The sequence below is a fragment of the Anas platyrhynchos genome, chromosome 8, assembly GCF_047663525.1.
Source record: "Anas platyrhynchos isolate ZD024472 breed Pekin duck chromosome 8, IASCAAS_PekinDuck_T2T, whole genome shotgun sequence".
Taxonomy (NCBI): Eukaryota; Metazoa; Chordata; class Aves; order Anseriformes; family Anatidae; genus Anas; species Anas platyrhynchos.
Genome location: NC_092594.1, coordinates 6,260,573 through 6,332,661, shown reverse-complemented (window position 1 = coordinate 6,332,661; position 72,089 = coordinate 6,260,573).

Genomic DNA, 72,089 nt, shown 5'->3' with positions numbered 1-72,089 from the left:
CCCCCGTGTTCGCTGTTTCCAAGCAACCCTAAATATAACACTAGCCAGCATGGCAGAAAACTGAAAACTCGGGCCACAGAAAAAGCGTTTCAAGCCCCATTCGCCCATCCAGAAGTGCCCCCAAAGGAAGGCTTTGGGTCCAACTGAACTCCCCAGGGGAGCCTTTATGCAGCCCCACATGCAACTGGACCCTCCGTACTCGCTCTTTCACAGCAACCCTAAATATAGCCCTGGCCCGCCTGGCAGTCGACGGAAAACTTGGGCCCTAGAAAATGCGTTAAAAGCCTAATTCGCCCATCCAAAAGTGCCCCCAGAGGAAGGCTTTGGGTACAACTGAACTCCCCAGGGGATCCTTAAGGCAGCCCCACATGCAACTGGACCCTCCGGGTTCACTCTTTCACCGCAAGCCTAAATATAGCCCTCGGCGCAATGGGAGAAGACTGAAAAAGCGGGCCTCAGAAAACGCATTGCGATTCCCCTTGGACCATCCAAATGTGCTCCCAAAGGAAGTCTTTGGGTACAACTGGACTCCCAAGGGGAGCCTTAACGCAGCCCCACATGCAACTGGACCCTCCGTATTCGCTCTTTCACAGCAACCCTAAATATAACCCTGGCCCGCCTGGCAGTCGACTGAAAACTCGGGCCACAGAAAATGCATTAAATGCCTAATTCGCCCATCCAAATGTGCCCCCAGAGGAAGGCTTTGGGTACAACTGAACTCCCCAGGGGAGCCTTTACGCAGCCCCACATGCAACTGGACCCTCCTTGTTCACTGTTTACGAGCAACCCTAAATATACCTCTAGCCACCATGGCAGAAGACTGAAAACTCGGGCTCCAGAAAATGCGTTTCAAGCCGCATTCACCCACCCAGAAGTGCCCCCAAAGGAAGGCTTTGGGTACAACTGAACTCCCCAGGGGAGCCTTTATGCAGCCCCACATGCAACTGGACCCTCCGTGTTCGCTCTTTCACAGCAACCCTAAATATAACCCTAGCCAGCATGGCAGAAGACTGAAAACTCGGGCCACATAAAAAGCGTTTCAAGCCCCTTTTTCCCATCCAGAAGTGCCCCCAAAGGAAGGCTTTGGGGACAAGTGAACTCCCCAGGGGAGCCTTTATGCAGCCCCACATGCAACTGGACCCTCCGTATTCGCTCTTTCACAACAACCCTAAATATAAACCTGGCCCGCATGGCAGACGACTGAAAAATAGGGCCCCAGAAAACGTGCTACAAGCCCCATTCACCCATCCAAAAGTGCCCCAAAGGAAGGCTTTGGGTACAGCTGAACTCCCCAGGGGAGCCTTTATGCAGGCCCATATGCAACTAGACCCCCCGTGTTCGCTTTTTACAAGCAACCCTAAATATACCCCTAGCCACCATGGCAGAAGACTGAAAATTCGGGCTCCAGAAAATGCGTTTCAAGCCCTATTCACCAATCCAGAAGTGCCCCCAAAGGAAGGCTTTGGGTACAACTGAACTCCCCAGGGGAGCCTTTATGAAGCCCCACATGCAACTGGACCCTCCGGGTTCACTCTTTCACAGCAACCCTAAATATAACCCTGGCCCGCCTGGCAGTCGACTGAAAACTCGGGCACAAGAAATTGCGTTAAAAGCCCCTTTCGCCCATCCAGAAGTGCCCCCAGAGGAAGGCTTGGGTACAACTGAACTCCCCAGGGGAGCCTTAACGCAGCCCCACATGCAACTGGACCCTCCGTATTCGCTCTTTCACAGCAACCCTAAATATAGCCCTCGCCCGCATGGCAGTCGACTGAAAACTCGGGCCCCAGAAAATGCGTTAAAAGCCTAATTCGCCCATCCAAAAGTGCCCCCAGAGGAAGGCTTTGGGTACAACTGAACTCCCCAGGGGAGCCTTTACGCAGCCCCACATGCAACTGGACCCTCCTTGTTCACTGTTTACGAGCAACCCTAAATATACCCCTAGCCACCATGGCAGAAAACTGAAAACTCAGGCTCCAGAAAATGCGTTTCAAGTCCCATTCACCCATCCAGAAGTGCCCCCAAAGGAAGGCTTTGGGTACAAGTGAACTCCCCAGGGGAGCCTTTATGCAGCCCCACATGCAACTGGACCCTCCGGGTTCACTCTTTCACCGCAAGCCTAAATGGACCCCTAGAACGCCTGGCAGTCGACTGAAAGCTCGGGCCACAGAAAATGTGTTACGCGCCCCATTCGCCCATCCAAAAGTGCCCCCAAAGGAAGGCTTTGGGTACAGCTGAACTCCCCAGGGGAGCCTTAACTCAGCCCCAAATGCAACTGGACCCTCCTTGTTCACTGTTTACGAGCAACCCTAAATATACCCCTAGCCACCATACCAGAAGACTGAAAACTCGGGCCACAGAAAAAGCGTTTCAAGCCCCATTCACACATCCAGAAGTGCCCCCAAAGGAAGGCTTTGGGTACAACTGAACTCCCCAGGGGAGCCTTAACGCAGCCCCACATGCAACTGGACCCTCCGTATTCGCTCTTTCACTGCAACCCTAAATATAGCCCTGGCCCGCATGGCAGTCGAGTGAAAAGTTGGGCCCCAGAAAATGCATTAAAAGCCTAATTCGCCCATCCAAAAGTGCCCCCAAAGGAAGGCTATGGGTACATCTGAACTCCCCAGGGGAGCCTTTACGCAGCCCCACATGCAACTGGACCCTCCGTGTTCGCTCTTTCACAGCAACCCTAAATATAACCCTAGCCAGCATGGCAGAAGACTGAAAACTCGGGCCACATAAAAAGCGTTTCAAGCCCCTTTTTCCCATCCAGAAGTGCCCCCAAAGGAAGGCTTTGGGGACAAGTGAACTCCCCAGGGGAGCCTTTATGCAGCCCCACATGCAACTGGACCCTCCGTATTCGCTCTTTCACAACAACCCTAAATATAAACCTGGCCCGCATGGCAGACGACTGAAAAATAGGGCCCCAGAAAACGTGCTACAAGCCCCATTCGCCCATCCAAAAGTGCCCCAAAGGAAGGCTTTGGGTACAGCTGAACTCCCCAGGGGAGCCTTTATGCAGGCCCATATGCAACTAGACCCCCCGTGTTCGCTTTTTACAAGCAACCCTAAATATACCCCTAGCCACCATGGCAGAAGACTGAAAATTCGGGCTCCAGAAAATGCATTTCAAGCCCCATTCACCAATCCAGAAGTGCCCCCAAAGGAAGGCTTTGGGTACAACTGAACTCCCCAGGGGAGCCTTTATGAAGCCCCACATGCAACTGGACCCTCCGGGTTCACTCTTTCACAGCAACCCTAAATATAACCCTGGCCCGCCTGGCAGTCGACTGAAAACTCGGGCACAAGAAATTGCGTTAAAAGCCCCTTTCGCCCATCCAGAAGTGCCCCCAGAGGAAGGCTTGGGTACAACTGAACTCCCCAGGGGAGCCTTAACGCAGCCCCACATGCAACTGGACCCTCCGTATTCGCTCTTTCACAGCAACCCTAAATATAGCCCTCGCCCGCATGGCAGTCGACTGAAAACTCGGGCCCCAGAAAATGCGTTAAAAGCCTAATTCGCCCATCCAAAAGTGCCCCCAGAGGAAGGCTTTGGGTACAACTGAACTCCCCAGGGGAGCCTTTACGCAGCCCCACATGCAACTGGACCCTCCTTGTTCACTGTTTACGAGCAACCCTAAATATACCCCTAGCCACCATGGCAGAAAACTGAAAACTCAGGCTCCAGAAAATGCGTTTCAAGTCCCATTCACCCATCCAGAAGTGCCCCCAAAGGAAGGCTTTGGGTACAAGTGAACTCCCCAGGGGAGCCTTTATGCAGCCCCACATGCAACTGGACCCTCCGGGTTCACTCTTTCACCGCAAGCCTAAATGGAGCCCTAGAACGCCTGGCAGTCGACTGAAAGCTCGGGCCACAGAAAATGTGTTACGCGCCCCATTCGCCCATCCAAAAGTGCCCCCAAAGGAAGGCTTTGGGTACAGCTGAACTCCCCAGGGGAGCCTTAACTCAGCCCCAAATGCAACTGGACCCTCCTTGTTCACTGTTTACGAGCAACCCTAAATATACCCCTAGCCACCATACCAGAAGACTGAAAACTCGGGCCACAGAAAAAGCGTTTCAAGCCCCATTCACACATCCAGAAGTGCCCCCAAAGGAAGGCTTTGGGTACAACTGAACTCCCCAGGGGAGCCTTAACGCAGACCCACATGCAACTGGTCCCTCCGTATTCGCTCTTTCACAGCAACCCTAAATATAACCCTGGCCCGCCTTGCGGTCGACTGAAAACTCGGGCCCCAGAAAATGCGTTAAAATCCTAATTCGCCCATACAAAAGTGCCCCCAGAGGAAGGCTTTGGGTACAACTGAACTCCCCAGGGGAGCCTTTACGCAGCCCCACATGCAACTGGACCCTCCGTGTTCGCTCTTTACAGCAACCCTAAATATAACACTAGCCAGCATGGCAGAAGACTGAAAACTCGGTCCACAGAAAAAGCGTTTCAAGCCCCTTTCGCCCATCCAGAAGTGCCCCCAAAGGAAGGCTTTGGGTACAACTGAACTCCCCAGAGGAACTTTTATGCAGCCCCACATGCAACTGGACCCTACTTATTCGCTCTTTTACAGCAACACTAAATAATACACTGGCCCGCATGGCAGACGACTGAAAAATCGGGCCCCAGAAAACGTGCTACAAGCCCCATTCGACCATCCAAAGGTGCCCCTAAACGAAGGCTTTGGGTACAACTGAACTCCCCAGGGGAGCCTTTATGCAGGCCCATACGCAAGTGGACCCCACGTGTTCGCTGTTTCCAAGCAACCCTAAATATAACAATAGCCAGCATGGCAGAAAACTGAAAACTCGGGCCACAGAAAAAGCGTTTCAAGCCCCATTCACCCATCCAGAAGTGCCCCCAAAGGAAGGCTTTGGGTCCAACTGAACTCCCCAGGGGAGCCTTTATGCAGCCCCACATGCAACTGGACCCTCCGTATTCGCTCTTTCACAGCAACCCTAAATATAGCCCTGGCCCGCCTGGCAGTCGACGGAAAACTTGGGCCCCAGAAAATGCGTTAAAAGCCTAATTCGCCCATCCAAAAGTGCCCCCAGAGGAAGGCTTTGGGTACAACTGAACTCCCCAGGGGATCCTTAAGGCAGCCCCACATGCAACTGGACCCTCCGGGTTCACTCTTTCACCGCAAGCCTAAATATAGCCCTCGGCGCAATGGGAGAAGACTGAAAAAGCGGGCCTCAGAAAACGCATTGCGATTCCCCTTGGGCCATCCAAATGTGCTCCCAAAGGAAGTCTTTGGATACAACTGGACTCCCCAGGGGAGCCTTAACGCAGCCCCACATGCAACTGGACCCTCCGTATTCGCTCTTTCACAGCAACCCTAAATATAACCCTGGCCCGCCTGGCAGTCGACTGAAAACTCGGGCCACAGAAAATGCAATAAATGCCTAATTCGCCCATCCAAATGTGCCCCCAGAGGAAGGCTTTGGGTACAACTGAACTCCCCAGGGGAGCCTTTACGCAGCCCCACATGTAACTGGACCCTCCTTGTTCACTATTTACGAGCAACCCTAAATATACCCCTAGCCACCATGGCAGAAGACTGAAAACTCGGCCTCCAGAAAATGCGTTTCAAGCCCCATTCACCCATCCAGAAGTGCCCCCAAAGGAAGGCTTTGGGTACAACTGAACTCCACAGGGGAGCCTTTATGCAGCCCCACATGCAACTGGACCCTCAGGGTTCACTCTTTCACAGCAAGCCTAAATATAGCCCTCGGCGCAATGGGAGAAGACTGAAAAAGCGGGCCCCAGAAAACGCATTAAAAGCCTAATTCGCCCATCGAAAAGTGCCCCCAGAGGAAGGCTTTGGGTAGAAGTGAACTCCCCAGGGGAGCCTTTATGCAGCCCCACATGCAACTGGACCCTCCGGGTTCACTCTTTCACCGCAAGCCTAAATAAAGCCCTAGCACGCCTGGCAGTCGACTGAAAGCTCGGGCCACAGAAAATGTGTTACGAGCCCCATTCGACCATCCAAAAGTGCCCCCAAAGGAAGGCTATGGGTACATCTGAACTCCCCAGGGGAGCCTTTACGCAGCCCCACATGCAACTGGACCCTCCGTGTTCGCTCTTTCACAGCAACCCTAAATATAACCCTGGCCAGCACGGCAGAAGACTGAAAACTCGGGCCACATAAAAGCGTTTCAAGCCCCTTTCGCCCATCCAGAAGTGCCCCCAAAGGAAGGCTTTGGGTACAAGTGAACTCCCCAGGGGAGCCTTTATGCAGCCCCACATGCAACTGGACCCTCCGTATTCGCTCTTTCACAACAACCCTAAATATAACCCTGGCCCGCATGGCAGACGACTGAAAAATAGGGCCCCAGAAAACGTGCTTCAAGCCCCATTCGCCCATCCAAAAGTGCCCCAAAGGAAGGCTTTGGGTACAACTGAACTCCCCAGGGGAGCCTTTATGCAGGCTCATATGCAACTGGACCCCCCGTGTTCGCTTTTTACAAGCAACCCTAAATATACCCCTAGCCACCATGGCAGAAGACTGAAAATTCGGGCTCCAGAAAATGCGTTTCAAGCCCCATTCACCAATCCAGAAGTGCCCCCAAAGGAAGGCTTTGGGTACAAGTGAACTCCCCAGGGGAGCCTTTATGAAGCCCCACATGCAACTGGACCCTACGGGTTCACTCTTTCACAGCAACCCTAAATATAACCCTGGCCCGCCTGGCAGTCGACTGAAAACTCGGGCACAAGAAATTGCGTTAAAAGCCCCTTTCGCCCATCCAGAAGTGCCCCCAGAGGAAGGCTTGGGTACAACTGAACTCCCCAGGGGAGCCTTAACGCAGCCCCACATGCAACTGGACCCTCCGTATTCGCTCTTTCACAGCAACCCTAAATATAGCCCTCGCCCGCATGGCAGTCGACTGAAAACTCGGGCCCCAGAAAATGCGTTAAAAGCCTAATTCGCCCATCCAAAAGTGCCCCCAGAGGAAGGCTTTGGGTACAACTGAACTCCCCAGGGGAGCCTTTACGCAGCCCCACATGCAACTGGACCCTCCTTGTTCACTGTTTACGAGCAACCCTAAATATACCCCTAGCCACCATGGCAGAAGACTGAAAACTCGGGCTCCAGAAAATGCGTTTCAAGCCCCATTCACCCATCCAGAAGTGCCCCCAAAGGAAGGCTTTGGGTACAAGTGAACTCCCCAGGGGAGCCTTTATGCAGCCCCACATGCAACTGGACCCTCCGGGTTCACTCTTTCACCGCAAGCCTAAATGGAGCACCAGAACGCCTGGCAGTCGACTGAAAGCTCGGGCCACAGAAAATGTGTTACGCGCCCCATTCCCTATCCAAAAGTGCCAGCAAAGGAAGGCTTTGGGTACAGCTGAACTCCCCAGGGGAGCCTTAACTCAGCCCCAAATGCAACTGGACCCTCCTTGTTCACTGTTTACGAGCAACCCTAAATATACCCCTAGCCACCATAGCAGACGACTGAAAAATAGGGCCCCAGAAAACGTGCTACAAGCCCCATTCGCCCATCCAAAAGTGCCCCAAAGGAAGGCTTTGGGTACAGCTGAACTCCCCAGGGGAGCCTTTATGCAGGCCCATATGCAACTGGACCCCCCGTGTTCGCTTTTTACAAGCAACCCTAAATATACCCCTAGCCACCATGGCAGAAGACTGAAAATTCGGGCTCCAGAAAATGCGTTTCAAGCCCCATTCACCAATCCAGAAGTGCCCCAAAGGAAGGCTTTGGGTACAACTGAACTCCCCAGGGGAGCCTTTATGCAGCCCCACATGCAACTGGACCCTCCGTATTCGCTCTTTCACAGCAACCCTAAATATAACCCTGGCCCGCATGGCAGACGACTGAAAAATCGGGCCCCAGAAAACGTGCTACAAGCCCCATTCGACCATCCAAAAGTGCCCCCAAAGGAAGGCTTTGGGTACAGCTGAACTCCCCAGGGGAGCCTTTATGCAGGCCCACATGCAACTGGACCCCCCGTGTTCGCTGTTTAATATCAACCCTAAATATACCCCTAGCCACCATGGCAGAAGACTGAAAATTCGGGCTCCAGAAAATGCGTTTCAAGCCCCATTCACCCATCCAGAAGTGCCCCCAAAGGAAGGCTTTGGGTACAACTGAACTCCCCAGGGGAGCCTTTACGCAGCCCCACATGCAACTGGACCCTCCGTGTTCGCTCTTTACAGCAACCGTAAATATAACACTAGCCAGCATGGCAGAAGACCTAAAACTCGGGCCACAGAAAAAGCGTTTCAAGCCCCTTTCGCCCATCCAGAAGTGCCCCCAAAGGAAGGCTTTGGGTAAAACTGAACTCCCCACGGGAGCTTTTATGCAGCCCCACATGCAACTGGACCCTACTTATTCGCTCTTTTACAGCAACCCTAAATATAACACTGGCCCACATGGCAGACGACTGAAAAATCGGGCCCCAGAAAACGTGCTACAAGCCCCATTCGACCATCCGAAAGTGCCCCTAAACGAAGGCTTTGGGTACAACTGAACTCCCCAGGGGAGCCTTTATGCAGGCCCATACGCAACTGGACCCCCCGTGTTCGCTCTTTCACAGCAACCCTAAATATAGCCCTGGCCCGCCTGGCAGTCGACTGAAAACTCGGGCCACAGAAAAAGCGTATCAAGCCCCTTTCGCCCATCCAGAAGTGCCCCCAAAGGAAGGCTTTGGGTACAACTGAACTCCCCAGGGGAGCCTTAAGGCAGCCCCACATGCAACTGGACCATCCGTGTTCGCTCTTTCACAGCAACCCTAAATATAGCCCTGGCCCGCCTGGCAGTCGACTGAAAACTCGGGCCCCAGAAAATGCGTTAAAAGCCTAATTCGCCCATCCAAAAGTGCCCCCAGAGGAAGGCTTTGGGTACAACTGAACTCCCCAGGGGAGCCTTAACGCAGCCCCACATGCAACTGGACCCTCCTTGTTCACTGTTTACGAGCAACCCTAAATATACCCCTAGCCACCATGGCAGAATACTGAAAATTCGGGCTCCAGAAAATGCGTTTCAAGCCCCATTCACCCACCCAGAAGTGCCCCCAAAGGAAGGCTTTGGGTACAAGTGAACTCCCCAGGGGAGCCTTTATGCAGCCCCACATGCAACTGGACCCTCAGGGTTCACTCTTTCACAGCAAGCCTAAATATAGCCCTCGGCGCAATGGGAGAAGACTGAAAAAGCGGGCCCCAGAAAACTCATTGCAATTAACCTTGGACCATCCAAAAGTGCCCCCAAAGGAATGCTTTGGGTACAACTGAACTCCCCAGGGGAGCCTTAACGCAGCCCCACATGCAACTGGACCCTCCGTATTCGCTCTTTCACTGCAACCCTAAATATAGCCCTGGCCCGCATGGCAGTCGAGTGAAAAGTTGGGCGCCAGAAAATGCATTAAAAGCCTAATTCGCCCATTCAAAAGTGCCCCCAGAGGAAGGCTTTGGGTACAAGTGAACTCCCCAGGGGAGCCTTTATGCAGCCCCACATGCAACTGGACCCTCCGGGTTCACTCTTTCACCGCAAGCCTAAATATAGCACTAGCATGCCTGGCAGTCGACTGAAAGCTCGGGCCACAGAAAATGTGTTACGTGCCCCATTCGCCCATCCAAAAGTGCCCCAAAGGAAGGCTATGGGTACATCTGAACTCCCCAGGGGAGCCTTTATGCAGCCCCACATGCAACTGGACCCTCCGTGTTCGCTCTTTACAGCAACCCTAAATATAACCCTAGCCAGCATGGCAGAAGACTGAAAACTCGGGCCACAGAAAAAGCGTTTCAAGCCCCTTTCGCCCATCCAGAAGTGCCCCCAAAGGAAGGCTTTGGGTACAAGTGAACTCCCCAGGGGAGCCTTTATGCAGCCCCACATGCAACTGCACCCTCCGTATTCGCTCTTTCACAGCAAACCTAAATATAACCCTGGCCCGCATGGCAGACGACTGAAAAATAGGGCCCCAGAAAACGTGCTACAAGCCCCATTTGACCATCCAAAAGTGCCCCCAAATGAAGGCTTTGGATACAGCTGAACTCCCCAGGGGAGCCTTTATGCAGGCCCATATGCAACTGGACACCCCGTGTTCGCTTTTTACAAGCAACCCTAAATATACCCCTAGCCACCATGGCAGAAGACTGAAAATTCGGGCTCCAGAAAATGCGTTTCAAGCCCCATTTACCCATCCAGAAGTGCCCCCAAAGGAAGGCTTTGGGTACAAGTGAACTCCCCAGGGGAGCCTTTACGCAGCCCCACATGCAACTGGACCCTCCTTGTTCACTGTTTACGAGCAACCCTAAATATAACACTAGCCACGATGGCAGAAGACTGAAAACTCGGGCTCCAGAAAATGCATTTCAAGCCCCATTCACCCATCCAGAACTGCCCCCAAAGGAAGGCTATGGGTACATCTGAACTCCCCAGGGGAGCCTTTATGCAGCCCCACATGCAACTGGACCCTCCGTGTTCGCTCTTTACAGCAACCCTAAATATAACCCTAGCCAGCATGGCAGAAGACTGAAAACTCGGGCCACATAAAAAGCGTTTCAAGCCCCTTTCGCCCATCCAGAAGTGCCCCCAAAGGAAGGCTTTGGGTACAAGTGAACTCCCCAGGGGAGCCTTTATGCAGCCCCACATGCAACTGCACCCTCCGTATTCGCTCTTTCACAGCAAACCTAAATATAACCCTGGCCCGCATGGCAGACGACTGAAAAATAGGGCCCCAGAAAACGTGCTACAAGCCCCATTCGCCCATCCAAAAGTGCCCCCAAATGAAGGCTTTGGATACAGCTGAACTCCCCAGGGGAGCCTTTATGCAGGCCCATATGCAACTGGACACCCCGTGTTCGCTTTTTACAAGCAACCCTAAATATACCCCTAGCCACCATGGCAGAAGACTGAAAATTCGGGCTCCAGAAAATGCGTTTCAAGCCCCATTTACCCATCCAGAAGTGCCCCCAAAGGAAGGCTTTGGGTACAAGTGAACTCCCCAGGGGAGCCTTTACGCAGCCCCACATGCAACTGGACCCTCCTTGTTCACTGTTTACGAGCAACCCTAAATATAACACTAGCCACGATGGCAGAAGACTGAAAACTCGGGCTCCAGAAAATGCATTTCAAGCCCCATTCACCCATCCAGAACTGCCCCCAAAGGAAGGCTTTGGGTACAACTGAACTCCCCAGGGGAGCCTTTATGCAGCCCAACATGCAACTGGACCCTCCGGGTTCACTCTTTCACCGCAACCCTAAATATAGCCCTAGCACGCCTGGCAGTCGACTGAAAGCTCGGGACACAGAAAATGTGTTACGAGCCCCATTCGCCCATCCAAAAGTGCCCCCAGAGGAAGGCTTTGGGTACAACTGAACTACCCAGGGGAGCCTTAACGCAGCCCCACATGCAACTGGACCCTTCTTGTTCACTGTTTACGAGCAAACCTAAATATACCCCTAGCCACCATGGCAGTCGACTGAAAACTCGGGCCCCAGAAAATGCGTTAAAAGCCTAATTCGCCCATCCAAAAGTGCCCCCAGAGGAAGGCTTTGGGTACAAGTGAACTCCCCAGGGGAGCCTTTACGGAGCCCCACATGCAACTGGACACTACGGGTTCACTCTTTCACAGCAACCCTTAATACAGCCCTGGCCCTCCTGGCAATCGACTGAAAACTCGGGCCCCAGAAAATGCGTTAAAAGCCTAATTCGCCCAACCAAAATTGCCCCCAAACGAAGGCTTTGGGTAAAACTGAACTCCCCAGGGGAGCCTTTACGGAGCCCCACATGCAACTGGACCCTCCGTGTTCGCTCTTTACAGCAACCCTAAATATAACCCTAGCCAGCATTGCAGAAGACTGAAAACTCGGGCCACAGAAAAAGCGTTTCAAGCCCCTTTCGCCCATCCAGAAGTGCCCCCAAAGGAAGGCTTTGGGGACAAGTGAACTCCCCAGGGGAGCCTTTATGCAGCCCCACATGCAACTGGACCCTCCGTATTCGCTCTTTCACAGCAACCCTAAATATAACCCAGGCCCGCATGGCAGACGACTGAAAAATCGGGCCCCAAAAAACGTGCTACAAGCCCCATTCGACCATCCAAAAGTGCCCCCAAAGGTGGGCTTTGGGTACAACTGAACTCCCCAGGGGAGCCTTTATGCAGGCCCATACGCAACTGGACCCCCCGTGTTCGCTGTTTACAAGCAACCCTAAATATAACACTAGCCAGCATGGCAGAAAACTGAAAACTCGTGCCACAGAATAACTGTTAAAATCCTAATTCGCCCATCCAAAAGTGCCCCCAGAGGAAGGCTTTGGGTACAACTGGACTCCCCAGGGGAGCCTTTATGCAGCCCCACATGCAACTGGACCCTCCGGGTTCACTCTTTCACAGCAACCCTAAATATAGCCCTGGCCCGCCTGGCAATCGACTAAATACTTGGGCCCCAGAAAATGCATTAAAAGCCTAATTCGCCCATCCAAATGTGGCCCCAGAGGAAGGCTTTGGGTACAACTGAACTCCCCAGGGGAGCCTTTATGCAGCCCCACATGCAACTGGACCCTCCTTGTTCACTGTTTACGAGCAAACCTAAATATAGCCCTAGCATGCCTGGCAGTCGACTGAAAACTCGGGCCCCAGAAAAAGCGTTAAAAGCCTAATTCGCCCATCAAAAAGTGCCCCCAAAGGAAGGCTTTGGGTACAAGTGAACTCCCCAGGGGAGCCTTTACGCAGCCCCACATGCAACTGGACCCTCCTTGTTCACTGTTTACGAGCAACACTAAATATATCCCTAGCCAGCATGGCAGAAGACTGAAAACTCGGGCTCCAGAAAATGCGTTTCAAGCCCCATTCACCCATCCAAAAGTGCCCCCAAAGGAAGGCTTTGGGTTCAACTGAACTCCCCAGGGGAGCCTTTATGCAGCCCCACATGCAACTGGACCCTCCGGGTTCACTCTTTCACCGCAAGCCTAAATATAGCCCTCGGCGCAATGGGAGAAGACTGAAAACGCGGGCTTCAGAATACGCATTACGATTCCCCTTAGACCATCCAAAAGTGCCCCCAGAGGAAGGCTTTGGGTACATCTGAACTCCCCAGGGGAGCCTTTACGCAGCCCCAGCAGCAACTGGACCCTCCGTGTTCGCTCTCTACAGCAACCCTAAATATAACCCTAGCCAGCATGGCAGAAGACTGAAAACTCGGGCCACAGAAAAAGCGTTTCAAGCCCCTTTCGCCCATCCAGAAGTGCCCCCAAAGGAAGGCTTTGGGTACAAGTGAACTCCCCAGGGGAGCCTTTATGCAGCCCCACATGCAACTGGACCCTCCGGGTTCACTCTTTCACAACAACCCTAAATATAGCCCTGGCCAGCCTGGCAGTCGACTGAAAACTCGGGCCCCAGAAAATGCATTAAAAGCCTAATTCGCCCATCCAAAAGTGCCCCCAGAGGAAGGCTTTGGGTACAACTGAACTCCCCAGGGGAGCCTTAACGCAGCCCCACATGCAACTGGACCCTCCTTGTTCACTGTTTACGAGCAACCCTAAATATACCCCTAGCCAACATGGCAGAAGACTGAAAACTTGGGCTCCAGAAAATGCGTTTCAAGCCCCATTCACCCATCCAGAAGTGCTCCCAAAGGAAGGCTTTGGGTACAACTGAACTCCCCAGGGGAGCCTTTATGTAGCCCCACATGCAACTGGACCCTCCGGGTTCACTCTTTCACCGCAAGCCTAAATATAGCCCTAGCACGCCTGGCAGTCGACTGAAAGCTCGGGCCACAGAAAATGTGTTACGAGCCCCATTCGCCCATCCAAAAGTGCCCCCAAAGGAAGGCTTTGGGTACATCTGAACTCCCCAGGGGAGCCTTTACGCAGCCCCACATGCAACTGGACCCTCCGTGTTCGCTCTTTACAGCAACCCTAAATATAACCCTAGCCAGCATGGCAGAAGACTGAAAACTCGGGCCACAGAAAAAGCGTTTCAAGCCCCTTTCGCCCATCCAGAAGGGCCCCAAACGAAGGCTTTGGGTACAAGTGAACTCCCCAGGGGAGCCTTTATGCAGGCCCATACACAACTGGACCCCCCGTGTTCGCTGTTTACAAGCAACCCTAAATATAACACTAGCCAGCATGGCAGAAAACTGAAAACTCGGGCCACAGAATAACTGTTAAAAGCCTAATTCGCCCATCCAAAAGTGCCCCCAGAGGAAGGCTTTGGGTACAACTGGACTCCCCAGGGGAGCCTTAACGCAGCCCCACATGCAACAGGACCCTCCGGGTTCACTCTTTCACAGCAACCCTAAATATAGCCCTGGCCCGCCTGGCAATCGACTAAAAACTTGGGCCCCAGAAAATGCATTAAAAGCCTAATTCGCCCATCCAAATGTGGCCCCAGAGGAAGGCTTTGGGTACAACTGAACTCCCCAGGGGAGCCTTTATGTAGCCCCACATGCAACTGGACCCTCCTTGTTCACTGTTTACGAGCAACCCTAAATATAGCCCTGGCCCGCCTGGCAGTCGACTGAAAACTCGTGCCCCAGAAAAAGCGTTAAAAGCCTAATTCGCCCATCAAAAAGTGCCCCCAAAGGAAGGCTTTGGGTACAAGTGAACTCCCCAGGGGAGCCTTTACGCAGCCCCACATGCAACTGGACCCTCCTTGTTCACTGTTTACGAGCAACACTAAATATATCCCTAGCCAGCATGGCAGAAGACTGAAAACTCGGGCTCCAGAAAATGCGTTTCAAGCCCCATTCACCCATACAAAAGTGCCCCCAAAGGAAGGCTTTGGGTTCAACTGAACTCCCCAGGGGAGCCTTTATGCAGCCCCACATGCAACTGGACCCTCCGGGTTCACTCTTTCACCGCAAGCCTAAATATAGCCCTCGGCGCAATGGGAGAAGACTGAAAAAGCGGGCTTCAGAATACGCATTACGATTCCCCTTGTACCATCCAAAAGTGCCCCCAGAGGAAGGCTTTGGGTACATCTGAACTCCCCAGGGGAGCCTTTACGCAGCCCCAGCAGCAACTGGACCCTCCGTGTTCGCTCTTTACAGCAACCCTAAATATAACCCTAGCCAGCATGGCAGAAGACTGAAAACTCGGGCCACAGAAAAAGCGTTTCAAGCCCCTTTCGCCCATCCAGAAGTGCCCCCAAAGGAAGACTTTGGGTACAACTGAACTCCCCAGGGGAGCCTTTATGCAGCCCCACATGCAACTGGACCCTCCTTGTTCACTGTTTACGAGCAATCCTAAATATAACCCTAGCCAGCATGGCAGAAGACTGAAAACTCGGGCTCCAGAAAATGCGTTTCAAGCCCCATTCACCCATCCAGAAGTGCCCCCAAAGGAAGGCTTTGGGTACAACTGAACTCCCCAGGGGAGACTTTATGCAGCCCCACATGCAACTGGACCCTCCGGGTTCACTCTTTCACAGCAACCCTAAATATAGCCCTGGCCCACCTGGCAATCGACTGAAAACTCGGGTTCCAGAAAATGCGTTAAAAGCCTAATTCGCCCATCCAAAAGTACCCGCAGAGGAAGGCTTTGGGTAAAAGTGAACTCCCCAGGGGAGCCTTAACGCAGCCCCACTTGCAACTGGACCCTCCGTATTCGCTCTTTCACAGCAACCCTAAATATATCCCTGGCCAGCCTTGCAGTCGACTGAAAACTCGGGCCCAAGAAAATGCGTTAAAAGCCTAATTCGCCCATCCAAAAGTGCCCCCAGAGGAAGGCTTTGGGTACAACTGAACTGTCCAGGGGAGCCTTTACGCAGCCCCACATGCAACTGGACCCTTCTTGTTCACTGTTTACGAGCAACCCTAAATATACCCCTAGCCACCATGGCATAAGACTGAAAACTCGGGCTCCAGAAAATGCGTTTCAAGCCCCATTCACCCATCCAGAAGTACACCCAGAGGAAGGCTTTGGGTAAAAGTCAACTCCCCAGGGGAGCCTTAACGCAGCCCCACATGCAACTGGACCCTCCGTATTCGCTCTTTCACAGCAACCCTAAATATAGCCCTGGCCCGCATGGCAGTCGATTGAAAGCTCGGGCCCCAGAAAAACTGTTAAATGCCTAATTCGCCCATCCAAATGTGCCCCCAGAGGAAGGCTTTGGGTACAACTGAACTCAACAGGGGAGCCTTTATGCAGCCCCACATGCAACTGGACCCTCCTTGTTCACTGTTTACGAGCAACCCTAAATATACCCCTAGCCACCATGGCAGAAGACTGAAAACTCGGGCTCCAGAAAATGCGTTTCAAGCCCCATTCACCCATCCAGAAGTGCCCCCAAAGGAAGGCTTTGTGTACAAGTGAACTCCCCAGGGGAGCCTTTATGCAGCCCCACATGCAACTGGACCCTCCGGGTTCACTCTTTCACAACAACCCTAATTATAGCCCTGGCCAGCCTGGCAGTCGACTGAAAACTCGGGCCCGAGAAAATGCGTTAAAAGCCTAATTCGCCCATCCAAAAGTGCCCCCAGAGAAAGGCTTTGGGTACAACTGAACTCCCCAGGGGAGCCTTAACGCAGCCCCACATGCAACTGGACCCTCCTTGTTCACTGTTTACGAGCAACCCTAAATATACCCCTAGCCACCATGGCAGAAGACTGAAAACTTGGGCTCCAGAAAATGCGTTTCAAGCCCCATTCACCCATCCAGAAGTGCCCCCAAAGGAATGCTTTGGGTACAAGTGAACTCCCCAGGGGAGCCTTTATGCAGCCCCACATGCAACTGGACCCTCTGGGTTCACTCTTTCACCGCAAGCCTAAATATAGCCCTAGCACGCCTGGCATTCGACTGAAAGCTCGGGCCACAGAAAATGTGTTACGAGCCCCATTCGCCCATCCAAAAGTGCCCCCAAAGGAAGGCTTTGGGTACATCTGAACTCCCCAGGGGAGCCTTTACGCAGCCCCACATGCAACTGGACCCTCCGTGTTCGCTCTTTACAGCAACCCTAAATATAACCCTAGCCAGCATGGCAGAAGACTGAAAACTCGGGCCACAGAAAAAGCGTTTCAAGCCCCTTTCGCCCATCCAGAAGGGCCCCAAACGAAGGCTTTGGGTACAAGTGAACTCCCCAGGGGAGCCTTTATGCAGGCCCATACGCAACTGGACCCCCCGTGTTCGCTGTTTACAAGCAACCCTAAATATAACACTAGCCAGCATGGCAGAAGACTGAAAACTCGGGCTCCAGAAAATGCGTTTCAAGCCCCATTCACCCATCCAGAAGTGCCCCCAAAGGAAGGCTTTGGGTACAAGTGAACTCCCCAGGGGAGCCTTTATGCAGCCCCACATGCAACTGGACCCTCCGGGTTCACTCATTCACAGCAACCCTAAATATAGCCCTGGCCCGCCTGGCAGTCGACTGAAAACTCGGGCTCCAGAAAATGCGTTAAAAGCCTAATTCGCCCATCCAAAAGTACCCCCAGAGGAAGGCTTTGGGTAAAAGTGAACTCCCCAGGGGAGCCTTAACGCAGCCCCACATGCAACTGGACCCTCCGTATTCGCGCTTTCACAGCAACCCTAAATATAGCCCTGGCCTGCATGGCAGTCGATTGAAAGCTCGGGCCCCAGAAAAACTGTTAAATGCCTAATTCGCCCATCCAAAAGTGCCCCCAGAGGAAGGCTTTGGGTACAACTGAACTCTCCAGGGGAGCCTTTATGAAGCCCCACATGCAACTGGACCCTTCTTGTTCACTGTTTACGAGCAACCCTAAATATACCCCTAGCCACCATGGCAGAAGACTGAAAACTCGGGCCACATAAAAAACGTTTCAAGCCCCATTCACCCATCCAGAAGTGCCCACAAAGGAAGGCTTTGGGTACAAGTGAACTCCCCAGGGGAGCCTTTATGCAGCCCCAAATGCAACTGGAACCTCCGGGTTCACTCTTTCACAGCAACCCTAAATATAGCCCTGGACCGCCTGGCAGTCGACTGAAAACTCGGGCCCCAGAAAATGCGTTAAAAGCCTAATTCGCCCATCCAAATGTGCCCCCAAGGAAGGCTTTGGGTACAAGTGAACTCCCCAGGGGAGCCTTAACGCAGCCCCACATGCAACTGGACCCTCCTTGTTCACTGTTTACGAGGAAACCTAAATATACCCCTAGCCACCATGGCAGTCGACTGAAAACTCGGACCCCAGAAAATGCGTTAAAAGCCTAATTCGCCCATCCAAAAGTGCCCCCAAACGAAGGCTTTGGGTAAAACTGAACTCCCCAGGGGAGCCTTTACGGAGCCCCACATGCAACTGGATCCTCCGTGTTCGCTCTTTACAGCAACCCTAGATATACCCCTAGCCAGCATGGCAGAACACTGAAAACTCGGGCCACAGAAAAAGGGTTTCAAGCCCCTTTCGCCCATCCAGAAGTGCCCCCAAAGGAAGGCTTTGGGGACAAGTGAACTCCCCAGGGGAGCCTTTATGAAGCCCCACATGCAACTGGACCCTCCGTATTCGCTCTTTCACAGCAACCCTAAATATAACCCTGGCCCGCATGGCAGACGACTGAAAAATCGGGCCCCAGAAAACGTGCTACAAGCCCCATTCGACCATCCAAAAGTGCCCCCAAAGGTGGGCTTTGGGTACAACTGAACTCCGCAGGGGAGCCTTTATGCAGGCCCATACGCAACCGGACCCCCCGTGTTCGCTGTTTACAAGCAACCCTAAATATAACACTAGCCAGCATGGCAGAAAACTGAAAACTCGGGCCACAGAATAACTGTTAAAAGCCTAATTCGCCCATCCAAAAGTGCCCCCAGAGGAAGGCTTTGGGTACAACTGGACTCCCCAGGGGAGCCTTAACGCAGCCCCACATGCAACAGGACCCTCCGGGTTCACTCTTTCACAGCAACCCTAAATATAGCCCTGGCCCGCCTGGCAATCCACTAAAAACTTGGGCCCTAGAAAATGCATTAAAAGCCTAATTCGCCCATCCAAATGTGGCCCCAGAGGAAGGCTTTGGGTACAACTGAACTCTCCAGGGGAGCCTTTATGCAGCCCCACATGCAACTGGACCCTCCTTGTTCACTGTTTACGAGCAACCCTAAATATAGCCCTGGCCCGCCTGGTAGTCGACTGAAAACTCGGGCCCCAGAAAAAGCGTTTAAAGCCTAATTCGCCCATCAAAAAGTGCCCCCAAAGGAAGGCTTTGGGTACAAGTGAACTCCCCAGGGGAGCCTTTACGCAGCCCCACATGCAACTGGACCCTCCTTGTTCACTGTTTACGAGCAACACTAAATATATCCCTAGCCAGCATGGCAGAAGACTGAAAACTCGGGCTCCAGAAAATGCGTTTCAAGCCCCATTCACCCATCCAGAAGTACCCCCAGAGGAAGGCTTTGGGTAAAAGTGAACTCCCCAGGGGAGCCTTAACGCAGCCCCACATGCAACTGGACCCTCCGTATTCGCTCTTTCACAGCAACCCTAAATATAGCCCTGGCCCGCATGGCAGTCGATTGAAAGCTCGGGCCCCAGAAAAACTGTTAAATGCCTAATTCGCCCATCCAAAAGTGCCCCCAGAGGAAGGCTTTGGGTACAACTGAACTCCCCAGGGGAGCCTTTACGCAGCCCCACATACAACTGGACCCTCGCTGTTCACTGTTTACGAGCAACCCTAAATATACCCCTGGCCACCATGGCAAAAGTCTGAAAACTCGGGCTCCAGAAAATGCGTTTCAAGCCCCATTCACCCATCCAGAAGTGCCCCCAAAGGAAGGCTTTGGGTACAAGTGAACTCCCCAGGGGAGCCTTTATGCAGCCCCACATGCAACTGGACCCTCCGTATTCGCTCTTTCACAGCAACCCTAAATATAGACCTGGCCCGCCTGGCAGTGGACTGAAAACTCGGGCCACAGAAAAACTGTTAAAAGCCTAATTCGCCCATCCAAATGTGCCCCCAGAGGAAGGCTTTGGGTACAAGTGAACTCCCCAGGGGAGCCTTTATGCAGCCCCACATGCAACTGGACCCTCCGGGTTCACTCTTTCACAACAACCCTAAATATAGCCGGGGCCAGCCTGGCAGTCGACTGAAAACTCAGGCCCGAGAAAATGCGTTTCAAGCCTAATTCGACCATCCAAAAGTGCCCCCAGAGGAAGGCTTTGGGTAAAACTGAACTCCCCAGGGGAGCCTTAACGCAGCCCCACATGCAACTGGACCCTCCTTGTTCACTGTTTACGAGCAACCCTAAATATACCCCTAGCCACCATGGCAGAAGACTGAAAACTCGGGCTCCAGAAAATGTGTTTCAAGCCCCATTCACCCATCCAGAAGTGCCCCCAAAGGAAGGCTTTGGGTACAAGTGAACTCCCCAGGGGAGCCTTTATGCAGCCCCACATGCAACTGGACCCTCCGGGTTCACTCTTTCACCGCAAGCCTAAATATAGCCCTAGCACGCCTGGCAGTCGACTGAAAGCTCGGGCCACAGAAAATGTGTTACGAGCCCCATTCGCCCATCCAAAAGTGCCCCCAAAGGAAGGCTTTGGGTACATCTGAACTCCCCAGGGGAGCCCTTACCCAGCCCCACATGCAACTGGACCCTCCGTGTTCGCTCTTTACAGAAACCCTAAATATAACCCTAGCCAGCATGGCAGAAGACTGAAAACTCGGGCCACAGAAAACGTGCTACAAGCCCCATTCGACCATCCAAAACTGCCCCCAAAGGAAGGCTTTGGGTGCAAGTGAACTCCCCAGGGGAGCCTTTATGCAGGCCCATACGCAACTGACCCCCCGTGTTCGCTGTTTACAAGCAACCCTAAATATAACCCTAGCCAGCATGGCAGAAAACTGAAAACTCGGGCCACAGAAAAAGCGTTTCAAGCTCCATTCACCCATCCAGAAGTGCCCACAAAGGAAGGCTTTGGGTCCAACTGAACTCCCCAGGGGAGCCTTTATGCAGCCCCACATGCAACTGGACGCTCCGGGTTCACTCTTTCACCGCAACCCTAAATATAGCCCTGGCCCGCCTGGCAGTCGACTGAAAACTCGGGCCCCAGAAAATTCGTTAAAAGCCTAATTCGCCCATTCAAATGTGCCCCCAAAGGAAGGCTTTGGGTACAACTGAACTCCCCAGGGGAGCCTTAACGCAGCCCCACATGCAACTGGACCCTCCGTATTCGCTCTGTCACAGCAAGCGTAAATATAGCCCTAGCACGCCTGGCAGTCGACTGAAAGCTCGAGCCACAGAAAATGTGTTACGAGCCCCATTCGCCCATCCAAAAGTGCCCCCAAAGGAAGGCTTTGGGTACATCTGAACTCCCCAGGGGAGCCTTTACGCAGCCCCACATGCAACTGGACCCTCCGTGTTCGCTCTTTACAGCAACCCTAAATATAACCCTAGCCAGCATGGCAGAAGACTGAAAACTCGGGCCACAGAAAAAGCGTTTCAAGCCCCATTCGCCCATCCAGAAGTGCCCCCAAAGGAAGGCTTTGGGTACAAGTGAACTCCCCAGGGGAGCCTTTATGCAGCCCTACATGCAACTGGACCCTCCGTATTCGCTCTTTCACAGCAACCCTAAATATAACCCTATCCCACATGGCAGACGACTGAAATATTGGGGCCCAGAAAACGTGCTACAAGCCCCATTCGACCACCCAAAAGTGCCCCCAAAGGAAGGCTTTGGGTACAACTGAACTCCCCAGGGGAGCCTTAACGCAGCCCCACATGCAACTGGACCCTCCTTGTTCACTGTTTACGAGCAACCCTAAATATACCCCTAGCCACCATGGAAGAAGACTGAAGACTCGGGCTCCAGAAAATGCGTTTCAAGCCCCATTCACCCATCCAGAAGTGCCCCCAAAGGAAGGCTTTGGGTACAAGTGAACTCCCCAGGGGAGCCTTTATGCAGCCCCACATGCAACTGGACCCTCCGGGTTCACTCTTTCACAGCAACCCTAAATATAGCCCTGGCCCGCCTGGCAGTCGACTGAAAACTCTGGCCCCAGAAAATTCGTTAAAAGCCTAATTCGCCTATCCAAAAGTGCCCCCAGAGGAAGGCTTTGGGTACAAGTGAACTCCCCAGGGGAGCCTTAACGCAGCCCCACATGCAACTGGACCCTCCGGGTTCACTCTTTCACCGCAAGCCTAAATATAGCCCTAGCACGCCTGGCAGTCGACTGAAAGCTCGGGCCACAGAAAATGTGTTACGAGCCCCATTCGCCCATCCAAAAGTGCCCCCAAAGGAAGGCTCTGTGTACATCTGAACTCCCCAGGGGAGCCTTTACGCAGCCCTACATGCAACTGGACCCTCCGTGTTCGCTCTTTCACAGCAACCCTAAATATAACCCTGGCCCGCATGGCAGACGACTGTAAAATCGGGCCCCAGAAAACGTGCTACAAGCCCCATTCGACCATCCAAAAGTGCCCCCCGGGGGAAGGCTTTGGGTACAACTGAACTCCCCAGGGGAGCCTTTATGCAGGCCCATATGCAACTGGACCCCCCGTGTTCGCTGTTTACAAGCAACCCTAAATATAACACTAGCCAGCATGGCAGAAAACTGAAAACTCGGGCCACAGAAAAAGTGTTTCAAGCCCCATTCACCCATCCAGAAGTGCCCCCAAAGGAAGGCTTTGGGTACAAGTGAACTCCCCAGGGGAGCCTTTATGCAGCCCCACATGCAACTGGACCCTCCGGGTTCACTCTTTCACCGCAAGCCTAAATATATCCCTGGCCAGCCTGGCAGTCGACTGAAAACTCGGGCCACAGAAAAACTGTTAAATGCCTAATTCGCCCATCCAAAAGTGCCCCCAGAGGAAGGCTTTGGGTACAACTGAACTCCCCAGGGGAGCCTTTACGCAGCCCCACATGCAACTGGACCCTCCTTGTTCACTGTTTGCGAGCAACCCTAAATATAGCCCTAGCCACCATGGCAGAAGACTGAAAACTCGGGCCACAGAAAATGTGTTACGAGCCCCATTTGCCCATCCAGAATTGCCCCGAAAGGAAGGCTTTGGGTACAAGTGAACTCCCCAGGGGAGCCTTTATGCAGCCCCACATGCAACTGGGCCCTCCGGGTTCACTCTTTCACAGCAACCCTAAATATAGCCCTGGCCCGCCTGGCAGTCAACTGAAAACTCGGACCCCAGAAAATGCGTTAAAAGCCTAATTCGCCCATCCAAAAGTGCCCCCAGAGGAAGGCTTTGGGAACAAGTGAACTCCCCAGGGGAGCCTTTATGCAGGCCCATAAGCAACTGGAACCCCAAGTGTTCACTGTTTACAAGCAACCCTAAATATAACACTAGCCAGCATGGCAGAAAACTGAAAACTCGGGCCACAGAAAAAGCGTTTCAAGCCCCATTCACCCATCCAGAAGTGCCCCCAAAGGAAGGCTTTGGGTACAAGTGAACTCCCCAGGGGAGCCTTTACGCAGCCCCACATACAACTGGACCCTCCTTGTTCACTGTTTACGAGCAACCCTAAATATACCCCTAGCCAGCATGGCAGAAGACTGAAAACTCGGGCTCCATAAAATGCGTTTCTAGCCCCATTCACCCATCCAGAAGTGCCCCCAGAGGAAGGCTTTGGGTACAACTGAACTCCCCAGGGGAGCCTTTACGCAGCCCCACATGCAACTGGACCCTCCGTGTTCGCTTTTTACAGCAACCCTAAATATAACCCTAGCCAGCATGGCAGAAGACTGAAAACTCGGGCCACAGAAAATGCGTTTCAAGCCCCATTCGCCCATCCAGAAGTGCCCCCAAAGGAAGGCTTTGGGTACAAGTGAACTTCCCAGGGGAGCCTTTATGCAGCCCCACATGCAAGTGGACCCTCCTTGTTCACTGTTTACGAGCAACCCTAAATTTACCCCTAGCCACCATGGCAGAAGACTGAAAACTCGGGCTCCAGAAAATGCGTTAAAAGTTTAATTCGCCCATCCAAAAGTGCCCCCAGAGTAAGGCTTTGGGTACAAGTGAACTCCCCAGGGGAGCCTTTATGCAGCCCCACATGCAACTGGACCCTCCGTATTCGCTCTTTCACAGCAACCCTAAATATAGCCCTGGCCCTCCTGGCAGTCGACGGAAAACAAGGGCCCCAGAAAATGCGTTAAAAGCCTAATTCGCCCATTCAAAAGTGCCCCCAGAGGAAGGCTTTGGGTACAAGTGAACTCCCCAGGGGAGCCTTTATGCAGCCCCACATGTAACTGGACCCTCTGGGTTCACTCTTTCACCGCAAGCCTAAATATAGCCCTAGCTCACCTGGCAGTCGACTGAAAGCTCGGGCCACAGAAAATGTGTTACGAGCCCCATTCGTCCATTCAAATGTGCCCCCAAAGGAAGGCTTTGGGTACATCTGAACTCCCCAGGGGAGCCTTTACGCAGCCCCACATGCAACTGGACCCTCCGTGTTCGCTCTTTCACAGCAACCGTAAATATAACCCTAACCAGCATGGCAGAAGACTGAAAACTCGGGCCACAGAAAAAGCGTTTCAAGCCCCTTTCGCTCATCCAGAAGTGCCCCCAAAGGAAGGCTTTGGGTACAAGTGAACTCCCCAGGGGAGCCTTTATGCAGCCCCACATGCAACTAGACCCTCCGTATTCGCTCTTTCACAGCAACCCTAAATATAACCCTGGACCCCATGGCAGACGACTGAAAAATTGGGTCCCAGAAAACGTGCTACAAGCCCCATTTACCATCCAAAAGAGCCCCCAAAGGAAGGCTTTGGGTCCAACTGAACTCCCCAGGGGAGCCTTTATGCAGGCCCATACGCAACTGGACCCCCCGTGTTCGCTGTTTACAAGCAACCCTAAATATAACACTAGCCAGCATGGCAGAAAACTGAAAACTCAGGCCACAGAAAAAGCGTTTCAAGCCCCCTTCACCTATCCAGAAGTGCCCCCAAAGGAAGGCTTTGGGTACAAGTGAACTCCCCAGGGGAGCCTTTATGCAGCCCCACATGCAACTGGACCCTCCTTGTTCACTGTTTACGAGCAACCCTAAATATACCCCTAGCCACCATGGCAGAAGACTGAAAACTCGGGCTCCAGAAAATGCGTTTCAAGCCCCATTCGCCCATCCAGAAGTGCCCCCAAAGGAAGGCTTTGGGTACAAGTGAACTCCCCAGGGGAGCCTTTATGCAGCCCCACATGCAACTGGACCCTCCGGGTTTTCTCTTTTTCACCGCAAGCCTAAATATAGCCTTAGCACGCCTGGCAGTCGACTGAAAGCTCGGGCCACAGAAAATGTGTTACGAGACCCATTCGCCAATCCAAAAGTGCCCCCAAAGGAAGGCTTTGGGTACATCTGAACTCCCCAGGGGAGCCTTTATGCAGCCCCACATGCAACTGGACCCTCCGGGTTCACTCTTTCACAGCAACCCTAAATATAACCCTAACCAGCATGGCAGAAGACTGAAAACTCGGGCCACAGAAAAAGCGTTTCAAGCCCCTTTCGCTCATCCAGAAGTGCCCCCAAAGGAAGGCTTGGGGTACAAGTGAATTCCCCAGGGGAGCCTTTATGCAGCCCCACATGCAACTGGACCCTCCGTATTCGCTCTTTCACAGCAACCCTAAATATAACACTAGCCAGCATGGCAGAAAACTGAAAACTCGGGCCACAGAAAAAGCGTTTCAAGCCCCATTCACCCATCCAGAAGTGCCCCCAAAGGAAGGCTTTGGGTCCAACTGAACTCCCCAGGGGAGCCTTTATGCAGCCCCACATGCAACTGGACCCTCCGGGTTCACTCTTTCACCGCAACCCTAAATATAGCCCTTGCCCGCCTGGCAGTCGACTGAAAACTCGGGCCCCAGAAAATTCGTTAAAAGCCTAATTCGCCCATCCAAAAGTGCCCCCAGAGGAAGGCTTTGGATACAAGTGAACTCCCCAGGGGAGCCTTAACGCAGCCCCACATGCAACTGGACCCTCCGTATTCGCTCTGTCACAGCAACCCTAAATATATCCCTAGCACGCCTGGCAGTCGACTGAAAGCTCGGGCCACAGAAAATGTGTTACGAGCCCCATTCGCCCATCCAAAAGTGCCCCCAAAGGAAGGCTTTGTGTACATCTGAACTCCCCAGGGGAGCCTTTACGCAGCCCTACATGCAACTGGACCCTCCGGGTTCGCTCTTTCACTGCAACCCTAAATATAACCCTGGCCCGCATGGCAGACGACTGAAAAATCGGGCCCCAGAAAACGTGCTACAAGCCCCATTCGACCATCCAAAAGTGCCCCCAGAGGAAGGCTTTGTGTACAACTGAACTCTCCAGGGGAGCCTTTATGCAGGCCCATATGCAACTGGACCCCCCGTGTTCGCTGTTTACAAGCAACCCTAAATATACCTCTAGCCAGCTTGGCAGAAAACTGAAAACTCGGGCCACAGAAAAAGCGTTTCAAGCCCAATTCACCTATCCAGAAGTGCCCCCAAAGGAAGGCTTTGGGTACAAGTGAACTCCCCAGGGGAGCCTTTATGCAGCCCCACATGCAACTGGACCCTCTGTATTCGCTCTTTCACAGCAACCCTAAATATAACCCTGGCCCGCCTGGCAGTCGACTGAAAACTCGGGCCCCAGAAAATACGTTAAAAGCCTAATTCGCCCATCCAAAAGTGCCCCCAGAGGAAGGCTTTGGGTACAACTGAACTCCCCAGGGGAGCCTTAACGCAGCCCCACATGCAACTGGACCCTCCGGGTTCACTCTTTCACCGCAAGCCTAAATATAGCCCTAGCATGCCTGGCAGTCGACTGAAAGCTCGGGCCACAGAAAATGTGTTACGAGCCCCATTTGCCCATCCAAATGTGCCCCCAAAGGAAGGCTTTGGGTACATCTGAACTCCCCAGGGGAGCCTTTACGCAGCCCCACATGCAACAGGACCCTCCGTGTTCGCTCTTTACAGCAACCCTAAATATAACCCTAACCAGCATGGCAGAAGACTGAAAACTCGGGCCACAGAAAAAGCGTTTCAAGCCCCTTTCGCCCATCCAGAAGTGCCCCCAAAGGAAGGCTTTGGGTACAAGTGAACTCCCCAGGGGAGCCTTTATGCAGCCCCACATGCAACTGGACCCTCCGTATTTGCTCTTTCACAGCAACCCTAAATATAACACTAGCCAGCATGGCAGAAAACTGAAAACTCGGGCCACAGAAAAAGCGTTTCAAGCCCCATTCACCCATCCAGAAGTGCCCCCAAAGGAAGGCTTTGGGTACAAGTGAACTCCCCAGGGGAGCCTTTATGCAGCCCCACATGCAACTGGACCCTCCTTGTTCACTGTTTACGAGCAACCCTAAATATACCCCTAGCCAGCATGGCAGAAGACTGAAAACTCGGGCTCCATAAAATGCGTTTCTAGCCCCATTCACCCATCCAGAAGTGCCCCCAGAGGAAGGCTTTGGGTACATCTGAACTCCCCAGGGGAGCCTTTACGCAGCCCCACATGCAACTGGACCCTCCCTGTTCGCTCTTTACAGCAACCCTAAATATAACCCTAGCCAGCATGGCAGAAGACTGAAAACTCGGGCCACAGAAAATGCGTTTCAAGCCCCTTTCGCCCATCCAGAAGTGCCCTCAAAGGAAGGCTTTGGGTACAAGTGAACTCCCCAGGGGAGCCTTTATGCAGCCCCACATGCAACTGGACCCTCCGTATTCGCTCTTTCACAGCAACCCTAAATATATCCCTGGCCCGCATGGCAGATGACTGAAAAATTGGGGCCCAGAAAACGTGCTACAAGCCCCATTCGACTATCCAAAAGTGCCCCCAAAGGAAGGCTTTGGGTACAACTGAACTCCCCAGGGGAGCCTTTATGCAGGCCCATACGCAACTGGACCCCCCGTGCTCGCTGTTTACAAGCAACCCTAAATATAACACTAGCCAGCATGGCAGAAAACTGAAAACTCGGGCCACAGAATAAGCGTTTCAAGCCCCATTCACCCATCCAGAAGTGCCCCCAAAGGAAGGCTTTCGGTACAAGTGAACTCCCCAGGGGAGCCTTTATGCAGCCCCACATGCAACTGGACCCTCCGGGTTCACTCTTTCACAGCAACCCTAAATATAACCCTGGCCCGCCTGGCAGTCAACTGAAAACTCGGGCCCCTGAAAATGCGTTAAAAGTTTAATTCGCCCATCCAAAAGTGCCCCCAGAGGAAGGCTTTGGGTACAAGTGAACTCCCCAGGGGAGCCTTAACGCAGCCCCACATGCAACTGGACCCTCCGTATTCGCTCTTACACAGCAACCCTAAATATAAACCTGGCCCGCCTGGCAGTCGACTGAAAACTCGGGCCCCAGAAAATGCGTTAAAAGCCTAATTCGCCCATTCAAAAGTGCCCCCAGAGGAAGGCTTTGGGTACAAGTGAACTCCCCAGGGGAGCCTTTATGCAGCCCCACATGCAACTGGACCCTCCGGGTTCACTCTTTCACCGCAAGCCTAAATATAGCCCTAGCTCGCCTGGCAGTCGACTGAAAGCTCGGGCCACAGAAAATGTGTTACGAGCCCCATTCGCCCATTCAAATGTGCCCCCAAAGGAAGGCTTTGGGTACATCTGAACTCCCCAGGGGAGCCTTTACGGAGCCCCACATGCAACTGGACCCTCCGTGTTCGCTCTTTCACAGCAACCCTAAATATAACCCTAACCAGCATGGCAGAAGACTGAAAACTCGGGCCACAGAAAAAGCGTTTCAAGCCCCATTCACCCATCCAGAAGTGCCCCCAAAGGAAGGCTTTGGGTACAAGTGAACTCCCCAGGGGAGCCTTTATGCAGCCCCACATGCAACTGGACCCTCCGTATTCGCTCTTTCACAACAACCCTAAATATATCCCTGGACCCCATGGCAGACGACTGAAAAATTGGGTCCCAGAAAACGTGCTACAAGCCCCATTCGACCATCCAAAAGAGCCCCCAAAGGAAGGCTTTGGGTCCAACTGAACTCCACAGGGGAGCCTTTATGCAGCCCCACATGCAACTGGACCCTCCTTGTTCACTGTTTACGAGCAACCCTAAATATACCCCTAGCCACCATGGCAGAAGACTGAAAACTCAGGCTCCAGAAAATGCGTTTCAAGCCCCATTCGCCCATCCAGAAGTGCCCCCAAAGGAAGGCTTTGGGTACAACTGAACTCCCCAGGGGAGCCTTTATGCAGCCCCACATGCAACTGGACCCTCCGGGTTTTCTCTTTTTCACCGCAAGCCTAAATATACCCCTATCACGCCTGGCAGTCTACTGAAAGCTCGGGCCACAGAAAATGTGTTAAGAGCCCCATTCGCCAATCCAAAAGTGCCCCCAAAGGAAGGCTTTGGGTACATCTGAACTCCCCAGGGGAGCCTTTACGCAGCCCCACATGCAACTGGACCCTCCGTGTTCGCTCTTTACAGCAACCCGAAATATAACCCTAATCAGCATGGCAGAAGACTGAAAACTCGGGCCACAGAAAAAGCGTTTCAAGCCCCTTTCGCTCATCCAGAAGTGCCCCCAAAGGAAGGCTTTGGGTAAAAGTGAACTCCCCAGGGGAGCCTTTATGCAGCCCCACATGCAACTGGACCCTCCGTATTCGCTCTTTCACAGCAAGCCTAAATATAAAACTAGCCAGCATGGCAGAAAAATGAAAACTCGGGCCACAGAAAAAGCGTTTCAAGCCCCATTCACCCATCCAGAAGTGCCCCCAAAGGAAGGCTTTGGGTCCAACTGAACTCCCCAGGGGAGCCTTTATGCAGCCCCACATGCAACTGGACCCTCCGGGTTCACTCTTTCACCGCAACCCTAAATATAGCCCTGGCCAGCTTGGCAGTCGACTGAAAACTCGGGCCCCAGAAAATTCGTTAAAAGCCCCATTCGCCTATCCAAAAGTGCCCCCAAAGGAAGGCTTTGGGTACAACTGAACTCCCCAGGGGAGCCTTTATGCAGCCCCACATGCAACTGGACCCTCCGGGTTTTCTCTTTTTCACCGCAAGCCTAAATATACCCCTAGCACGCCTGGCAGTCGAATGAAAGCTCGGGCCACTGAAAATGTGTTACGAGCCCCATTCGCCAATCCAAAAGTGCCCCCAAAGGAAGGCTTTGGGTACATCTGAACTCCCCAGGGGAGCCTTTATGCAGCCCCACATGCAACTGGACCCTCCGGGTTCACTCTTTCACCGCAACCCTAAATATAGCCCTGGCCCGCCTGGCAGTCGACTGAAAACTCGGGCCCCAGAAAATGCGTTTCAAGCCTAATTCGCCCATCCAAAAGTGCCCCCAAAGGAAGGCTTTGGGTCCAACTGAACTCCCCAGGGGAGCCTTTATTCAGCCCCACATGCAACTGGACCCTCCGGGTTCACTGTTTACAAGCAACCCTAAATATAACACTAGCCAGCATGGCAGAAAACTGAAAACTCGGGCTCCAGAAAATGCGTTTCACGCCCCATTCACCCATCCAGAAGTGCCCCCAAAGGAAGGCTTTGGGTACAAGTGAACTCCCCAGGGGAGCCTTTATGCAGCCCCACATGCAACTGGACCCTCCTTGTTCACTGTTTACGAGCAACCCTAAATATACCCCTAGCCACCATGGCAGAAGACTGAAAACTCGGGCTCCAGAAAATGCGTTTCTAGCCCCATTCACCCATCCAGAAGTGCCCCCAGAGGAAGACTTTGTGTACATCTGAACTCCCCAGGGGAGCCTTTACGCAGCCCTACATGCAACTGGACCCTCCGGGTTCACTCTTTCACAGCAACCCTAAATATAGCCCTGGCCCGCCTGGCAGTCGACTGAAAACTCGGGCCCCAGAAAATGCGTTAAAAGCCTAATTCGCCCATCCAAATGTGCCCCCAGAGGAAGGTTTTGGGTACAAGTGAACTCCCCAGGGGAGCCTTTATGCAGCCCCACATGCAACTGGACCCTCCGGGTTCACTCTTTCACCGCAAGCCTAAATATAGCCCTAGCACGCCTGGCAGTCGACTGAAAGCTCGGGCCACAGAAAATGTGTTACGAGCCCCATTCGCCCATCCAAAAGTGCCCCCAAAGGAAGGCTTTGGGTACATCTGAACTCCCCAGGGGAGCCTTTACGCAGCCCCACATGCAACTGGACCCTCCGTGTTCGCTCTTTACAGCAACCCTAAATATAACCCTAGCCAGCATGGCAGAAGACTGAAAACTCGGGCTACAGAAAAAGCGTTTCAAGCCCCATTCGCCCATCCAGAAGTGCCCCCAAAGGAATGCTTTGGGTACAAGTGAACTCCCCAGGGGAGCCTTTATGCAGCCCTACATGCAACTGGAACCTCCGTATTCGCTCTTTGACAGCAACCCTAAATATAACCCTGTCCCGCATGGCAGACGACTGAAAAATTGGGTCCCAGAAAACGTGCTACAAGCCCCATTCGACCACACAAAAGTGCCCCCAAAGGAAGGCTTTGGGTACAAGTGAACTCCCCAGGGGAGCCTTTATGCAGCCCCACATGCAACTGGACCCTCCGGGTTCGCTCTTTACAGCAACCCTAAATATAGCCCTAGCATGCCTGGCAGTCGACTGAAAACTAGGGCCACAGAAAAAGCGTTTCAAGCCCCTTTCGCCCATCCAAAAGTGCCCCCAAAGGAAGGCTTTGGGTCCAACTGAACTCCCCAGGGGAGCCTTTATGCAGCCCCACATGCAACTGGACCCTCCTTGTTCACTGTTTACGAGCAACCCTAAATATACCCCTAGCCACCATGGCAGAAGACTGAAAACTCGGGCTCCAGAAAATGCGTTTCTAGCCCCATTCACCCATCCAGAAGTGCCCCCAGAGGAAGACTTTGTGTACATCTGAACTCCCCAGGGGAGCCTTTACGCAGCCCTACATGCAACTGGACCCTCCGGGTTCACTCTTTCACCGCAAGCCTAAATATAGCCCTAGCACGCCTGGCAGTCGACTGAAAGCTCGGGCCACAGAAAATGTGTTACGAGCCCCATTCGCCCATCCAAAAGTGCCCCCAAAGGAAGGCTTTGGGTACATCTGAACTCCCCAGGGGAGCCTTTACGCAGCCCTACATGCAACTGGAACCTCCGTATTCGCTCTTTGACAGCAACCCTAAATATAACCCTGTCCCGCATGGCAGACGACTGAAAAATTGGGTCCCAGAAAACGTGCTACAAGCCCCATTCGACCACCCAAAAGTGCCCCCAAAGGAGGGCTTTGGGTACAACTGAACTCCCCACGGGAGCCTTTATGCAGCCCCACATGCAACTGGACCCCCCGTATTTGCTCTTTCACAGCAACCCTAAATATAACACTAGCCAGCATGGCAGAAAACTGAAAACTCGTGCTCCAGAAAATGTGTTTCAAGCCCCATTCACCCATCCAGAAGTGCCCCCAAAGGAAGGCTTTGGGTACAAGTGAACTCCCCAGGGGAGCCTTTATGCAGCCCCACATGCAACTGGACCCTCCGTATTTGCTCTTTCACAGCAACCCTAAATATAACACTAGCCAGCATGGCAGAAAACTGAAAACTCGGGCCACAGAAAAAGCGTTTCAAGCCCCATTCACCCATCCAGAAGTGCCCCCAAAGGAAGGCTTTGGGTCCAACTGAACTCCCCAGGGGAGCCTTTATGCAGCCCCACATGCAACTGGACCCTCCGGGTTCACTCTTTCACCGCAACCCTAAATATAGCCCTGGCCCGCCTGGCAGTCGACTGAAAGCTCGGGCCACAGAAAATGTGTTACGAGCCCCATTCGCCAATCCAAAAGTGCCCCCAAAGGAAGGCTTTGGGTACAAGAGAACTCCCCAGGGGAGCCTTTATGCAGCCCCACATGCAACTGGACCCTCCGTGTTCGCTCTTTACAGCAACCCTAAATATACCCCTAGCCAGCATGGCAGAAGACTGAAAACTCGGGCTCCAGAAAATGCGTTTCAAGCCCCATTCACCCACCCAGAAGTGCCCCCAAAGGAAGGCTTTGTGTACAAGTGAACTCCCCAGGGGAGCCTTTACGCAGCCCCACATGCAACTGGACCCTCCGGGTTCACTCTTTCACCGCAAGCCTAAATATATCCCTCGGCGCAATGGGAGAAGTCTGAAAAGGCGGGCCTCAGAAAACGCATTGCGATTCCCCTTGGACCGTCCAAAAGTGCTCCCAAAGGAAGGCTTTGGGTACAACTGGACTCCCCAGGGGAGCCTTAACGCAGCCCCACATGCAACTGGACCCTCCGTATTCACTCTTTCACAGCAACCCTAAATATAGCCCTGGCCCGCCTGGCAGTCGACTGAAAACTCGGGCCCCAGAAAATGCATTAAAAGCCTAATTCGCCTATCCAAAAGTGCCCCCAGAGGAAGGCTTTGGGTACAACTGAACTCCCCAGGGGAGCCTTAACGCAGCCCCACATGCAACTGGACCCTCCGTGTTCGCTCTTTCACAGCAACCCTAAATATAACCCTGGCTCGCATGGCAGACAACTGAAAAATCGGGCCCCAGAAAACATGCTACAACCCCATTCGACCATCCAAAAGTTCCCCCAAAGGAAGGCTTTGGGTACAAGTGAACTCCCCAGGGGAGCCTTTATGCAGCCCCACATGCAACTCGACCCTTTGTGTTCACTCTATCACCACAAGCCTAAATATAGCCCTCGGCGCAATGGGAGAAGACTGAAAAGGCGGGCCTCAGAAAACGCATTGCGACTCCCCTTGGACCATCCAAAAGTGCTCCCAAAGGAAGGCTTTGGGTACAACTGAGCTCCCCAGGGGAGCCTTTATGCAGGCCCATACGCAACTGGACCCCCCGTGTTCGCTGTTTACAAGCAACCCTAAATAGAACACTAGCCAGCATGGCAGAAAACTGAAAACTCGGGCCACAGAAAATGAGTTTCAAGCCCCATTCACCCATCCAGAAGTGCCCCCAAAGGAAGGCTTTGGGTACAAGTGAACTCCCCAGGGGAGCCTTTATGCAGCCCCACATGCAACTGGACCCTCCGGGTTCACTGTTTACGAGCAACCCTAAATATACCCCTAGCCACCATGGCAGAAGACTGAAAACTTGGGCTCCAGAAAATGCGTTTCAAGCCCCATTCACCCATCCAGAAGTGCACCCAAAGGAAGGCTTTGGGTACAACTGAACTCCCCAGGGGAGCCTTTATGCAGCCCCACATGCAACTGGACCCTCCGTATTCGCTCTTTCACAGCAACCCTAAATATAGCCCTAGCACTCCTGGCAGTCGACTGAAAGCTCGGGCCACAGAAAATGTGTTACGAGCATCATTCGCTCATCCAGAAGTGCCCCCAAAGGAAGGCTTTGGGTACAAGTGAACTCCCCAGGGGAGCCTTTATGCAGCCCCACATGCAACTGGACCATCCGTATTCGCTCTTTACAGCAACCCTAAATATAACCCTGGCCCGCATAGCAGACGACTGAAAACTCGGGCCCCAGAAAACGTGCTAAAATCCCCATTCGACCATCCAAAAGAGCCCCCAAAGGAAGGCTTTGGGTCCAAATGAACTCCCCTGGGGAGCCTTTATGCAGGCCTATACGCAACTGGACCCCCCGTGTTCGCTGTTTACAAGCAACCCTAAATATAACACTAGCCAGCATGGCAGAAAACTGAAAACTCGGGCCACAGAAAAAGCATTTCAAGACCCATTCACCCATCCAGAAGTGCCCCCAAAGGAAGGCTTTGGGTACAACTGAACTCCCCAGGGGAGCCTTTATGCAGCCCCACATGCAACTGGACCCTCCGTGTTCGCTCTTTACAGCAAACCTAAATATAACCCTAACCAGCATGGCAGAAGACTGAAAACTCGGGCCACAGAAAAAGCGTTTCAAGCCCCTTTCGCTCATCCAGAAGTGCCCCCAAAGGAAGGCTTTGGGTACAAGTGAACTCCCCAGGGGAGCCTTTATGCAGCCCCACATGCAACTGGACCATCCGTATTCGCTCTTTCACAGCAACCCTAAATATAACCCTGGCCCGCATGGCAGACGACTGAAAAATCGGGCCCCAGAAAACGTGCTAAAATCCCCATTCGACCATCCAAAAGAGCCCCCAAAGGAAGGCTTTGGGTCCAAATGAACTCCCCTGGGGAGCCTTTATGCAGGCCTATACGCAACTGGACCCCCCGTGTTCGCTGTTTACAAGCAACCCTAAATATAACACTAGCCAGCATGGCAGAAAACTGAAAACTCGGGCCACAGAAAAAGCGTTTCAAGACCCATTCACCGATCCAGAAGTGCCCCCAAAGGAAGGCTTTGGGTACAACTGAACTCCCCAGGGGAGCCTTTATGCAGCCCCACATGCAACTGGACCCTCCTTGTTCACTGTTTACGAGCAACCCTAAATATACCCCTAGCCACCATGGCAGAAGACTGAAAACTCGGGCTCCAGAAAATGCGTTTCTATCCCCATTCACCCATCCAGAAGTGCCCCCAAAGGAAGGCTTTGGGTACAAGTGAACTCCCCAGGGGAGCCTTTATGCAGCCCTACATGCAACTGGAACCTCCGTATTCGCTCTTTCACAGCAACCCTAAATATAACCCTGTCCCGCATGGCAGACGACTGAAAAATTGGGGCCCAGAAAACGTGCTACAAGCCCCATTCGACCACCCAAAAGTGCCCCCAAAGGAAGGCTTTGGGTACAACTGAACTCCCCAGAGGAGCCTTTATGCAGGCCCATACGCAACTGGACCCCCCGTGTTCGCTGTTTACAAGCAACCCTAAATATAACACTAGCCAGCATGGCAGAAAACTGAAAACTCGGGCCACAGAAAAAGCGTTTCAAGCCCCATTCACCCATCCAGAAGTGCACCCAAAGGAAGGCTTTGGATACAATGAACTCCACAGGGGAGCCTTAACGCAGCCCCACATGCAACTGGACCCACTGTATTCGCTCTTTCACAGCAACCCTAAATATAACCCTGGCCCGCCTGGCAGTCGACTGAAAACTCGGGCCCCAGAAAATACGTTAAAAGCCTAATTCGCCCATCCAAAAGTGCCCCCAGAGGAAGGCTTTGGGTACAAGTGAACTCCCCAGGGGAGCCTTAACGCAGCCCCACATGCAACTGGACCCTCCGGGTTCACTCTTTCACCGCAAGCCTAAATATAGCCCTAGCATGCCTGGCAGTCGACTGAAAGCTCGGGCCACAGAAAATGTGTTACGAGCCCCATTTGCCCATCCAAATGTGCCCCCAAAGGAAGGCTTTGGGTACAAGTGAACTCCCCAGGGGAAACTTTACGCAGCCCTACATGCAACTGGACCCTCCGTGTTCGCTCTTTACAGCAACCCTAAATATAACCCTAGCCAGCATGGCAGAAAACTGAAAACTCGGGCCACAGAAAAAGCGTTTCAAGCCCCATTCACCCATCCAGAAGTGCCCCCAAAGGAAGGCTTTGGGTACAAGTGAACTCCCCAGGGGAGCCTTTATGCAGCCCCACATGCAACTGGACCCTCCGTATTTGCACTTTCACAGCAACCCTAAATATAACACTAGCCAGCATGGCAGAAAACTGAAAACTCGTGCTCCAGAAACTGTGTTTCAAGCCCCATTCACCCATCCAGAAGTGCCCCCAAAGGAAGGCTTTGGGTACAAGTGAACTCCCCAGGGGAGCCTTTATGCAGCCCCACATGCAACTGGACCCTCCGGGTTCGCTCTTTACAGCAACCCTAAATATAGACCTAGCACGCCTGGCAGTCGACTGAAAACTCGGGCCACAGAAAAAGCGTTTCAAGCCCCTTTCGCCCATCCAGAAGTGCCCCCAAAGGAAGGCTTTGGGTACAAGTGAACTCCCCAGGGGAGCCTTTATGCAGCCCCACATGCAACTGGACCCTCCGTATTTGCTCTTTCACCGCAACCCTAAATATAGCCCTGGCCCGCCTGGCAGTCGACTGAAAGATCAGGCCACAGAAAATGTGTTACGAGCCCCATTCGCCAATCCAAAAGTGCCCCCAAAGGAAGGCTTTGGGTACATCTGAACTCCCCAGGGGACCCTTTACGCAGCCCCACATGCAACTGGACCCTCCGTGTTCACTCTTTCACCGCAACCCTAAATATAGCCCTGGCCCGCCTGGCAGTCGACTGAAAGATCAGGCCACAGAAAATGTGTTACGAGCCCCATTCGCCAATCCAAAAGTGCCCCCAAAGGAAGGCTTTGGGTCCAACTGAACTCCCCAGGGGAGCCTTTATGCAGCCCCACATGCAACTGGACCCTCCGGGTTCACTCTTTCACCGCAACCCTAAATATAGCCCTGGCCCGCCTGGCAGTCGACTGAAAGATCAGGCCACAGAAAATGTGTTTCAAGCCCCATTCACCCACCCAGAAGTGCCCGCAAAGGAAGGCTTTGGGTACAAGTGAAATCCCCAGGGGAGCCTTTATGCAGCCCCACATGCAACTGGACCCTCCGGGTTCACTCTTTCACCGCAAGCCTAAATATATCCCTCGGCGCAATGGGAGAAGTCTGAAAAGGCGGGCCTCAGAAAACGCATTGCGATTCCCCTTGGACCGTCCAAAAGTGCTCCCAAAGGAAGGCTTTGGGTACAACTGGACTCCCCAGGGGAGCCTTAACGCAGCCCCACATGCAACTGGACCCTCCGTATTCGCTCTTTCACAGCAACCCTAAATATAGCCCTGGCCCGCCTGGCAGTCGACTGAAAACTCGGGCCCCAGAAAATGCATTAAAAGCCTAATTCGCCCATCCAAATGTGCCCCCAGAGGAAGGCTTTGGGTACAACTGGACTCCCCAGGGGAGCCTTAACGCAGCCCCACATGCAACTGGACCCTCCGTGTTCGCTCTTTCACAGCAACCCTAAATATAACCCTGGCTCGCATGGCAGACAACTGAAAAATCAGGCCCCAGAAAACATGCTACAACCCCATTCCACCATCCAAAAGTTCCCCCAAAGGAAGGCTTTGGGTACAACTGGACTCCCCAGGGGAGCCTTAACGCAGCCCCACATGCAACTGGACCCTCCGTGTTCACTGTTTACAAGCAACCCTAAATAGAACACTAGCCAGCATGGCAGAAAACTGAAAACTCGGGCCACAGAAAAAGAGTTTCAAGCCCCATTCACCCATCCAGAAGTGCCCCCAAAGGAAGGCTTTGGGTACAAGTGAACTCCCCAGGGGAGCCTTTATGCAGCCCCACATGCAACTGGACCCTCCGGGTTCACTGTTTACGAGCAACCCTAAATATACCCCTAGCCACCATGGCAGAAGACTGAAATCTCGGGCTCCAGAAAATGCGTTTCAAGCCCCATTCACCCATCCAGAAGTGCCCCCAAAGGAAGGCTTTGGGTACAAGTGAACTCCCCAGGGGAGCCTTTATGCAGCCCCACATGCAACTGGACCCTCCGTATTCGCTCTTTCACAGCAACCCTAAATATAGCCCTAGCACTCCTGGCAGTCGACTGAAAGCTCGGGCCACAGAAAATATGTTACGAGCATCATTCGCCCATCCAAAAGTGCCCCCAAAGGAAGGCTTTGGGTACATCTGAACTCCCCAGGGGAGCCTTTACGCAGCCCCACATGCAACTGGACCCTCCGTGTTCGCTCTTTACAGCAAACCTAAATATAACCCTAACCAGCATGGCAGAAGACTGAAAACTCGGGCCACAGAAAAAGCGTTTCAAGCCCCTTTCGCTCATCCAGAAGTGCCCCCAAAGGAAGGCTTTGGGTACAAGTGAACTCCCCAGGGGAGCCTTTATGCAGCCCCACATGCAACTGGACCATCCGTATTCGCTCTTTCACAGCAACCCTAAATATAAACCTGGCCCGCATGGCAGACGACTGAAAAATCGGGCCCCAGAAAACGTGCTAAAATCCCCATTCGACCATCCAAAAGAGCCCCCAAAGGAAGGCTTTCGGTCCAAATGAACTCCCCTGGGGAGCCTTTATGCAGGCCTATACGCAACTGGACCCCCCGTGTTCGCTGTTTACAAGCAACCCTAAATATAACACTAGCCAGCATGGCAGAAAACTGAAAACTCGGGCCACAGAAAAAGCGTTTCAAGCCCCATTCACCCATCCAGAAGTGCCCCCAAAGGAAGGCTTTGGGTCCAACTGAACTCCCCAGGGGAGCCTTTATGCAGCCCCACATGCAACTGGACCCTCCTTGTTCACTCTTTACGAGCAACCCTAAATATACCCCTAGCCACCATGGCAGATGACTGAAAACTCGGGCTCCAGAAAATGCGTTTCTATCCCCATTCACCCATCCAGAAGTGTCCCCAAAGGAAGGCTTTGGGGACAACAGAACTCCCCAGGGGAGCCTTTATGCAGCCCCACATGCAACTGGACCCTCCGGGTTCGCTCTTTACAGCAACCCTAAATATAGCCCTAGCACGCCTGGCAGTCGACTGAAAACTCGGGCCACAGAAAAAGCGTTTCAAGCCCCTTTCGCCCATCCAGAAGTGCCCCCAAAGGAAGGCTTTGGGTACAAGTGAACTCCCCAGGGGAGCCTTTATGCAGCCCCACATGCAACTGGACCCTCCGTATTTGCTCTTTCACAGCAACCCTAAATATAACACTAGCCAGCATGGCGGAAAACTGAAAACTCGGGCCACAGAAAAAGCGTTTCAAGCCCCATTCACCCATCCAGAACTGCCCCCAAAGGAAGGCTTTGGGTCCAACTGAACTCCCCAGGGGAGCCTTTATGCAGCCCCACATGCAACTGGACCCTCCGGGTTCACTCTTTCACCGCAAGCCTAAATATAGCCCTGGCCCGCCTGGCAGTCGACTGAAAGATCAGGCCACAGAAAATGTGTTACGAGCCCCATTCGCCAATCCAAAAGTGCCCCCAAAGGAAGGCTTTGGGTACATCTGAACTCCCCAGGGGAGCCTTTACGCAGCCCCACATGCAACTGGACCCTCCGTGTTCGCTCTTTACAGCAACCCTAAATATACCCCTAGCCAGCATGGCAGAAGACTGAAAACTCGGGCTCCAGAAAATGCGTTTCAAGCCCCATTCACCCACCCAGAAGTGCCCGCAAAGGAAGGCTTTGGGTACAAGTGAACTCCCCAGGGGAGCCTTTATGCAGCCCCACATGCAACTGGACCCTCCGGGTTCACTCTTTCACCGCAAGCCTAAATATATCCCGCGGCGCAATGGGAGAAGTCTGAAAAGGCGGGCCTCAGAAAACGCATTGCGATTCCCCTTGTACCGTCCAAAAGTGCTCCCAAAGGAAGGCTTTGGGTACAACTGGACTCCCCAGGGGAGCCTTAACGCAGCCCCACATGCAACTGGACCCTCCGTATTCGCTCTTTCACAGCAACCCTAAATATAGCCCTGGCCCGCCTGGCAGTCGACTGAAAACTCGGGCCCCAGAAAATGCATTAAAAGCCTAATTCGCCCATCCAAAAGTGCCCCCAGAGGAAGGCTTTGGGTACAACTGGACTCCCCAGGGGAGCCTTAACGCAGCCCCACATGCAACTGGACCCTCCGTGTTCGCTCTTTCACAGCAACCCTAAATATAACCCTGGCTCGCATGGCAGACAACTGAAAAATCGGGCCCCAGAAAACATGCTACAACCCCATTCCACCATCCAAAAGTTCCCCCAAAGGAAGGCTTTGGGTACAACAGAACTCCCCAGGGGAGCCTTTATGCAGCCCCACATGCAACTGGACCCTCCGGGTTCACTGTTTACAAGCAACCCTAAATAGAACACTAGCCAGCATGGCAGAAAACTGAAAACTCGGGCCACAGAAAAAGAGTTTCAAGCCCCATTCAACCATCCAGAAGTGCCCCCAAAGGAAGGCTTTGGGTACAAGTTAACTCCCCAGGGGAGCCTTTATGCAGCCCCACATGCAACTGGACCCTCCGGGTTCACTGTTTACGAGCAACCCTAAATATACCCCTAGCCACCATGGCAGAAGACTGAAATCTCGGGCTCCAGAAAATGCGATTCAAGCCCCATTCACCCATCCAGAAGTGCCCCCAAAGGAAGGCTTTGGGTACAAGTGAACTCCCCAGGGGAGCCTTTATGCAGCCCCACATGCAACTGGACCATCCGTATTCGCTCTTTCACAGCAACCCTAAATATAAACCTGGCCCGCATGGCAGACGACTGAAAAATCGGGCCCCAGAAAACGTGCTAAAATCCCCATTCGACCATCCAAAAGAGCCCCCAAAGGAAGGCTTTGGGTCCAAATGAACTCCCCTGGGGAGCCTTTATGCAGGCCTATACGCAACTGGACCCCCCGTGTTCGCTGTTTACAAGCAACCCTAAATATAACACTAGCCAGCATGGCAGAAAACTGAAAACTCGGGCCACAGAAAAAGCGTTTCAAGCCCCATTCACCCATCCAGAAGTGCCCCCAAAGGAAGGCTTTGGGTCCAACTGAACTCCCCAGGGGAGCCTTTATGCAGCCCCACATGCAACTGGACCCTCCTTGTTCACTCTTTACGAGCAACCCTAAATATACCCCTAGCCACCATGGCAGAAGACTGAAAACTCGGGCTCCAGAAAATGCGTTTCTATCCCCATTCACCCATCCAGAAGTGTCCCCAAAGGAAGGCTTTGGGGACAACAGAACTCCCCAGGGGAGCCTTTATGCAGCCCCACATGCAACTGGACCCTCCGGGTTCGCTCTTTACAGCAACCCTAAATATAGCCCTAGCACGCCTGGCAGTCGACTGAAAACTCGGGCCACAGAAAAAGCGTTTCAAGCCCCTTTCGCCCATCCAGAAGTGCCCCCAAAGGAAGGCTTTGGGTACAAGTGAACTCCCCAGGGGAGCCTTTATGCAGCCCCACATGCAACTGGACCCTCCGTATTTGCTCTTTCACAGCAACCCTAAATATAACACTAGCCAGCATGGCGGAAAACTGAAAACTCGGGCCACAGAAAAAGCGTTTCAAGCCCCATTCACCCATCCAGAACTGCCCCCAAAGGAAGGCTTTGGGTCCAACTGAACTCCCCAGGGGAGCCTTTATGCAGCCCCACATGCAACTGGACCCTCCGGGTTCACTCTTTCACCGCAAGCCTAAATATAGCCCTGGCCCGCCTGGCAGTCGACTGAAAGATCAGGCCACAGAAAATGTGTTACGAGCCCCATTCGCCAATCCAAAAGTGCCCCCAAAGGAAGGCTTTGGGTACATCTGAACTCCCCAGGGGAGCCTTTATGCAGCCCCACATGCAACTGGACCCTCCGTGTTCGCTCTTTACAGCAACCCTAAATATACCCCTAGCCAGCATGGCAGAAGACTGAAAACTCGGGCTCCAGAAAATGCGTTTCAAGCCCCATTCACCCACCCAGAAGTGCCCGCAAAGGAAGGATTTGGGTACAAGTGAACTCCCCAGGGGAGCCTTTATGCAGCCCCACATGCAACTGGACCCTCCGGGTTCACTCTTTCACCGCAAGCCTAAATATATCCCGCGGCGCAATGGGAGAAGTCTGAAAAGGCGGGCCTCAGAAAACGCATTGCGATTCCCCTTGTACCGTCCAAAAGTGCTCCCAAAGGAAGGCTTTGGGTACAACTGGACTCCCCAGGGGAGCCTTAACGCAGCCCCACATGCAACTGGACCCTCCGTATTCGCTCTTTCACAGCAACCCTAAATATAGCCCTGGCCCGCCTGGCAGTCGACTGAAAACTCGGGCCCCAGAAAATGCATTAAAAGCCTAATTCGCCCATCCAAAAGTGCCCCCAGAGGAAGGCTTTGGGTACAACTGGACTCCCCAGGGGAGCCTTAACGCAGCCCCACATGCAACTGGACCCTCCGTGTTCGCTCTTTCACAGCAACCATAAATATAACCCTGGCTCGCATGGCAGACAACTGAAAAATCGGGCCCCAGAAAACATGCTACAACCCCATTCCACCATCCAAAAGTTCCCCCAAAGGAAGGCTTTGGGTACAACAGAACTCCCCAGGGGAGCCTTTATGCAGCCCCACATGCAACTGGACCCTCCGGGTTCACTGTTTACAAGCAACCCTAAATAGAACACTAGCCAGCATGGCAGAAAACTGAAAACTCGGGCCACAGAAAAAGAGTTTCAAGCCCCATTCAACCATCCAGAAGTGCCCCCAAAGGAAGGCTTTGGGTACAAGTTAACTCCCCAGGGGAGCATTTATGCAGCCCCACATGCAACTGGACCCTCCGGGTTCACTGTTTACGAGCAACCCTAAATATACCCCTAGCCACCATGGCAGAAGACTGAAATCTCGGGCTCCAGAAAATGCGATTCAAGCCCCATTCACCCATCCAGAAGTGCCCCCAAAGGAAGGCTTTGGGTACAAGTGAACTCCCCAGGGGAGCCTTTATGCAGCCCCACATGCAACTGGACCCTCCGGGTTCACTCTTTCACCGCAAGCCTAAATATAGCCCTAGCACGCCTGGCAGTCGACTGAAAGCTCGGGCCACAGAAAATGTGTTACGAGCCCCATTCGCCCATCCAAAAGTGCCCCCAAAGGAAGGCTTTGGGTACATCTGAACTCCCCATGGGAGCCTTTACGCAGCCCCACGTGCAACTGGACCCTCCGTGTTCGCTCTTTACAGCAACCCTAATTATAACCCTAGCCAGCATGGCAGAAGACTGAAACCTCGGGCCACAGAAAAAGCGTTTCAAGCCCCTTTCGCCCATCCAGAAGTGCCCCCAAAGGAAGGCTTTGGGTACAAGTGAACTCCCCAGGGGAGCCTTTACGCAGCCCCACATGCAACTGGACCCTCCGTATTTGCTCTTTCACAGCAACCCTAAATATAACCCTGTCCTGCATGGCAGACGACAGAAAAATCAGGCCCCAGAAAACGTGCTACAAGCCCCATTCGACCATCCAAAAGTGCCCCCCAAGAAAGGCTTTGGGTACAACTGAACTCCCCAGGGGAGCCTTTATGCAGGCCCATACGCAACTGGATCCCCCGTGTTCGCTGTTTACAAGCAACAATAAATATAACTCTAGCCAGCATGGCAGAAAACTGAAAACTCGGGCCACAGAAAAAACGTTTCAAGCCCCATTCACCCATCCAGAAGTGCCCGCAAAGGAAGGCTTTGGGTACAAGTGAACTCCCCAGGGGAGCCTTTATGCAGCCCCACATGCAACTGGACCCTCCGGGTTCACTCTTTCACCGCAAGCCTAACTATATCCCTCGGCGCAATGGGTGAAGTCTGAAAAGGCGGGCCTCAGAAAACGCATTGCGATTCCCCTTGGACCGTCCAAAAGTGCTCCCAAAGGAAGGCTTTGGGTACAACTGGACTCCCCAGGGGAGCCTTAACGCAGCCCCACATGCAACTGGACCCTCCGTATTCGCTCTTTCACAGCAACCCTAAATATAGCCCTGGCCCGCCTGGCAGTCGACTGAAAACTCGGGCCCCATCAAATGCATTAACAGCCTAATTCGCCCATCCAAAAGTGCCCCCAGAGGAAGGCTTTGGGTACAACTGAACTCCCCAGGGGAGCCTTAACGCAGCCCCACATGCAACTGGACCCTCCGTGTTCGCTCTTTCACAGCAACCCTAAATATAACCCTGGCTCGCATGGCAGACAACTGAAAAATCGGGCCCCAGAAAACGTGCTACAAGCCCCATTCGACCATCCAAAAGGTCCCCCAAAGGAAGGCTTTGGGTCCAAATGAACTCCCCTGGGGAGCCTTTATGCAGCCCCACATGCAACTGGACCCTCCGGGTTCGCTCTTTACAGCAACCCTAAATATAGCCCTAGCACGCCTGGCAGTCGACTGAAAACTCGGGCCACAGAAAAAGCGTTTCAAGCCCCTTTCGCCCATCCAGAAGTGCCCCCAAAGGAAGGCTTTGGGTACAAGTGAACTCCCCAGGGGAGCCTTTATGCAGCCCCACATGCAACTGGACCCTCCGTATTTGCTCTTTCACAGCAACCCTAAATATAACACTAGCCAGCATGGCGGAAAACTGAAAACTCGGGCCACAGAAAAAGCGTTTCAAGCCCCATTCACCCATCCAGAACTGCCCCCAAAGGAGGGCTTTGGGTCCAACTGAACTCCCCAGGGGAGCCTTTATGCAGCCCCACATGCAACTGGACCCTCCGGGTTCACTCTTTCACCGCAAGCCTAAATATAGCCCTGGCCCGCCTGGCAGTCGACTGAAAGATCAGGCCACAGAAAATGTGTTACGAGCCCCATTCGCCAATCCAAAAGTGCCCCCAAAGGAAGGCTTTGGGTACATCTGAACTCCCCAGGGGAGCCTTTACGCAGCCCCACATGCAACTGGACCCTCCGTGTTCGCTCTTTACAGCAACCCTAAATATACCCCTAGCCAGCATGGCAGAAGACTGAAAACTCGGGCTCCAGAAAATGCGTTTCAAGCCCCATTCACCCACCCAGAAGTGCCCGCAAAGGAAGGCTTTGGGTACAAGTGAACTCCCCAGGGGAGCCTTTATGCAGCCCCACATGCAACTGGACCCTCCGGGTTCACTCTTTCACCGCAAGCCTAAATATATCCCGCGGCGCAATGGGAGAAGTCTGAAAAGGCGGGCCTCAGAAAACGCATTGCGATTCCCCTTGGACCGTCCAAAAGTGCTCCCAAAGGAAGGCTTTGGGTACAACTGGACTCCCCAGGGGAGCCTTAACGCAGCCCCACATGCAACTGGACCCTCCGTGTTCGCTCTTTCACAGCAACCCTAAATATAACCCTGGCTCGCATGGCAGACAACTGAAAAATCGGGCCCCAGAAAACATGCTACAACCCCATTCCACCATCCAAAAGTTCCCCCAAAGGAAGGCTTTGGGTACAACAGAACTCCCCAGGGGAGCCTTTATGCAGCCCCACATGCAACTGGACCCTCCGGGTTCACTGTTTACAAGCAACCCTAAAAAGAACACTAGCCAGCATGGCAGAAAACTGAAAACTCGGGCCACAGAAAAAGAGTTTCAAGCCCCATTCAACCATCCAGAAGTGCCCCCAAAGGAAGGCTTTGGGTACAAGTTAACTCCCCAGGGGAGCCTTTATGCAGCCCCACATGCAACTGGACCCTCCGGGTTCACTGTTTACGAGCAACCCTAAATATACCCCTAGCCACCATGGCAGAAGACTGAAATCTCGGGCTCCAGAAAATGCGATTCAAGCCCCATTCACCCATCCAGAAGTGCCCCCAAAGGAAGGCTTTGGGTCCAAATGAACTCCCCTGGGGAGCCTTTATGCAGGCCTATACGCAACTGGACCCCCCGTGTTCGCTGTTTACAAGCAACCCTAAATATAACACTAGCCAGCATGGCAGAAAACTGAAAACTCGGGCCACAGAAAAAGCGTTTCAAGCCCCATTCACCCATCCAGAAGTGCCCCCAAAGGAAGGCTTTGGGTCCAACTGAACTCCCCAGGGGAGCCTTTATGCAGCCCCACATGCAACTGGACCCTCCTTGTTCACTCTTTACGAGCAACCCTAAATATACCCCTAGCCACCATGGCAGAAGACTGAAAACTCGGGCTCCAGAAAATGCGTTTCTATCCCCATTCACCCATCCAGAAGTGTCCCCAAAGGAAGGCTTTGGGGACAACAGAACTCCCCAGGGGAGCCTTTATGCAGCCCCACATGCAACTGGACCCTCCGGGTTCGCTCTTTACAGCAACCCTAAATATAGCCCTAGCACGCCTGGCAGTCGACTGAAAACTCGGGCCACAGAAAAAGCGTTTCAAGCCCCTTTCGCCCATCCAGAAGTGCCCCCAAAGGAAGGCTTTGGGTACAAGTGAACTCCCCAGGGGAGCCTTTATGCAGCCCCACATGCAACTGGACCCTCCGTATTTGCTCTTTCACAGCAACCCTAAATATAACACTAGCCAGCATGGCGGAAAACTGAAAACTCGGGCCACAGAAAAAGCGTTTCAAGCCCCATTCACCCATCCAGAACTGCCCCCAAAGGAAGGCTTTGGGTCCAACTGAACTCCCCAGGGGAGCCTTTATGCAGCCCCACATGCAACTGGACCCTCCGGGTTCACTCTTTCACCGCAAGCCTAAATATAGCCCTGGCCCGCCTGGCAGTCGACTGAAAGATCAGGCCACAGAAAATGTGTTACGAGCCCCATTCGCCAATCCAAAAGTGCCCCCAAAGGAAGGCTTTGGGTACATCTGAACTCCCCAGGGGAGCCTTTATGCAGCCCCACATGCAACTGGACCCTCCGTGTTCGCTCTTTACAGCAACCCTAAATATACCCCTAGCCAGCATGGCAGAAGACTGAAAACTCGGGCTCCAGAAAATGCGTTTCAAGCCCCATTCACCCACCCAGAAGTGCCCGCAAAGGAAGGCTTTGGGTACAAGTGAACTCCCCAGGGGAGCCTTTATGCAGCCCCACATGCAACTGGACCCTCCGGGTTCACTCTTTCACCGCAAGCCTAAATATATCCCGCGGCGCAATGGGAGAAGTCTGAAAAGGCGGGCCTCAGAAAACGCATTGCGATTCCCCTTGTACCGTCCAAAAGTGCTCCCAAAGGAAGGCTTTGGGTACAACTGGACTCCCCAGGGGAGCCTTAACGCAGCCCCACATGCAACTGGACCCTCCGTATTCGCTCTTTCACAGCAACCCTAAATATAGCCCTGGCCCGCCTGGCAGTCGACTGAAAACTCGGGCCCCAGAAAATGCATTAAAAGCCTAATTCGCCCATCCAAAAGTGCCCCCAGAGGAAGGCTTTGGGTACAACTGGACTCCCCAGGGGAGCCTTAACGCAGCCCCACATGCAACTGGACCCTCCGTGTTCGCTCTTTCACAGCAACCATAAATATAACCCTGGCTCGCATGGCAGACAACTGAAAAATCGGGCCCCAGAAAACATGCTACAACCCCATTCCACCATCCAAAAGTTCCCCCAAAGGAAGGCTTTGGGTACAACAGAACTCCCCAGGGGAGCCTTTATGCAGCCCCACATGCAACTGGACCCTCCGGGTTCACTGTTTACAAGCAACCCTAAATAGAACACTAGCCAGCATGGCAGAAAACTGAAAACTCGGGCCACAGAAAAAGAGTTTCAAGCCCCATTCAACCATCCAGAAGTGCCCCCAAAGGAAGGCTTTGGGTACAAGTTAACTCCCCAGGGGAGCATTTATGCAGCCCCACATGCAACTGGACCCTCCGGGTTCACTGTTTACGAGCAACCCTAAATATACCCCTAGCCACCATGGCAGAAGACTGAAATCTCGGGCTCCAGAAAATGCGATTCAAGCCCCATTCACCCATCCAGAAGTGCCCCCAAAGGAAGGCTTTGGGTACAAGTGAACTCCCCAGGGGAGCCTTTATGCAGCCCCACATGCAACTGGACCCTCCGGGTTCACTCTTTCACCGCAAGCCTAAATATAGCCCTAGCACGCCTGGCAGTCGACTGAAAGCTCGGGCCACAGAAAATGTGTTACGAGCCCCATTCGCCCATCCAAAAGTGCCCCCAAAGGAAGGCTTTGGGTACATCTGAACTCCCCATGGGAGCCTTTACGCAGCCCCACGTGCAACTGGACCCTCCGTGTTCGCTCTTTACAGCAACCCTAATTATAACCCTAGCCAGCATGGCAGAAGACTGAAACCTCGGGCCACAGAAAAAGCGTTTCAAGCCCCTTTCGCCCATCCAGAAGTGCCCCCAAAGGAAGGCTTTGGGTACAAGTGAACTCCCCAGGGGAGCCTTTACGCAGCCCCACATGCAACTGGACCCTCCGTATTTGCTCTTTCACAGCAACCCTAAATATAACCCTGTCCTGCATGGCAGACGACAGAAAAATCAGGCCCCAGAAAACGTGCTACAAGCCCCATTCGACCATCCAAAAGTGCCCCCCAAGAAATGCTTTGGGTACAACTGAACTCCCCAGGGGAGCCTTTATGCAGGCCCATACGCAACTGGATCCCCCGTGTTCGCTGTTTACAAGCAACAATAAATATAACTCTAGCCAGCATGGCAGAAAACTGAAAACTCGGGCCACAGAAAAAACGTTTCAAGCCCCATTCACCCATCCAGAAGTGCCCGCAAAGGAAGGCTTTGGGTACAAGTGAACTCCCCAGGGGAGCCTTTATGCAGCCCCACATGCAACTGGACCCTCCGGGTTCACTCTTTCACCGCAAGCCTAACTATATCCCTCGGCGCAATGGGTGAAGTCTGAAAAGGCGGGCCTCAGAAAACGCATTGCGATTCCCCTTGGACCGTCCAAAAGTGTTCCCAAAGGAAGGCTTTGGGTACAACTGGACTCCCCAGGGGAGCCTTAACGCAGCCCCACATGCAACTGGACCCTCCGTATTCGCTCTTTCACAGCAACCCTAAATATAGCCCTGGCCCGCCTGGCAGTCGACTGAAAACTCGGGCCCCATCAAATGCATTAACAGCCTAATTCGCCCATCCAAAAGTGCCCCCAGAGGAAGGCTTTGGGTACAACTGAACTCCCCAGGGGAGCCTTAACGCAGCCCCACATGCAACTGGACCCTCCGTGTTCGCTCTTTCACAGCAACCCTAAATATAACCCTGGCTCGCATGGCAGACAACTGAAAAATCGGGCCCCAGAAAACGTGCTACAAGCCCCATTCGCCCATCCAAAAGGTCCCCCAAAGGAAGGCTTTGGGTCCAAATGAACTCCCCTGGGGAGCCTTTATGCAGCCCCACATGCAACTGGACCCTCCGGGTTCGCTCTTTACAGCAACCCTAAATATAGCCCTAGCACGCCTGGCAGTCGACTGAAAACACGGGCCACAGAAAAAGCGTTTCAAGCCCCTTTCGCCCATCCAGAAGTGCCCCCAAAGGAAGGCTTTGGGTACAAGTGAACTCCCCAGGGGAGCCTTTATGCAGCCCCACATGCAACTGGACCCTCCGTATTTGCTCTTTCACAGCAACCCTAAATATAACACTAGCCAGCATGGCGGAAAACTGAAAACTCGGGCCACAGAAAAAGCGTTTCAAGCCCCATTCACCCATCCAGAACTGCCCCCAAAGGAAGGCTTTGGGTCCAACTGAACTCCCCAGGGGAGCCTTTATGCAGCCCCACATGCAACTGGACCCTCCGGGTTCACTCTTTCACCGCAAGCCTAAATATAGCCCTGGCCCGCCTGGCAGTCGACTGAAAGATCAGGCCACAGAAAATGTGTTACGAGCCCCATTCGCCAATCCAAAAGTGCCCCCAAAGGAAGGCTTTGGGTACATCTGAACTCCCCAGGGGAGCCTTTACGCAGCCCCACATGCAACTGGACCCTCCGTGTTCGCTCTTTACAGCAACCCTAAATATACCCCTAGCCAGCATGGCAGAAGACTGAAAACTCGGGCTCCAGAAAATGCGTTTCAAGCCCCATTCACCCACCCAGAAGTGCCCGCAAAGGAAGGCTTTGGGTACAAGTGAACTCCCCAGGGGAGCCTTTATGCAGCCCCACATGCAACTGGACCCTCCGGGTTCACTCTTTCACCGCAAGCCTAAATATATCCCGCGGCGCAATGGGAGAAGTCTGAAAAGGCGGGCCTCAGAAAACGCATTGCGATTCCCCTTGGACCGTCCAAAAGTGCTCCCAAAGGAAGGCTTTGGGTACAACTGGACTCCCCAGGGGAGCCTTAACGCAGCCCCACATGCAACTGGACCCTCCGTATTCGCTCTTTCACAGCAACCCTAAATATAGCCCTGGCCCGCCTGGCAGTCGACTGAAAACTCGGGCCCCAGAAAATGCATTAAAAGCCTAATTCGCCCATCCAAAAGTGCCCCCAGAGGAAGGCTTTGGGTACAACTGGACTCCCCAGGGGAGCCTTAACGCAGCCCCACATGCAACTGGACCCTCCTTGTTCGCTCTTTCACAGCAACCCTAAATATAACCCTGGCTCGCATGGCAGAAAACTGAAAACTCGGGCCACAGAAAAAGAGTTTCAAGCCCCATTCAACCATCCAGAAGTGCCCCCAAAGGAAGGCTTTGGGTACAAGTTAACTCCCCAGGGGAGCCTTTATGCAGCCCCACATGCAACTGGACCCTCCGGGTTCACTGTTTACAAGCAACCCTAAATAGAACACTAGCCAGCATGGCAGAAAACTGAAAACTCGGGCCACAGAAAAAGAGTTTCAAGCCCCATTCAACCATCCAGAAGTGCCCCCAAAGGAAGGCTTTGGGTACAAGTTAACTCCCCAGGGGAGCCTTTATGCAGCCCCACATGCAACTGGACCCTCCGGGTTCACTGTTTACGAGCAACCCTAAATATACCCCTAGCCACCATGGCAGAAGACTGAAATCTCGGGCTCCAGAAAATGCGATTCAAGCCCCATTCACCCATCCAGAAGTGCCCCCAAAGGAAGGCTTTGGGTACAAGTTAACTCCCCAGGGGAGCCTTTATGCAGCCCCACATGCAACTGGACCCTCCGGGTTCACTGTTTACGAGCAACCCTAAATATACCCCTAGCCACCATGGCAGAAGACTGAAATCTCGGGCTCCAGAAAATGCGATTCAAGCCCCATTCACCCATCCAGAAGTGCCCCCAAAGGAAGGCTTTGGGTACAAGTGAACTCCCCAGGGGAGCCTTTATGCAGCCCCACATGCAACTGGACCATCCGTATTCGCTCTTTCACAGCAACCCTAAATATAAACCTGGCCCGCATGGCAGACGACTGAAAAATCGGGCCCCAGAAAACGTGCTAAAATCCCCATTCGACCATCCAAAAGAGCCCCCAAAGGAAGGCTTTGGGTCCAAATGAACTCCCCTGGGGAGCCTTTATGCAGGCCTATACGCAACTGGACCCCCCGTGTTCGCTGTTTACAAGCAACCCTAAATATAACACTAGCCAGCATGGCAGAAAACTGAAAACTCGGGCCACAGAAAAAGCGTTTCAAGCCCCATTCACCCATCCAGAAGTGCCCCCAAAGGAAGGCTTTGGGTCCAACTGAACTCCCCAGGGGAGCCTTTATGCAGCCCCACATGCAACTGGACCCTCCTTGTTCACTCTTTACGAGCAACCCTAATTATACCCCTAGCCACCATGGCAGAAGACTGAAAACTCGGGCTCCAGAAAATGCGTTTCTATCCCCATTCACCCATCCAGAAGTGTCCCCAAAGGAAGGCTTTGGGGACAACAGAACTCCCCAGGGGAGCCTTTATGCAGCCCCACATGCAACTGGACCCTCCGGGTTCGCTCTTTACAGCAACCCTAAATATAGCCCTAGCACGCCTGGCAGTCGACTGAAAACTCGGGCCACAGAAAAAGCGTTTCAAGCCCCTTTCGCCCATCCAGAAGTGCCCCCAAAGGAAGGCTTTGGGTACAAGTGAACTCCCCAGGGGAGCCTTTATGCAGCCCCACATGCAACTGGACCCTCCGTATTTGCTCTTTCACAGCAACCCTAAATATAACACTAGCCAGCATGGCGGAAAACTGAAAACTCGGGCCACAGAAAAAGCGTTTCAAGCCCCATTCACCCATCCAGAACTGCCCCCAAAGGAAGGCTTTGGGTCCAACTGAACTCCCCAGGGGAGCCTTTATGCAGCCCCACATGCAACTGGACCCTCCGGGTTCACTCTTTCACCGCAACCCTAAATATAGCCCTGGCCCGCCTGGCAGTCGACTGAAAGATCAGGCCACAGAAAATGTGTTACGAGCCCCATTCGCCAATCCAAAAGTGCCCCCAAAGGAAGGCTTTGGGTACATCTGAACTCCCCAGGGGAGCCTTTATGCAGCCCCACATGCAACTGGACCCTCCGTGTTCGCTCTTTACAGCAACCCTAAATATACCCCTAGCCAGCATGGCAGAAGACTGAAAACTCGGGCTCCAGAAAATGCGTTTCAAGCCCCATTCACCCACCCAGAAGTGCCCGCAAAGGAAGGATTTGGGTACAAGTGAACTCCCCAGGGGAGCCTTTATGCAGCCCCACATGCAACTGGACCCTCCGGGTTCACTCTTTCACCGCAAGCCTAAATATATCCCGCGGCGCAATGGGAGAAGTCTGAAAAGGCGGGCCTCAGAAAACGCATTGCGATTCCCCTTGTACCGTCCAAAAGTGCTCCCAAAGGAAGGCTTTGGGTACAACTGGACTCCCCAGGGGAGCCTTAACGCAGCCCCACATGCAACTGGACCCTCCGTATTCGCTCTTTCACAGCAACCCTAAATATAGCCCTGGCCCGCCTGGCAGTCGACTGAAAACTCGGGCCCCAGAAAATGCATTAAAAGCCTAATTCGCCCATCCAAAAGTGCCCCCAGAGGAAGGCTTTGGGTACAACTGGACTCCCCAGGGGAGCCTTAACGCAGCCCCACATGCAACTGGACCCTCCGTGTTCGCTCTTTCACAGCAACCCTAAATATAACCCTGGCTCGCATGGCAGACAACTGAAAAATCGGGCCCCAGAAAACATGCTACAACCCCATTCCACCATCCAAAAGTTCCCCCAAAGGAAGGCTTTGGGTACAACAGAACTCCCCAGGGGAGCCTTTATGCAGCCCCACATGCAACTGGACCCTCCGGGTTCACTGTTTACAAGCAACCCTAAATAGAACACTAGCCAGCATGGCAGAAAACTGAAAACTCGGGCCACAGAAAAAGAGTTTCAAGCCCCATTCAACCATCCAGAAGTGCCCCCAAAGGAAGGCTTTGGGTACAAGTTAACTCCCCAGGGGAGCCTTTATGCAGCCCCACATGCAACTGGACCCTCCGGGTTCACTGTTTACGAGCAACCCTAAATATACCCCTAGCCACCATGGCAGAAGACTGAAATCTCGGGCTCCAGAAAATGCGATTCAAGCCCCATTCACCCATCCAGAAGTGCCCCCAAAGGAAGGCTTTGGGTACAAGTGAACTCCCCAGGGGAGCCTTTATGCAGCCCCACATGCAACTGGACCCTCCGGGTTCACTCTTTCACCGCAAGCCTAAATATAGCCCTAGCACGCCTGGCAGTCGACTGAAAGCTCGGGCCACAGAAAATGTGTTACGAGCCCCATTCGCCCATCCAAAAGTGCCCCCAAAGGAAGGCTTTGGGTACATCTGAACTCCCCATGGGAGCCTTTACGCAGACCCACGTGCAACTGGACCCTCCGTGTTCGCTCTTTACAGCAACCCTAATTATAACCCTAGCCAGCATGGCAGAAGACTGAAACCTCGGGCCACAGAAAAAGCGTTTCAAGCCCCTTTCGCCCATCCAGAAGTGCCCCCAAAGGAAGGCTTTGGGTACAAGTGAACTCCCCAGGGGAGCCTTTACGCAGCCCCACATGCAACTGGACCCTCCGTATTTGCTCTTTCACAGCAACTCTAAATATAACCCTGTCCTGCATGGCAGACAACAGAAAAATCAGGCCCCAGAAAACGTGCTACAAGCCCCATTCGACCATCCAAAAGTGCCCCCCAAGAAAGGCTTTGGGTACAACTGAACTCCCCAGGGGAGCCTTTATGCAGGCCCATACGCAACTGGATCCCCCGTGTTCGCTGTTTACAAGCAACAATAAATATAACTCTAGCCAGCATGGCAGAAAACTGAAAACTCGGGCCACAGAAAAAGCGTTTCAAGCCCCATTCACCCATCCAGAAGTGCCCGCAAAGGAAGGCTTTGGGTACAAGTGAACTCCCCAGGGGAGCCTTTATGCAGCCCCACATGCAACTGGACCCTCCGGGTTCACTCTTTCACCGCAAGCCTAACTATATCCCTCGGCGCAATGGGTGAAGTCTGAAAAGGCGGGCCTCAGAAAACGCATTGCGATTCCCCTTGGACCGTCCAAAAGTGCTCCCAAAGGAAGGCTTTGGGTACAACTGGACTCCCCAGGGGAGCCTTAACGCAGCCCCACATGCAACTGGACCCTCCGTATTCGCTCTTTCACAGCAACCCTAAATATAGCCCTGGCCCGCCTGGCAGTCGACTGAAAACTCGGGCCCCATCAAATGCATTAACAGCCTAATTCGCCCATCCAAAAGTGCCCCCAGAGGAAGGCTTTGGGTACAACTGAACTCCCCAGGGGAGCCTTAACGCAGCCCCACATGCAACTGGACCCTCCGTGTTCGCTCTTTCACAGCAACCCTAAATATAACCCTGGCTCGCATGGCAGACAACTGAAAAATCGGGCCCCAGAAAACGTGCTACAAGCCCCATTCGCCCATCCAAAAGGTCCCCCAAAGGAAGGCTTTGGGTACAACTGAACTCCCCAGGGGAGCCTTTATGCAGCCCCACATGCAACTGGACCCTCCGTTTTCACTGTTTACAAGCAACCCTAAATAGAACACTAGCCAGCATGGCAGAAAACTGAAAACTCGGGCCACAGAAAAAGAGTTTCAAGCCCCATTCACCCATCCAGAAGTGCCCCCAAAGGAAGGCTTTGGGTACAAGTGAACTCCCCAGGGGAGCCTTTATGCAGCCCCACATGCAACTGGACCCTCCGGGTTCACTGTTTACGAGCAACCCTAAATATACCCCTAGCCACCATGGCAGAAGACTGAAATCTCGGGCTCCAGAAAATGCGTTTCAAGCCCCATTCACCCATCCAGAAGTGCCCCCAAAGGAAGGCTTTGGGTACAAGTGAACTCCCCAGGGGAGCCTTTATGCAGCCCCACATGCAACTGGACCCTCCGTATTCGCTCTTTCACAGCAACCCTAAATATAGCCCTAGCACTCCTGGCAGTCGACTGAAAGCTCGGGCCACAGAAAATGTGTTACGAGCATCATTCGCCCATCCAAAAGTGCCCCCAAAGGAAGGCTTTGGGTACATCTGAACTCCCCAGGGGAGCCTTTACGCAGCCCAACATGCAACTTGACCATCCGTATTCGCTCTTTCACAGCAACCCTAAATATAACCCTGGCCCGCATGGCAGACGACTGAAAAATCGGGCCCCAGAAAACGTGCTAAAATCCCCATTCGACCATCCAAAAGAGCCCCCAAAGGAAGGCTTTGGGTCCAAATGAACTCCCCAGGGGAGCCTTTATGCAGCCCCACATGCAACTGGACCCTCCGGGTTCGCTCTTTACAGCAACCCTAAATATAGCCCTAGCACGCCTGGCAGTCGACTGAAAACTCGGGCCACAGAAAAAGCGTTTCAAGCCCCTTTCGCCCATCCAGAAGTGCCCCCAAAGGAAGGCTTTGGGTACAAGTGAACTCCCCAGGGGAGCCTTTATGCAGCCCCACATGCAACTGGACCCTCCGTATTTGCTCTTTCACAGCAACCCTAAATATAACACTAGCCAGCATGGCGGAAAACTGAAAACTCGGGCCACAGAAAAAGCGTTTCAAGCCCCATTCACCCATCCAGAACTGCCCCCAAAGGAAGGCTTTGGGTCCAACTGAACTCCCCAGGGGAGCCTTTATGCAGCCCCACATGCAACTGGACCCTCCGGGTTCACTCTTTCACCGCAACCCTAAATATAGCCCTGGCCCGCCTGGCAGTCGACTGAAAGATCAGGCCACAGAAAATGTGTTACGAGCCCCATTCGCCAATCCAAAAGTGCCCCCAAAGGAAGGCTTTGGGTACATCTGAACTCCCCAGGGGAGCCTTTACGCAGCTCAACATGCAACTGGACCCTCCGTGTTCGCTCTTTACAGCAACCCTAAATATACCCCTAGCCAGCATGGCAGAAGACTGAAAACTCGGGCTCCAGAAAATGCGTTTCAAGCCCCATTCACCCACCCAGAAGTGCCCGCAAAGGAAGGCTTTGGGTACAAGTGAACTCCCCAGGGGAGCCTTTATGCAGCCCCACATGCAACTGGACCCTCCGGGTTCACTCTTTCACCGCAAGCCTCAATATATCCCTCGGCGCAATGGGAGAAGTCTGAAAAGGCGGGCCTCAGAAAACGCATTGCGATTCCCCTTGGACCGTCCAAAAGTGCTCCCAAAGGAAGGCTTTGGGTACAACTGGACTCCCCAGGGGAGCCTTAACGCAGCCCCACATGCAACTGGACCCTCCGTATTCGCTCTTTCACAGCAACCCTGAATATAGCCCTGGCCCGCCTGGCAGTCGACTGAAAACTCGGGCCCCAGAAAATGCATTAAAAGCCTAATTCGCCCATCCAAAAGTGCCCCCAGAGGAAGGCTTTGGGTACAACTGGACTCCCCAGGGGAGCCTTAACGCAGCCCCACATGCAGCTGGACCCTCCGGGTTCACTGTTTACGAGCAACCCTAAATATACCCCTAGCCACCATGGCAGAAGACTGAAATCTCGGGCTCCAGAAAATGCGTTTCAAGCCCCATTCACCCATCCAGAAGTGCCCCCAAAGGAAGGCTTTGGGTACAAGTGAACTCCCCAGGGGAGCCTTTATGCAGCCCCACATGCAACTGGACCCTCCGTATTCGCTCTTTCACAGCAACCCTAAATATAGCCCTAGCACTCCTGGCAGTCGACTGAAAGCTCGGGCCACAGAAAATGTGTTATGAGCATCATTCGCCCATCCAAAAGTGCCCCCAAAGGAAGGCTTTGGGTACATCTGAACTCCCCAGGGGAGCCTTTACGCAGCCCCACATGCAACTGGACCCTCCGTGTTCGCTCTTTACAGCAAACCTAAATATAACCCTAACCAGCATGGCAGAAGACTGAAAACTCGGGCCACAGAAAAAGCGTTTCAAGCCCCTTTCGCTCATCCAGAAGTGCCCCCAAAGGAAGGCTTTGGGTACAAGTGAACTCCCCAGGGGAGCCTTTATGCAGCCCCACATGCAACTGGACCATCCGTATTCGCTCTTTCACAGCAACCCTAAATATAACCCTGGCCCGCATGGCAGACGACTGAAAACTCGGGCCCCAGAAAAGCTGTTAAAAGCCTAATTCGCCCATCCAAAAGTGCCCCCAGAGGAAGGCTTTGGGTACAAGTGAACTCCCCAGGGGAGCCTTTATGCAGCCCCACATGCAACTGGACCCTCCGTGTTCGCTCTTTACAGCAACCCTAATTATAACCCTATCCAGCATGGCAGAAGACTGAAAACTCGGGCCACAGAAAAAGCGTTTCAAGCCCCTTTCGCCCATCCAGAAGTGCCCCCAAAGGAAGGCTTTGGGTACAACTGAGCTCCCCAGGTCAGCCTTTATGCAGGCCCATACGCAACTGGACCCCCATTGTTCGCTGTTTACAAGCAACCCTAAATAGAACACTAGACAGCATGGCAGAAAACTGAAAACTCGGGCCACAGAAAAAGAGTTTCAAGCCCCATTCACCCATCCAGAAGTGCCCCCAAAGGAAGGCTTTGGGTACAAGTGAACTCCCCAGGGGAGCCTTTATGCAGCCCCACATGCAACTGGACCCTCCGGGTTCACTCTTTCACCGCAAGCCTAAATATATCCCTAGCACGCCTGGCAGTCGACTGAAAGCTCGGGCCCCAGAAAATGTGTTACGAGCCCCATTCGCCCATCCAAAAGTGCCCCCAAAGGAAGGCTTTGGGTACATCTGAACTCCCCAGGGGAGCCTTAACGCAGCCCCACATGCAACTGGACCCTCCGTGTTCGCTCTTTCACAGCAACCCTAAATATAACCCTGGCTCGCATGGCAGACAACTGAAAAATCGGGCCCCAGAAAACGTGCTACAAGCCCCATTCGCCCATCCAAAAGTTCCCCCAAAGGAAGGCTTTGGGTACAACTGAACTCCCCAGGGGAGCCTTTATGCAGGCCTATACGCAACTGGAACCCCCGTGTTCGCTGTTTACAAGCAACCCTAAATATAACACTAGCCAGCATAGCAGAAAACTGAAAACTCGGGCCACAGAAATAGCGTTTCAAGCCCCATTCACCCATCCAGAAGTGCCCCCAAAGGAAGGCTTTGGGTACAAGTGAACTCCCCAGGGGAGCCTTTATGCAGCCCCACATGCAACTGGACCCTCCGGGTTCACTCTTTCACCGCAAGCCTAAATATATCCCTCGGCGCAATGGGAGAAGTCTGAAAAGGCGGGCCTCAGAAAACGCATTGCGATTCCCCTTGCACCGTCCAAAAGTGCTCCCAAAGGAAGGCTTTGGGTACAACTGGACTCCCCAGGGGAGCCTTAACGCAGCCCCACATGCAACTGGACCCTCCGTATTCGCTCTTTCACAGCACCCCTAAATATAGCCCTGGCCCGCCTGGCAGTCGACTGAAAACTCGGGCCCCAGAAAATGCATTAAAAGCCTAATTCGCCCATCCAAAAGTGCCCCCAAAGGAAGGCTTTGGGTACAACTGAACTCCCCAGGGGAGCCTTAATGCAGCCCCACATGCAACTGGACCCTCCGTGTTCGCTCTTTCACAGCAACCCTAAATATAACCCTGGCTTGCATGGCAGACAACTGAAAAATCGGGCCCCAGAAAACGTGCTACAAGCCCCATTCGACCATCCAAAAGTTCCCCCAAAGGAAGGCTTTGGGTACAACTGAACTCCCCAGGGGAGCCTTTATGCAGGCCCATACGCAACTGGACCCCCCGTGTTCGCTGTTTACAAGCAACCCTAAATATAACACTAGCCAGCATAGCAGAAAACTGAAAACTCGGGCCACAGAAAATGCATTAAAAGCCTAATTCGCCCATCCAAAAGTGCCCCCAAAGGAAGGCTTTGGGTACAACTGAACTCCCCAGGGGAGCCTTAATGCAGCCCCACATGCAACTGGACCCTCCGTGTTCGCTCTTTCACAGCAACCCTAAATATAACCCTGGCTCGCATGGCAGACAACTGAAAAATCGGGCCCAGAAAACGTGCTACAAGCCCCATTCGACCATCCAAAAGTTCCCCCAAAGGAAGGCTTTGGGTACAACTGAACTCCCCAGGGGAGCCTTTATGCAGGCCCATACGCAACTGGACCCCCCGTGTTCGCTGTTTACAAGCAACCCTAAATATAACACTAGCCAGCATAGCAGAAAACTGAAAACTCGGGCCACAGAAAACATGATTCAAGCCCCATTCACCCATCCAGAAGTGCCCCCAAAGGAAGGCTTTGGGTACAACTGAACTCCCCAGGGGAGCCTTTATGCAGCCCCACATGCAACTGGAGCCTCCGGTTCACTCTTTCACAGCAACCCTAAATATAGCCCTGGCCCGCCTGGCAGTCGACTGAAAACTCGGGCCCCAGAAAATGCGTTAAAAGCCTAATTCGCCCATCCAAAAGTGCCCCAGAGGAAGACTTTGTGTACAATTGAACTCCCCAGGGGAGCCTTTACGCAGCCCCACATGCAACTGGACCCTCCGTATTCGCTCTTTCACAGCAACCCTAAATATATCCCTGGCTCGCATGGCAGACGACTGAAAAATCGGGCTCCAGAAAACGTGTTAAAAGCCCCATTCGACCATCCAGAAGTGCCCCCAAAGGAAGGCTTTGGGTACAAGTGAACTCCCCAGGGGAGCCTTTATGCAGCCCCACATGCTACTGGACCCTCCGTGTTCACTCTATCACCGCAAGCCTAAATATAGCCCTCGGCGCAATGGGAGAAGTCTGAAAAAGCGGGCCTCAGAAAACGCATTGCGATTCCCCTTGGACCATCCAAAAGTGCTCCCAAAGGAAGGCTTTGGGTACAAGTGAACTCCCCAGGGGAGCCTTTATGCAGCCCCACATGCAACTGGACCCTCCGTGTTCACTCTATCACCGCAAGCCTAAATATAGCCCTCGGCGCAATGGGAGAAGTCTGAAAAAGCGGGCCTCAGAAAACGCATTGCGATTCCCCTTGGACCATCCAAAAGTGCTCCCAAAGGAAGGCTTTGGGTCCAACTGAGCTCCCCAGGGGTGCCTTTATGCAGGCCCATACGCAACTGGACCCTCCGTGTTCGCTCTTTACAGCAACCCTAAATATAACCCTAGCCAGCATGGCAGAAGACTGAAAACTCGGGCCACAGAAAAAGCGTTTCAAGCCCCATTCACCCATCCAGAAGTGCCCCCAAAGGAAGGCTTTGGGTACAAGTGAACTCCCCAGGGGAGCCTTTACGCAGCACCACATGCAACTGGACCCTCCTTGTTCACTGTTCACAAGCAAACCTAAATATACCCCTAGCCACCATGGCAGAAGAATGAAAGCTCGGGCCACAGAAAATGTGTTACGAGCCCCATTCGCCCATTCAAAAGTAGCTCCAAAGGAAGGCTTTTGGTACAACTTTACTCCCCAGGGGAGCCTTTATGCAGGCCCATACGCAACTGGATCCCCCGTGTTCGCTGTTTACAAGCAACCCTAAATAGAACACTAGCCAGCATGGCAGAAAACTGAAAAATCGGGCCACAGAAAAAGCGTTTCAAGCCCCATTCACCCATCCAGAAGTGCCCCCAAAGGAAGGCTTTGGGTACAAGTGAACTCCCCAGGGGAGCCTTTATGCAGTCCCACATGCAACTGGACCCTCCGGGTTCACTCTTTCACCGCAAGCCTAAATATAACCCTAGCACGCCTGGCAGTCGACTGAAAGTTCGGGCCACAGAAAATGTGTCACGAGCCCCATTCGCCCATCCAAAAGTGCCCCCAAAGGAAGGCTTTGGGTACATCTGAACTCCCCAGGGGAGCCTTTACGCAGCCCCACATGCAACTGGACCCTCCGTGTTCGCTCTTTACAGCAACCCTAAATATAACCCTAGCCAGCATGGCAGAAGACTGAAAACTCGGGCCCCAGAAAAAGCGTTTCAAGCACCTTTCGCTCATCCAGAAGTGCCCCCAGAGGAAGGCTTTGGGTACAAGTGAACTCCCCAGGGGAGCCTTTATGCAGCCCCACATGCAACTGGACCCTCCGTATTCGCTCTTTCACAGCAACCCTAAATATAAACATGGCCCGCATGGCAGACTACTGAAAAATCGGGCCTCAGAAAACGTGCTACAAGCCCCATTCGACCATCCAAAATTGCCCCCAAAGGAAGGCTTTGGGTACAACTGAACTCCCCAGGGGAGCCTTTATGCAGCCCCACATGCAACTGGACCCTCCTTGTTCACTGTTTACGAGCAACCCTAAATATACCCCTAGCCACCATGGCAGAAGACTGAAAACTCGGGCTCCAGAAAATGCGTTTCAAGCCCCATTCACCCATCCAGAAGTGCCCCCAAAGGAAGGCTTTGGGTACTACTGAACTCCCCAGGGGAGCCTTTATGCAGCCCCACATGCAACTGGACCCTCCGGGTTCACTCTTTCACAGCAACCCTAAATATAGCCCTGGCCCGCCTGCCAGTCGACTGAAAACTCGGGCCCCAGAAAATGCGTTAAAAGCCTAATTCGCCCATCCAAAAGTGCCCCCAGAGGAAGGCTTTGGGTACAACTGAACTCCCCAGGGGAGCCTTTATGCAGGCCCATACGCAACTGGACCCTCCGTGTTCGCTGTTTACGAGCAAACCTAAATATAACCCTGGCCCGCATGACAGACGACTGAAAAATCGGGCCCCAGAAAACGTGCTACAAGCCCCATTCGACCATCCAAAAGTGCCCCCAACGGAAGGCTTTGGGTACAACTGAACTCCCCAGGGGAGCCTTTATGCAGGCCCTTACGCAACTGGACCCTCCGTATTCGCTCTTTCACAGCAACCCTAAATATTACACTAGCCAGCATGGCAGAATACTGAAAACTCGGGCCACAGAGAAAGCATTTCAAGCCCCATTCACCCATCCAGAAGTTCCCCCAAAGGAAGGCTTTGGGTACAAGTGAACTACCCAGGGAAGCCTTTATGCAGCCCCACATGCAACTGGACCCTCCGGGTTCACTCTTTCACCGCAAGCCTAAATATAGCCCTCGGCGCAATGGGAGAAGACTGAAAAAGCGGGCCTCAGAAAACGCATTGCGATTCCCCTTGGACCATCCAAAAGTGCCCCCAAAGGAAGGCTTTGGGTACAACTGGACTCCCCAGGGGAGCCTTAACGCAGCCCCACATGCAACTGGACCCTCCGGGTTCGCTCTTTACAGCAACCCTAAATATAACCCTAGCCAGCATGGCAGAAGACTGAAAACTCGGGCCACAGAAAACATGTTTCAAGCCCCGTTCACCCATCCAGAAGTGCCCCCAAAGGAAGGCTTTGGGTACAAGTGAACTGCCCAGGGGAGCCTTTACGCAGCCCCACATGCAACTGGACCCTCCGTATTCGCTCTTTCACAGCAACCCTAAATATAACCCTGGCCCGCATGGCAGACGACTGAAAAATCGGGCCCCAGAAAACGTGCTACAAGTTCCATTCCACCATCCAAAAGTGCCCCCAAAGGAAGGCTTTGGGTACAACTGAACTCCCCAGGGGAGCCTTTATGCAGGCCCATACGCAACTGGACCCCCCGTGTTCGCTGTTTACAAACAACCCTAAATATAACACTAGCCAGCATGGCAACAAAACTGAAAACTCGGGCCACAGAAAAAGCGTTTCAAGCCCCATTCACCCATCCAGAAGTGCCCCCAAAGGAAGGCTTTGGGTACAAGTGAACTCCCCATGGGAGCCTTTATGCAGCCCCACATGCAACTGGACCCTCCGGGTTCACTCTTTCACAGCAACCCTAAATATAGCCCTGGCCCGCATGGCAGTTGACTGAAAACTCGGGGCCCAGAAAATGCGTTTAAAGCCTAATTCGCCCATCCAAAAGTGCCCCCAGAGGAAGGCTCTGGGTACAACTGAACTCTCCAGGGGAGCCTTTACGCAGCCCCACATGCAACTGGACCCTCCTTGTTCACTGTTTACGAGCAACCCTAAATATATCCCTAGCCAGCATGGAAGAACACTGAAAACTCGGGCTCCAGAAAATGTGTTTCAAGCCCCATTCACCCATCCAGAAGTGACCCCATAGGAAGGCTTTGGGTACAACTGAACTCTCCAGGGGAGCCTTTACGCAGCCCCACATGCAACTGGACCCTCCTTGTTCACTGTTTACGAGCAACCCTAAATATATCCCTAGCCAGCATGGAAGAACACTGAAAACTCGGGCTCCAGAAAATGTGTTTCAAGCCCCATTCACCCATCCAGAAGTGCCCCCAGAGGAAGGCTTTGGGTACAACTGAACTCTCCAGGGGAGCCTTTACACAGCCCCACATGCAACTGGACCCTCCTTGTTCACTGTTTACGAGCAACCCTAAATATATCCCTAGCCAGCATGGCAGAAGACTGAAAACTCGGGACACAGAAAAAGCGTTTCAAGCCCCTTTAGCTCATCCAGAAGTGCCTCCAAAGGAAGGCTTTGGGTACAAGTGAACTCCCCAGGGGAGCCTTTATGCAGCCCCACATGCAACTGGACCCTCCGTGTTCGCTCTTTCACAGCAACCTTAAATATAACCCTGGCCCGCCTGGCAGACGACTGACAAATCGGGCCTCAGAAAACGTGCTACAAGCCCCATTCGACCATCCAAAAGTACCCCCAAAGGAAGGCTTTGGGTACAAGTGGACTCCCCAGGGGAGCCTTTATGAAGCCCCACATGCAACTGGACCCTCCTTGTTCACTGTTTACGAGCAACCCTAAATATACCCCTAGCCACCATGGCAGAAGACTGAAAACTCGGGCTCCAGAAAATGCGTTTCAAGCCCCATTCACCCATCCAGAAGTGCCCCCAAAGGAAGGCTTTGGGTACAACTGAACTCCCCAGGGGAGCCTTTATGCAGCCCCACATGCAACTGGACCCTCCGGGTTCACTCTTTCACAGCAACCCTAAATATAGCCCTGGCCCGCCTGCCAGTCGACTGAAAATTCGGGCCCCAGAAAATGCGTTAAAAGCCTAATTCGCCCATCCAAAAGTGCCCCCAGAGGAAGGCTTTGGGTACAACTGAACTCCCCAGGGGAGCCTTTATGCAGGCCCATACGCAACTGGACCCTCCGTGTTCGCTGTTTACGAGCAACCCTAAATATACCCCTAGCCACCATGGCAGAAGACTGAAAACTCGGGCCACAGAAAAAGCGTTTCAAGCCCCTTTCGCCAATCCAGAAGTGCCCCCAAAGGAAGGCTTTGGGTACAAGTGAACTCCCCAGGGGAGCCTTTATGCAGCCCCACATGCAACTGGACCCTCCGTATTCGCTCTTTCACAGCAACCCTAAATATAACCCTGGCCCGCATGACAGACGACTGAAAAATCGGGCCCAGGAAAACGTGCTACAAGACCAATTCGACCATCCAAAAGTGCCCCCAACGGAAGGCTTTGGGTACAACTGAACTCCCCAGGGGAGCCTTTATGCAGGCCCATACGCAACTGGACCCTCCGTATTCGCTCTTTCACAGCAACCCTAAATACAACACTAGCCAGCATGGCAGAATACTGAAAACTCGGGCCACAGAAAAAGTGTTTCAAGCCCCATTCACCCATCCAGAAGTTCCCCCAAAGGAAGGCTTTGGGTACAAGTGAACTCCCCAGGGAAGCCTTTATGCAGCCCCACATGCAACTGGACCCTCCTGGTTCACTCTTTCACCGCAAGCCTAAATATAGCCCTCGGCGCAATGGGAGAAGACTGAAAAAGCGGGCCTCAGAAAACGCATTGCGATTCCTCTTGGACCATCCAAAAGTGCCCCCAGAGGAAGGCTTTGGGTACAAGTGAACTCCCCAGGGGAGCCTTAACGCAGCCCCACATGCAACTGGACCCTCCGTATTCGCTCTTTCACAGAAACCCTAAATATAGCCCTGACCCGCCTGGCAGTCGACTGAAAACTCGGGCCCCAGAAAACGTGCTACAAGCCCCATTCGACCATCCAGAAGTGCCTCCAAAGGAAGGCTTTGGGTACAACTGAACTCCCCAGGGGAGCCTTTATGCAGCCCCACATGCAACTGGACCCTCCGTGTTCGCTCTTTACAGCAACCCTAAATATACCCCTAGCCAGCATGGCAGAAGACTGAAAACTCGGGCCACAGAAAATATGTTTCAAGCCCCGTTCACCCATCCAGAAGTGCCCCCAAAGGAAGGCTTTGGGTACAATTGAACTGCCCAGGGGAGCCTTTACGCAGCCCCACATGCAACTGGACCCTCCTTGTTCACTGTTTACAAGCAACCCTAAATATAACCCTAGCCACCATGGCAGAAGACTGAAAGATCGGGCCACAGAAAATGTGTTACGAGCCCCATTCGCCCATTCAAAAGTACCTCCAAAGGAAGGCTTTGGGTACAACTGAACTCCCCAGGGGAGCCTTTATGCAGGCCCATACGCAACTGGACCCCCCGTGTTCGCTGTTTACAAACAACCCTAAATATAACACTAGCCAGCATGGCAGAAAACTGAAAACTCGGGCCACAGAAAAAGCGTTTCAAGCCCCATTCACCCATCCAGATGTGCCCCCAAAGGAAGGCTTTGGGTACAAGTGAACTCCCCAGGGGAGCCTTTATGCAGCCCCACATGCAACTGGACCCTCCGGGTTCACTCTTTCACAGCAACCCTAAATATAGCCCTGGCCCGCATGGCAGTTGACTGAAAACTCGGGCCCCAGAAAATGCGTTTAAAGCCTAATTCGCCCATCCAAAAGTGCCCCCAGAGGAAGGCTTTGGGTACAACTGAACTCTCCAGGGGAGCCTTTACGCAGCCCCACATGCAACTGGACCCTCCTTGTTCACTGTTTACGAGCAACCCTAAATATATCCCTAGCCAGCATGGAAGAACACTGAAAACTCGGGCTCCAGAAAATGCGCTTCAAGCCCCATTCACCCATCCAGAAGTGCCCCCAAAGGAAGGCTTTGGGTACAACTGAACTCCCCAGGGGAGCCTTTATGTAGTCCCACATGCAACTGGACCTTCCGGGTTCACTCTTTCACCGCAAGCCTAAATATAACCCTAGCACGCCTAGCAGTCGACTGAAAGATCGGGCCACAGAAAATGTGTTACGAGCCCCATTCGCCCACCCAAAAGTGCCCCCAAAGGAAGGCTTTGGGTACATCTGAACTCCCCAGGGGAGCCTTTACGCAGCCCCACATGCAACTGGACCCTCCGGGTTCGCTCTTTACAGCAACCCTAAATATAACCCTAGCCAGCATGGCAGAAGACTGAAAACTCGGGCCACAGAAAAAGCGTTTCAAGCCGCTTTCGCTCATCCAGAAGTGCCCCGAAAGGAAGGCTTTGGGTACAAGGGAACTCCCCAGGGGAGCCTTTTCGCAGCCCCACATGCAACTGGACCCTCCGTATTCGCTCTTTCACAGCAACCCTAAATATAACCCTGGCCCGCATGGCAGACGACTGAAAAATCGGGCCTCTGAAAACGTGCTACAAGCACCATTCTACCATCCAAAAGTACCCCCAAAGGAAGGCTTTGGGTACAAGTGAACTCCCCAGGGGAGCCTTTATGAAGCCCCACATGCAACTGGACCCTCCTTGTTCACTGTTGACGAGCAACCCTAAATATACCCCTAGCCACCATGGCAGAAGACTGAAAACTCGGGCTCCAGAAAAAGCGTTTCAAGACCCATTCACCCATCCAGAAGTGCCCCCAAAGGAAGGCTTTGGGTACAAGTGAACTCCCCAGGGGAGCCTTTATGCAGCCCCACATGCAACTGGACCCTCCGGGTTCACTCTTTCACCGCAAGCCTAAATATATCCCTAGCACTCCTGGCAGTCGACTGAAAGCTCGGGCCACAGAAAATGTGTTACGAGCCCCATTCGCCCATCCAAAAGTGCCCCCAAAGGAAGGCTTTGGGTACATCTGAACTCCCCAGGGGAGCCTTTACGCAGCCCCACATGCAACTGGACCCTCCGTGTTCGCTCTTTACAGCAACCCTAAATATAACCCTAGCCAGCATGGCAGAAGACTTAAAACTCGGGCCACAGAAAACGTGCTACAAGCCCCATTCGACCATCCAAAAGTGCCCCCAAAGGAATGCTTTGGGTATAAGTGAACTCCCCAGGGGAGCCTTTATGCAGGCCCATACGCAACTGGACCCCCCGTGTTCGCTGTTTACAAGCAACCCAAATATAACACTAGCCAGCATGGCAGAAAACTGAAAACTCGGGCCACAGAAAAAGCGTTTCAAGCCCCATTCACCCATCCAGAAGTGCCCCCAAAGGAAGGCTTTGGGTACAACTGAACTCCCCAGGGGAGCCTTTATGCAGCCCCACATGCAACTGGACCCTCCGGATTCACTCTTTCAAAGCAACCCTAAATATAGCCCTGGCCCGCCTGCCAGTCGACTGAAAACTCGGGCCCCAGAAAATGCGTTAAAAGCCTAATTCGCCCATCCAAAAGTGCCCCCAGAGGAAGGCTTTGGGTACAAGTGAACTCCCCAGGGGAGCCTTAACGCAGCCCCACATGCAACTGGACCCTCCGTATTCGCTCTTTCACAGCAACCCTAAATATAGCCCTGGCCCGCCTGGCAGTCGACTGAAAACTTGGGCCACAGAAAATGCTTTCAAAGCCTAATTCACTTATCCAATAGTGCCCCCAGAGGAAGGCTTTGGGTACAACTGGACTCCCCAGGGGAGCCTTTACGCAGCCCCACATGCAACTGGACCTTCCGTGTTCGCTCTTTACAGCAACCCTAAATATAACCCTAGCCAGCATGGCAGAAGACTGAAAAATCGGGCCCCAGAAAAAGCGTTTCAAGCCCCCTTCGCCCATCCAGAAGTGTCCCCAAAGGAAGGCTTTGTGTACAAGTGAACTCCCCAGGGGAGCCTTTATGCAGCCCCACATGCAACTGGACCCTCCGGGTTCACTCTTTCACCGCAAGCCTAAATATAGACCTAGTACGCCTGGCAGTCGACTGAAAGCTCGGTCCACAGAAAATGTGTTACGAGCCCCATTCGCCCATCCAAAAGTGCCCCCAAAGGAAGGCTTTGGCTACATATGAACTCCCCAGGGGAGCCTTTACGCAGCCCCACATGCAACTGGACCCTCCGTGTTCGCTCTTTACAGCAACCCTAAATATAACCCTAGGCAGCATGGCTGAAGACTGAAAACTCGGGCCACAGAAAAAGCGTTTCAAGCCCCATTCGCCCATTTAGAAGTGCCCCCAAAGGAAGGCTTTGGGTACAAGTGAACTCCCCAGGGGAGCCTTTATGCAGCCCCACATGCAACTGGACCCTCCGGGTTCACTCTTTCACAGCAACCCTAAATATAGCCCTCGGCGCAATGGGAGAAGACTTAAAAAGCGGGCCTCAGAAAACGCATTGCGATTCCCCTTGGACCATCAAAAAGTGCCCCCAAAGGAAGGCTTTGGGTACAACTGGACTCCCCAGGGGAGCCTTTACGCAGCCCCACATGCAACTGGACCTTCCGTGTTCGCTCTTTACAGCAACCCTAAATATAACCCTAGCCAGCATGGCAGAAGACTGAAAAATCGGGCCCCAGAAAAAGCGTTTCAAGCCCCAATCGCTCATTAAGAAGTGCCCCCAAAGGAAGGCTTTGGGTACAAGTGAACTCCCCAGGGGAGCCTTTATGCAGCCCCACATGCAACTGGACCCTCCGTATTCGCTCTTTCACAGCAACCCTAAATATATCCCTGGCCCGCATGGCAGACAACTGAAAAATCGGGCCCCAGAAAACGTGCTACAAGCCCCATTCGACCATCCAAAAGTGCCCCCAAAGGAAGGCTTTGGGTACAACTGAACTCCCCAGGGGAGCCTTTATGCAGCCCCACATGCAACTGGACCCTCCGGGTTCACTCTTTCACCGCAAGCCTAAATATAGCCCTAGCACGCCTGGCAGTCGACTGAAAGCTCGGGCAACAGAAAATGTGTTACGAGCCCCATTCGCCCATCCAAAAGTGCCCCCAAAGGAAGGCTTTGGCTACATATGAACTCCCCAGGGGAGCCTTTACGCAGCCCCACATGCAACTGGACCCTCCGGGTTCGCTCTTTACAGCAACCCTAAATATAACCCTAGCCAGCATGGCAGAAGACTGAAAACTCGGGCCACAGAAAAACTGTTAAAAGCCTAATTCTCCCATCCAAAAGTGCCCTCAGAGGAAGGCTTTGGGTACATCTGAACTCCCCAGGGGAGCCTTTATGCAGCCCCACATGCAACTGGACCCTCCGGGTTCACTCTTTCACAGCAACCCTAAATATAGCCCTCGGCGCAATGGGAGAAGACTGAAAAAGCGGGCCTCAGAAAACGCATTGCGATTCCCCTTGGACCATCCAAAAGTGCCCCCAAAGGAAGGCTTTGGGTACAAGTGAACTCCCCAGGGGAGCCTTTATGCAGCCCCACATGCAACTGGACCCTCCGTATTCGCTCTTTCACAGCAACCCTAAATATAGCCCTGGCCCGCCTGGCAGTCGACTGAAAACTCGGGCCCCAGAAAATGCATTAAAAGCCTAATTCGCCCATCCAAAAGTGCCCCCAGAGGAAGGCTTTGGGTACAACTGAACTCCCCAGGGGAGCCTTTACGCAGCCCCACATGCAACTGGACCCTCCGTGTTCGCTCTTTACAGCAACCCTAAATATAACCCTAGCCAGCATGGCAGAAGACTGAAAACTCGGGCCACAGAAATAGCGTTTCAAGCCCCTTTCGCCCATCCAGAAGTGCCCCCAAAGGAAGGCTTTGGGTAAAAGTGAACTCCCCAGGGGAGCCTTTATGCAGCCCCACATGCAACTGGACCCTCCGGGTTCACTCTTTCACAGCAACCCTAAATATAGCCCTCTGCGCAATGGGAGAAGACTGAAAAAGCGGGCCTCAGAAAACGCATTGCGATTCCCCTTGGACCATCCAAAAGTGCCCCCAAAGGAAGGCTTTGGGTACAGCTGAACTCCCCAGGGGAGCCTTTATGCAGCACCACATGCTACTGGACCCTCCGTATTCGCTCTTTCACAGCAACACTATATATATCCCTGGCCCGCCTGGCAGTCGACTGAAAAGTCGAGCCCCAGAAAATGCGTTAAAAGCCTATCCAAAAGTGCCCCCAGAGGAAGGCTTTGGGTACAACTGAACTCCCCAGGGGAGCCTTTACGCAGCCCCACATGCAACTGGACCCTCCTTGTTCACTATTTACGAGCAACCCTAAATATACCCCTAACCACCATGGCAGAAGACTGAAAACTCGGGCTCCAGAAAATGCGTTAAAAGCCTATCCAAAAGTGCCACCCGAGGAAGGCTTTGGGTACAACTGAACTCCCCAGGGGAGCCTTTACGCAGCCCCACATGCAACTGGACCCTCCTTGTTCACTGTTTACGAGCAACCCTAAATATACCCTTGCACGCCTGGCAGTCGACTGAAAGCTCGGGCCACAGAAAATGTGTTACGAGCCCAATTCGCCCATCCAAAAGTGCCCCCAAAGGAAGGCCTTGGGTACATCTGAACTCCCCAGGGGAGCCTTTACGCAGCCCCACATGCAACTGGACCCTCCGGTTTCGCTCTTTCACCGCAAGCCTAAATATATCCCTCGGCGCAATGGGAGAAGACTGAAAAAGCGGGCCACAGAAAACGCATTAAAAGCCTAATTCGCCCATCCAAAAGTGCCCCCAGAGGAAGGCTTTGGGTACAACTGAACTCCCCAGGGGAGCCTTAACGCAGCCCCACATGCAACTGGACCCTCCGTTTTCGCTCTTTCACAGCAACCCTAAATATAGCCCTGGCCCGCCTGGCAGTCGACTGAAAACTCGGGCCCCAGAAAATGCGTTAAAAGCCTAATTCGCCCATCCAAAAGTGCCCCCAAAGGAAGGCTTTGGGTACAACTGGACTCCCCAGGGGAGCCTTAACGCAGCCCCACATGCAACTGGACCCTCCGTTTTCGCTCTTTCACAGCAACCCTAAATATAGCCCTGGCCCGCCTGGCAGTCGACTGAAAACTCGGGCCCCAGAAAATGCGTTAAAAGCCTAATTCGCCCATCCAAAAGTGCCCCCAGAGGAAGGCTTTGGGTACAACTGAACTCCCCAGGGGCGCCTTTACGCAGCCCCACATGCAACTGGACCCTCCTTGTTCACTCTTTCACCGCAAGCCTAAATATAGCCCTAGCACGCCAGGCAGTCGACTGAAAGCTCGGGCCACAGAAAATATGTTACGAGCCCCATTCGCCCATCCAAATGTGCCCCCAAAGGAAGTCTTTGGGTACATCTGAACTCCCCAGGGGATCCTTTACACAGCCCCACATGCAACTGGACCCTCCGTGTTCGCTCATTACAGCACCCCTAAATATAACCCTAGCCAGCATGGCAGAAGACTGAAAACTCGGGCCACAGAAAAAGCGTTTCAAGCCCCTTTCGCCCATCCAGAAATGCCCCCAAAGGAAGGCTTTGGGTACAACTGAACTCCCCAGGGGAGCCTTTATGCAGCCCCACATGCAACTGGACCCTCCTTGTTCACTGTTTACGAGCAACACTAAATATACCCCTAGCCACCATGGCAGAAGACTGAAAACTCGGGCTCCAGAAAATGCGTTTCAAGCCCCATTCACCCATCCAGAAGTGCCCCCAAAGGAAGGCTTTGGGTACAACTGAACTCCCCAGGGGAGCCTTAACGCAGCCCCACATGCAACTGGACCCTCCGTATTCGCTCTTTCACAGCAACCCTAAATATAACCCTGGCCCGCATGGCAGACGACTGAAAAATCGGGCCCCAGAAAACGTGCTACAAGCCCCATTCGACCATCCAAATGTGCCCCCAAAGGAAGCCTTTGGGTACAACTGAACTCCCCAGGGGAGCCTTTATGCAG